At 40.9% G+C, this 53,191-nt stretch overlaps 1 protein-coding gene across 1 annotated transcript; it reads left to right on the top strand.

Moving 5' to 3' along the window:
* Positions 1–209: 209 nt before the first annotated feature.
* Positions 210–51,379, top strand: CLCN7 (chloride voltage-gated channel 7). The gene is made up of 25 exons (XM_072600202.1): positions 210–457; positions 15,710–15,781; positions 25,995–26,066; positions 26,719–26,784; positions 27,571–27,703; positions 28,240–28,349; positions 29,311–29,391; positions 31,370–31,432; positions 31,572–31,655; positions 35,831–35,924; positions 36,661–36,725; positions 37,914–38,030; positions 38,633–38,687; positions 39,561–39,621; positions 40,515–40,653; positions 41,526–41,619; positions 44,100–44,269; positions 45,616–45,667; positions 45,900–46,027; positions 46,926–47,011; positions 47,575–47,704; positions 48,187–48,246; positions 49,160–49,336; positions 50,369–50,449; positions 50,966–51,379. Exons 1-25 carry the CDS (start codon positions 305–307, stop codon positions 51,050–51,052), a joined length of 2,430 nt encoding a protein of 809 aa, XP_072456303.1. The 5' UTR covers positions 210–304; the 3' UTR covers positions 51,053–51,379.
* Positions 51,380–53,191: the final 1,812 nt, after the last annotated feature.

Genomic DNA, 53,191 nt, shown 5'->3' on the forward strand with positions numbered 1-53,191 from the left:
ACCTGAACTCCTTGGGGGAGACAGGGGATAGAGATGATGGGATACGCGCTTCAGAGGCTTCTAAGATTGCGCAGGCGCGTGGGGCTGGAGGGAGGCAAAGGTGTGCTTGCGCTTGAACTACAACTCCCAGAAGGCTCTGCTGCCGCTTCTCTTCTCACATCGGCCACCATAGTGCGGTCACGGGATGCTTTAACCCTGCCGGGTCATGTGAACAAACAGCTGCTGGAGAAGGTCCCTTCTCTCCCGGCTCTCCTGGCCGTCAGCTTCCCTGGGCCGCTTCGGGGCCGGGGATCTCAGCCCAGGTATGGCCAACGTTTCCAAGAAGGTGTCATGGTCGGGGCGCGACCACGAGGAGGTGGAGGCGACGGTGCCTCGGAGGCCGCAGCCGCCGCTCCCGGAGCCTCACGGGGAGAGCACACCGCTGCTGAACGGGGCCGGGCCGGCGGCGGCTCAGCAGGTGAGGACGCGACCCCTGGACAGAACGCGGGCGGCTTGGGGGCGGCCAGGACCCCGGGCTCTTCTCCGATCTCTTACCTTCCTACTTCTCCCCCAGGATCTCTGTCCTTAGGGACTGAAGGTGAGCGGGAGGGCCGCCCGCTTGTCCGCCGGGGAAGCAGGACAGCCGGCGTTCCCTCCCCGCCCTTCCCTCCCCCTCCTCCCCTTCCCCTTCCCGGGTGGCCAGGATCCTTGGGTGACGTTCCCGGCTTTAAGATCGTTAGAGTAGGAAGGTGCCTGAGAGATAATGTCAGATCTGCAGAGGCCCAGAATCAGGCTTTTACCCCAGGTCCTCGGACTGCAAGCCTTCTGCCTCTCCCATGTTTAGTCCAGCTGCTTCATTTCAAAGGAAACAAATCCAAGTGAGAGGTCACACCGTGAATTAATTAGTGGCAGAACTGGTTGTAGAACTCCCAGGTTCTGGCTGCCCATCCGGGGCATTTTCCAGTGCGGTGCTTGGGCCATGGCTCACCCTCCCTATGCCTGTAAATGCCCTTCCTCCTCTCCTCCACCTCCTAGCATCCCTGGCCTCCTTTAAGACTCAGCTCAAAGCCCACCTTCTTCCAGAGGGCTTTCTCAATTTCCTTTTTCCTCTTCTTCTCCTTCCCCCGAGATAACTTCTTATTTATCCTTTGTTAGTTTCCCATAGTCTCCTTCCTTCAGGGCAGGGATCCTTTTCTCTGTCTCCTGTATTTGTATGTGCCAGTGCCTGGCACACAGTAGGTGTTTAATACGTGTGTTTTGACTGACACTTAGGGGCCAGTATGTGCTTGCTGACTTTATTCAACATGCTCCCTTCTCAGATCTGGTGGTAGGACCCTTGGCATGTGACTAGACATAATTCTTAACCGAATTCTTTAAGGAACATATAGGGTAAAGGATTCAGAAGATGGTATGGTTGTAGTGCCCTGAGTAGAGGCAAGTAGGGTGTGGTGAAAAGAACTCCAAGCTGGAGGTCAGGAGACCTTGGTTTTGGTTTAGCTAGGGAAAGTCACTTCCCTTTTCTGGCCCCCTCTTTTTTTTTTTTTTTTGGTGAGGCAATGGGGGTTAAGTGACTTGCCCAGGGTCACACAACTAGTAAATGTCAAGTGTCTGAGGCTGGGTTTGAACTGAGGTCCTCCTGACTCCAGGGCCAGTGGTCTATCCACAGTGCCATCTAGCTGCCCCTCTCCCCACTTTCTTTAGTTGGAAAAATGGAGGAGGTTGTATGACCATGCTTGGGGAGGCTGATTGAAGGGAAGGAGAAGGTTTTTATGAGAGTATTGAGTTAGCTTGAATTTGGGATTATTCTCTGGTCTTCTATTCATCACATGGATCAAATTTCTTTCCTTGATGTTTTAGGACTTAAAGTAGCTTTAACTAGTCTTGTTAGATGGCTTCCAACTAAGTGACTTTTCTTTGGTTGGACAGTTGCTATATGGAAATATCCATCTTTCTTTCAAGGGTATTGCCTTTTTTTGAGAATGGTGTGGTAGAGTGGCTGGAGAGCCTTGGGATCAGGTCCTGCCTCTGACAGACATTAGCTATTTGATTCTGGTTCTCTACAGACTAAGCTGTAGAGCAGATGATTGCCTTGTTCTCTCTCCCAGGCCATCACCCTGTCACTAACTGCGCTGCTTCTTTCTCCATGTTCATCTTTTGGTGAACCACTTAAACTCTACACTGGCTTCTCTTGAGTCCCTGGCTCCCTTATCCAGTTGAGCCCTGCCAGGCCTGAGCCTGAGATCATTCCCAATATCCAGTACCTTTGCTCTTGCACATGTGCTGTTAAATGGACAGGGAGAAAATCATGCAACCGTTCTGCCAGAGTTCACTTCAGATTTCAGTTTCATAACTTCCAGTGGGCCCTCACTGATTCTAAGCAGTCCTTACACTTCAGTAATTAATTCACTATTGTATTCATCACAGCTGCTCTGCCAAACCTTTTTATCCCTCCTCAGACTTACCATGGGTCCTCCTCCCCCATCCCTCTCAGCTAACCTTACCTCATATTTTACTTAAAAAAAAAAAAAAGAGCTCCCTTTTCTCCCATTCTCTTTATTTCAAATCACCCAGATACCTTTTGCCATCATCTCCTTTACCCTTGTCTCACAAAATGAGGTAGCGCTTCTTCTTGACAAGACCAGCCCATCTACATTACATGTGATCCCATCCTTTTTCCTCCAGCATATGGCCCCCCTCTCTATTACCTCCATTTTCTCACTCATCTTCATTCTTTACCTATCTGCTTACTGTGTCCCGACTGCCCACAAATATGCCCACGTTTCCCCCATCCTGCCTTTTGTGGCTAAACTCCTTGAAAGGGCCACCAACAATAGGTGTTTTCACTTCTCCCCTCATCGTTCTCCCGAAACTGTTCTCTCCAAACTTACCTGTGATTTCTGAATTGCTGAATCCATTGGCCTTTCCTCAGTCCTCAACCATCTTGGCCTCTCTGGAGCCTTTGACACTACTGATCATCCTGTTCTCTTTGATACTGTCTTCTCTCTAGATTTTTAGGACTCTCCTCTCTTCTCTTTTCCTCCTACCTACCTGCTCCTCAGCCCCTGCCTTATGAGGCTCTGTCCTAGGCACTCTCTTTTTTCTCTGTCTATACTATTTCACTTGGTGATCTTGTCAGCTCCCCTGGAGTCTATTATCATATTTATACAGATGACTCTTGGATCGACTTATTCAACCCCAAACCTTTCTGTTGACTTCTAGGCTCACATCTCCCTCTGCCTGTTAGACATCTTGATTCAGATGTGTTGTAGATGCCTTAAACTCAGTGTGTCCAAAAATGAAACTATAATTAGCCCCCCCCCCCAAACCTTCCCCACTTATTTCTTTCACTATTAAGGGAAGAACTATCTTCCCAGTCCCTCAGACTTAACAAAATCTAGGTATCATCCTCAGCTTTTCACCCTCTCATCCCACATCCAATCTGTTGCCAAAATCTTTTGATTTTACCTTTGTTAAATCTCTCAAAATTGCCCCCTTCCCTTCTCTGATACTGCCACCACTTTGCCACAGTTTCTCATCTTCTTGGACCAGGGGTGGGGAACTTGGTGGGGGAACCACATGTGGCCTTCTAGGTCCTTGGGTGCCACCTTTTGACTGAGTCCAAGTTTCACAGAACAAATCCATTTATTAAGGAGATTTATTCTGTAAAATCTAGATTCAGTCAAAGGGCTGCATTTGAGGACCTAGAGGCCACAAGTTCCCCATCCCTGCCTTGGAATATTGCAAAAACCTGCTGGTTGGTCTGTATGTCGAAAGCCTCTCTCCACTGCAGTCTATTCTCCACTCAGCCACTGAAGTGATTTTCCTAAAGTGCAGGTCTGAGCACAAATCACTCCCCTCCCCCAACTCAGTAAACTCCAGTGGCTCCCTATCAGTCACTTCCAATATCATATTATAAAATACTGTTTGGCATATAAAGCCCTTCATAACCTTGTCCTCCCCTACCTTTCCTGTCTTATACCACTGGCCTTCTTGCAGTTACTTGGAGAGAACACTCCATCATCTGACTTTGAGTGTTTTCACTGGCTCATGCTCATGCATGGAATGTACACCCTCTTCATCTTTCCTCCTGGTCTCCTTCAAGTCCCAGCTAGAATCCCACATTCTGTAGGAAACCTTTCACAGTTCCTCCTAGTTCTGGCACCTTCCCTTTTTTGTCTCCAGTTTATCCTTTACATATCTTGTTTGTACTTAGTTGTTTACCTGTTGTCTACCCCACTAGACTCTGAGAGCAGAGACTGTCATTTGCCTTTCTTGGTTTCTGAAGCACTTTTTACAGAGTCTGGCACGTAGCACTTAATAAATGTTGACTGATTGACTTAACCAGCAATTCTAGAATCTAGTTCAAAAAAAAAGATTCCAGGTGAGTGTAGCAGTTTGAAATTGAGAGATTTTCATTTAATGAAAATAGTGGAGATGAGAAAATTTCTTTCCCTCCCTGCTTTTACAAAGCGGGGGATTATAGATGTGGTACATTCCATATATCATTAGACTTGGTTGTTGTGTTTGTTTAGTTTTGCTGAATTGCTTCCTTTCCCCTTTTTTGTTTGTCTTCGTTTCAAGAGTGGGTGTAGTACTATATTTGGACATAAAGGTTACATAAAAATAAGATACCAATAAAAATTTGAGAGGAAAAATGACCCAATGGAAGTCAATTTTCTGTCATATTCTCACAGGGACAGGAGCAGGAATGCACAGTGTTTACATCAACAATGCTTAGTTGTCTCCTTTGGAATATATGGGGGAAAGAAAACCTTTTCAGAAGTTTGGAGGATTCCTTAGCATGTCCATGTAAATGACTGGATAACATTATAGAATGGTGCCTTTGACTTGGTTTGATTGGGTCTGGCTAACGAGATTTTGAACAGGTTTAGCAATTGTTGGTAGCCAGGTCCTGGCATGCTGGCTTGTGATATCCTTGCATTTATCTGTCCTGCTGCTTTGTATTTGACTTTCAAACTGTCTTTGATCAAAGACCAAAGCCAAAGGAAAAAAAATCATTCAGCCTGCTTATGCTATGGAAGAGTGACAGTTTTCTCAGATAACTAGAAATTCAATCATATATACCCTTATCATAGACATTTTATGATTACAGAAGAAAGGGCTTCATGGGACTGAGTTTTAGCATCATAATTTACATTTGAAGTTTATAGAAAAGCCTTTTCCAAAACTCTCTTTACCCTTTGTTCTCTGTGTTGGTAGGAAGTTCATATTCTCTGAATTAAGCACTTTTCTAGCTGTTAATTTTTTGGATGTGATGGGAAATATCCCTTATTAAAGTGGAAAGTTTGTATTTGAATCTTGCTGCAACTGATACGGGAACTGGTTGAAATTTAGGCTAATGCTAAAACGTGAAAGACTGTGTAGCAAAATAGTTAGAGAGGTACTCCCCCAACCAGGAAGACCCAGTTTTATGTGCTGCTCTGATGCATTTCATCTGTGTGACCCTGCGTAAATTAACCTCTTAATGCCCTAGATCTGCAAGTTGCTGACCTTCACTGGTTGGAATTTTCTTCCTCAGTGCTTCCCCATACCAGTGAAATCTCAGGTCCAGTCTTGATTCCTATTCCTATGAACATCATTTTGCATTTCTGAAGCAGACTTGCTTTCAGCCGGAGGAGTGCTGCAGTGACAGGCACTTTCTGAGCTACTCGCTGAATCTAGTAGCTGTGGCCATTAGTATAATCAACAGAAAGGGAAGCTTCAGAATCAGCCTATACAATGTAAGTTTTCTGGGAAGCCTCTTGCTCAAGACCTCAGGGGAACGTATCTCTGGCTGTTGTGCCTGGCATAGTCAATGAGGAGAAAAGCAGAGAAAATGTGAACCAAATCGAATCGACTCAGACACCATTTCTGACTTTGTCCCCAGCTTTATGCCTTGAGAGGGTAGAGCAGGGAATGCCCTTTGAAGATTGCCTGCTGGGCTTTGTGGCAATGGCACCATAAAAATGTTAGACTAGAAAAGGGAAGAAGGGCTTAGACTGCCCCTTCCTCCCTCCCCCCTTTAAATGAAGAACCCAGATCACAAGGAAAGAGGGAGTAGTAACCGTCATGTGCATCAAAAGTAGGAAACAAGGAGAGTAAACACTTAGTATATTAAAAAAAAAAAAAAGGCCAGGAGGAGGTTGACATCTGTGCTGTTATTCTAATGCAGAAAATGTTGGAACTAAAAATCTTGGCTTAGTTTTTAATGAGCCTCAGGGAGTCAGCATCTTGCAATGGGAAGAATACCTCAGCTGGGCAGTGAGGACTTGAGTTCCAATTCTGGCCCTGCCATTTGCTGTGTGAGTTTGGTTGCATCTCTTTCCTTCTCTGGGCTTCCATTTTCTCATCAATAAAAAGAGGTGGTTGCATTATATAACACCTAAGAGAAGCTGCCTTTTAGAGAGGCACCATGGTGGAGTGGAAAGAGTATTGGACTTGGAGCTAGAGGACCTGGGTTCAGATCTCACTTCTGCTGCTCAGTATCTTTATGCCTTCCAGCAAGTGACTTAAGCTCTCAGGGCCTCAATTTCTTTATTTGTAAAATGAGGTTGTGGAACTAGGTGACCCTGAAGGCTCTTTTCCAGCTCTAAGTCTAATTCTGTAACCTAGCAGTTAAAAGAATAACAGCTTAAGCTCTCTTTTTGGAATGGTCTAAGGACTCTTTGAGTACTTTGAAATACCTCAGAGGCTCTTCATGTGTCTGGGGGAACCTGGGATGGTCGGTTGCAGGTGTAGTTCCACCTCAGTAGGCTTGAATTCCTGGCTACCTCTCTCTTGAGAAATGACTGTGTAATGGAACGTATTCTAGTGAAATAGCTCAGACAGGTAAAATGTCTGCTACCTGGTAGGATAATAGGAGCCAGGTGCATGGAAGATTGATTCATTTGTGCATTCAACTAACATTTTTTTAGAAAGGTGTAAGCCAGCACCATCAGTAGATGGCGGGAAATGAATATATGTCCAGTCTCACGATATGATGTCTGCCCCCAACAAGAGGGATTGGAGACTTCTCATTAAGCACCTCTTTATGTACAGAGTACTATGGTTGGTGGTCATTGTGAGAGATATAAAGAAAAAAGGCTCCTTGTCCTCTTGAGCTCACATTTTGGTAGGAGGACATCAATCCTACATAGGAATCGTGATAGAAAATAGTTCAAGATTAGTGCCTAGGAAAGGCACCAAGGGTTCTTCATATAGGCATAAAGAAATCTGGTTTACTTTGGATATGAGTTAAGGGAGCCTTGGTGAAGGAGGTGGTGGCAGCATGTGAGCTGGGACTTGGAGGATGGCTAGAAATTAAAGAGGCAGTACTGGGGAGAGGTGGAGAAAATGAAGGCAGAAGGAAATGAGTAAGCTGACTTGAAGCAGCTCTTCCATTACTGTGAAGAGAAGGAATTGAGGGAAATCTGAGCCAGTACCATGTGCCTTGTAGGTGTTCAGTCAGTAGAAGTCAAATTGAGTACTGGTAGGTCTCCTCTCCCTTCAGCATCAGAGGTAAGCTGAACACCTTTTATTGAATTTATTTCCGTATGATGACTATGAGGGCTAGGCTGGAAACAGCAGGCATTGTCATTTCCAGGACTCCATCTGATACTGTAGCATTATTTCTGTTGGTAGCATTTTATTGTCTACTTAACAGGAAAAGCACGTACGTAATAGAAATGTGCAATTTCATGTGCCACTTTCTATTTCTGTTTTACTTCCTGTATAGAAATGTTCATTTTATTGGTAGTAAGTTCAAAATTTAAAAAAAAGTAGTATTGCCTTCACATTTGAAGCTTTGCGTATTGAGTATTTGTGTTTTGAGCTTTATAGTTTACAAAATTTTTTCTCCATTTCAAACTTCTGTTAGTTAATTCAAAAAATAACTCTATCACCACATTTGTCAGTTGAGGAAACTGAGGTTGATGGAGTGGCTTGTCCAGGTTGTCTTAACTGCTAAGTATTGGATCTGAGGCTTGGATCCAGGTTATTTGATACAAGTCTAGTACCACGATGGCAGGGTGGTTTTGACCTTTGGAGGTGTATGTCCTTCCTCTGCTATCCATCTTACTGCTCCATGACTCATTTCTAGTTTCAATTTTGGAGACTCTGTCAGATTGAAGTTTATTGTACAGAAACCCCAAGACCAGAGTTAAGTGGTCTTTTCCCACGAGGGTGTTGGCATTAAGTTAAAACCCAGTTTTTAGAATTGACTAGAATAATATATACTAGTTTTCTTAGAAAAGACTTGTTTCACGTTATTTGGGGATTTCTGTAATATATGAAGTGGGTGGTTATCCATTGTAACAAAAGTACTTTTACCTAATGATTATTGATTGATAACATATAACTAGGATAGGTAGACTCGTGAACCCAAAGAATCATTCATTTAGAGCTATCAAGGACCTTCGAAGTCATCTGTGAATCAGCAAGGCACCCTGAGAAAGACAGAAGTGCCAGACAAATCAAACTGCCACCATGACCTTGCGCACCTTCTCTCTTCATACAGCCTGGGATTCTGATTCCAAGAGCCTTGGGAACAATTGTGTCTTCTAAATTTAAACCATCAGCCCAACAACCAACCACTTGTAACACACTGCTAGGGCAAGCTAGCTTAGGTAAAGTAGCAAAGTACCTTGGGGAAGAGACAAAGAGACAGCATGTGCCAAGTAAAGTGAAACCACCACTACCACTTTGACCACCATCTCCCCTCACACTGATGGAGACAGCATGGGGCCCTGAATCCAAGAACCTGAGGAATAGCGGTATTTGTAGCCCAGCACTGTCAAACATCATCTTGAGAAGCAACCCCTGGTAGCTTCTCCTGCAGGTGCTGTAGCATCAGCTACTGAAGGCCCAGAAAAGAAAGTTTTTGCCACCAGGGTCCTTGGATATGTCAAATGATTCAGCAGCAGAAACTGATGATTTTATCCATGGAAACAACATTAAAGAAGATGCATTTACATCTGCTTTGCTGCTGTACCTTAGGACCAAGGGATCTTTCTTTTTTGAAAAAAAAAATCATTTTATTTTCAATTCCAGATTCCCTCCCCTGACCATCACCTCCACCTATTGAAAAGGCAAAAAAATACAAAAGCTATTACAAATATGAAGTCATATAAAACACATTTCTGCATTATTCATGCCCCTCCCACCCACCTTCCAAAAAAACATGAAGAAGAAAGAATAAAAATATACTTCAGTTTGCCTTATATTTCCATCAATTCTCTATCTGGAGATGGGCGGCATTTTTCACCCTGAGCCTTTTAGTGTTGTGATGAGTCATTGTGTGTATAAGAGTTACTGTGTCTTTCATAGTTGTTTATCTTTACATAATTGCTATTACTGTGTAAATTATTCTCCTGGTTCTGCTTACTTCATTTTGCATCAGTTCATGTAGGTCCTCCCAGGTTTTTCTGAAATCATTTCTTTCATAATTTCTTACAGCACAAACAGTGTTCTATCTCATTCATAGACTATAACTTACTCAGTCATTCTTTAATTAACAGACATTCCCTCAGTTGCTTTGCTACCACAAAAAAAGAGGTATCATAGAGTTTTGTACATATAGGTGCTTTTCTTTTTTCTTTGATCTTTTTGGGGTATAGATCTAGTAGTGGTATTGCTGGGTCAAAGGGTATCCAGAGTTTGAGTTTTTTTGGCGTGGTTCCAAACGGCTCTGCAAAATGATTGGACTAGTTCATAACTCCACTAGCAGTTCGTTAGTGTACCTATTTTCCCATATCTCTTCCAGCATCTGTCATTTTCTTTTTCTGTCATCTTAGGTAATGTGATGGGTATGAGATGGTATATCAGAGTTGTTTTAATTTGCAGTTCTCCAATTATTGTGATTTAGAGCATTTTTATATGTCTCTTGATAGTTTTGATGTTTTTTCCTTTGAAAACTGTGTGCTTATATCCCTTGGCCATTTATTAGTTGAGGAATGGCTACCATTGTTTTAAATTAGATCAGTTCCTTGTATATTTGAGAAATGAGAACTTTATTAGAGAAACTTGCTACAAAGATTTCCCCCCTCAATTATCTGCTTCTAATTTTAGCTGCATTGGTTTTGTTTGTGCAAAAGCTTTAATATTATATAATAAGAATTATTCATTTTTATCTCCCTTGAACCTCTCTCTTGGTTGTTCATGAACTCTTCCTCTCTTCATGGTTCTGACAGGTAATTGTTTCCATGTTCCTCTTAATTGTGCACTTTTATGTTTTATCTTATACCCATTTTGAGTTTACCTTAGGGTATGTTGTGAAATGTTGATATCTGTCTAGTTTTTGCCAGACTGTTTTCCAGTTTTTCTCTGCAGTTTTTGTCAGTAAGTTCTTGCCCCAATAGCTGAATCAGTTCATATAGGTCTTCCTAGGTTTTTCTGAAACTATCCCCTTCACCATTTCTTACAGAACAATAGCGTTCTGTAACATTCGTATACCATAACTTGATCTTTTGAGTGTATCAAATACTGGGTCACTGTGCTCATTTGTATGTGCTATACTTCCATCTGTTCCATTGATCAACCACTTTATCCTTCTCTGGTACCAAATTGTTTTGATGATTACTGCTTTTTAGTCTAGTTTGGGATTTAGTACTGCTGTCTTCTATCTTCTTCTTTTTTGTTTTTCATTGATTCCCAACCAGAGCACTTTCTATCTGACTTGAAGCTGAAGCCTTCCACATGTGTTATCTCCCCCATTACAATGTGAGCTCCTTCAGAGCAGGGATTGTCTTACTTTACAATTTGTATCCTCAGTGTTTTGCACATAGAATGTTTTTAATTAATGTTTCATTCTTTCATTCCAGCACTTTCATTTTACATTTGGGGAAAATAAGCCCTAGAGAAGTGAAGTGACTCTTCCAAAGTCACCCATGAAATAAATGGCAAAGAGTCAGGTCTTGAACCTGAATCCTTGAACTCCAAATCCAGCACACTTACCCTTTCATCATGCCATCTCCCCTTAACCAAGAGTGTGGAAAATGTAGGATTCCCTCTCTACTTCCTTTCACACAGTCACATTCTTCTTTATGTGGTTCAGCTGAATCTGTGTTTGAGCTGTGTCTTCCTTCCCAGTTTGGCAATCCTGCACCAGGCACACAGGTTGTTCTGTTGGTGTGGGCTTGCTGTCCCTGGAAGGCTTTCCTGTTCTCAGTGTTGTGGTCAGAAACCTTAGTTTTATAAGCTTGAAAGTACTTTTACTTCCTGTCATGTATCTATAGCGTTTGCTTTCATCCTTCTAAGAACTGGCTGACAAAAGTGTTCCAGTGTGATTTGCTGAGAATATGGATGGCAAGTAGCAAGGTAGTTTAGCGATTTAGAATTTGTGTGTTCTAACTCTGCCAAGGACAAGGCAAGTGGGAGGTACCTACATACCTATTTGCCCTCATTTTCTTAGTTATGTTGTAAGTCAGTTTAATCCTTGAATCCTGGCCAAATTGCAGATTTAGATTCTTAGTCATTCCAGTGGGTCATTGTTGGGTGTCTCTGTAAGCTTTTTTGCTTTTCTTTCACTCAAAGTGTCTGTGGTACTGTCTGTTGAACCCTGCCTGTTTTTCCCCAGACAGTCTGGGAGGATGTGACCTTCTACCACCAGCATCTCGAAGGGCTGGGGTGCTCCTGTAGCATTTCACTTCGTTGTGTGTTTTCAAATGGTTTTTGTCAAGAACTGATCACTGAAAGTTAAAGCAACTTCAGTTAAAACACTCAGATTGTTTCTTTGATCCTCTTTTTATGCCTTGGGTTGTAAAAGTGGGTGCCCCATCAATGTGGCTTAAGCCAGGGCTGTATTTTCTTGGACAAAGGGGTGATTAGTGCCTGGGTTCTATACTAAACATTTTTTAAACCTTCTAGGTGACTGTGGCTATGGAATATCTATGTAGGTAATGTAGCGATAGGTATACAAATGAAATTTGGGCAGTAACAGGTCTGAGGACTGCTGCAACCTATTGGAGGTTCTTGATTGGGAGGGAGTATGGACGTTAATTCTATTTTTAAAAGAAGCTCAGAGTCTATAGTGTGTTGAGGACTCAACTTTTACCTTTCAACATCCTGCCAAATAAGAGCTTAATTTTCTTGTGCTCATTCATTGTTCTTGATGTGCACATGGTTACTTTGGAGAGAATATGCCATTCACTTTAGGAAACACAGCCACCGCCCTAGCTCAGGGCCTTTTCACTTCTTACGTAGACTGTGTAATAGCCTCCTAATTGTTCTTCCTACTTCAGATCTCCTACTTACCTACTTTATCTTGCATATAGCTGCTTAAATGAAATTCCTAAAGTATAGATATGACCATGTCACTCCTCTCCTCACAAAGTTCCAGTGTTTCCTATTTCCTCTAAGGTAAAATATAATATAAACTCATCTGTTTTGCGTTCAAAGCTTTTCATAGTCAGGCTTTCCAAGCTTCTTGCCATGTTAGTACCATTTATGGTATCAGCTTTCTAGACAAATCAGCCACCTTACTATTCCTCATATACAGCATGCCTTCTTCCAAATCCATGCCTTTGCCCAGGCTGCCCAGGAAGGAATGCACTCCTTTCTCCCCTCTACTTCTTGTAATGCCTATTTTCCTTTAAAGTTCAGGTCAAGTACAACCTCTTGCTTGAGGTTTTTAGTGATACCCTCTCCCAGCTGTAAATTACCTTCTGTGTATTTTGTGTTTGCTTATGTGTATATGTCGTTTCCCCTGATGGACTGTAAGCTTGTTGAGGTGAGGGATTGTTTTTTCCTTTGTATTCCCTGGGCCAGGCACACAATTAACACTTGTTGATTGATTGCTGAGAACCGTACAAATGGCCCAGATGCCATATTTTAAACATCCTAGGGGGAAATTGAGAAATAATTTAACCTTCCAAGAACTAAAGGGAACCCAGAACAAAAATATTTCCAGATGTGTTTTTCTAGGCTTTGAGAAAAGTGGTTTTGTTTCATTCACATCGGATGTTAGGCATAGGGTGATTTCACAGCTGGCAACAGGATCACTTCCTTAGCGGTCTTTGCAAATAAGGTTTCATCTGCGTTACACGCATGCACACACTTTCCCTATTCATTTTCTCTAATGCCTAGTATTTTGTTTTGTGCTTAGCAGGGACACAAAAACCACTCCTATGAGTCATAGAATCATAGCATTTTAGAACTGGAAGATGGTAGTCTATGGAGTTCTAGAATATCCAGACTCTCAGGGATTAGGGATAACCCCATTTGGATTAGATTTAACAAAATCCAAGAAGACCATGTGATTAATCTATTTGGCCACATTAGTCTGTAGCTTGTTTGGGGGGCTCACTTCCGTAACAATGAGGTTTGAAATGGGTGTCAATAATTCAGTAGACATTTACTAAAGCCCTACTATGGGCTGAGTACCATGGTTGGCATTGACAGAATGCAAAGTTTAGACAGGATGCAGTCCTTGCCTTCGGTACTCTTACTCTGAATATCTTCTCTGTGGATAGAGGGACAAGGAAGAGATCTGCACAGGATGGGCAGGCATGGATAGGAGGACAAAGTGGGTAGAAGGCCCACCTCAGAATTGAAATAGCTACCTAGCTTCAAGTCCCATTTTTGAATCATATATTAGCTTTGTGACTAAGTAAATCACTTAGTTTCACAGTACTACAAAATATGCTTTGGTGGTAGGTATTTGTTTACAGAGCATTCCCTACTCTGATAATTCACAAGTGAGGGCCCTAAAAAAATCTTAGAGGAAGTTGGAGGAGGAAGGGAATAAGCATTTATATGTGCCAGGCACTGTGCTAAGTGCTTTTTACAAATATTATCTTATTTGATGAGATACTCTGAAAGGTAGGTGCTGGTGTTTTCCCCATATTACAGTTGAGGAAACTGAGATAAACAAAGGTTACATGAATTCCCCAGTCTGAGGCTAGATTTGAACTTAGGTCTTCCTCATTCCAGTCTGAGTACTCTGTCCACTGCATTACCGTCTGCCTCTTAAATAGAGATTACATAAGAAGAACAACAGTGAAAAAGATGCCCAGTCATTCTCTGAAGCAATAGCTAAAGAAAATTTAGAGCAATGGCTGCGGCCTCAGACGCCTGTATACCAATGTACAAACTATGTAGAACGAGATAAACTTGATATTTTAATGTGAGGAAGTCAAGAAAACCAAATAGATGCATGGAAATCTGGGATGGAACTTGTGGCAACTTAAAAACTTGAAGCCAGTTTTAGGCATTATTGATCAAAGTATGGTGGCCAGAATGAAAGAGGTGGTGGGCCTGTTACCTCCTGTCCTTGTTCGATTACATATGGAGTATTGTGCACCATATTGTAAGAGATTACTATTGAAAGAGAGTTACTGCTTCCAGAAGAAAGTAAGTAACCAAGATGGTGAGGGGATTTAAAATCATGTCTTCTGGAGAATATTTTAAGGAACTTTGAGTACATGCTTAAATACTTTTAGAAGAGAAGTTTTTTATTTGGGGACTTGAGTCTAACAGTGACAGCTGCCCTGGAGTATTTTCCAGGCATGTCATATATTTCTGACTTTTGAGGCCCAAACTGGGAGCATTGAGACAGAAATTATAGATTGGCAGATTTGGGCTCATTATAAGGAAGAATTACCCAGCTATTAGAAGAGTCTAAAACTGTAATGGAATTTCTAATAAGGTAGTGAATGCCTTGGTATTGAAAATGTTCCAGAAAGAAGCATAACTGCCCATCAGGGCTGCCATAAAGGAGACTCCTGCACTGGCAAGGAGGCTAAACTAAGGGAATTGTAAGTACCTTTTAAATCCAGGTTTCAGTTATTTTGCATTATCAACCCTGTAAAATCTCTAGGTCTCCATAATTATTTCTTTCTTAATGTTTTTCATGTTAGTCGTTTGTGTTGTAATTACAATGACAGCAAACCATGGGAAGAGAATTCTGCTTGAGCAGAGAAATCCACTTCCTCGTGCCCTCCCGCCAAGTTTTTGTAAAGATTTTGTTCAGTTGGGGGAAGACAAAAATAACACGTGGGAAAATTAAATTAGGTGCTCAGCTGTGGTACTAAGTGTAAAAGGAGTTCAGAGAAGGGAAGTCATTGAACTGAGCCCATCAAGGAAGCCTGTGTGGAAGACACAGGATTTCAGTGAGACACTGAAGGTTTCAGGGTTGGGTGGAGTGAGGGAGAGCCTTGTGGGCAAGGGGTATGGCAAGTGAAACAAAGGCACTGAGGTTAAGATGAACAGCAAAGAGAAGTAACCGGTTTGGTTAAACAGAAAGATTATGGTGGGGAAGAAAAGAAGCTGGGGCTGGATAGATTGGGTGGAGTCACATTGCAGAGGGAAGAAGTAACATGGTTCTTTGGGTGTATTAGAATCTTGTGTGCACTGGAGACTTGGGGCACCCCTGGTTTCCAGCCCTGGGGAACCACAATCCTGTTAGAACTTGCAGAATGAATTAGAGGAAAGAACATGGGCCTTGAGGGGTCAGGACCCCTGGATATCACTTAACCTCAGAGTCTCAGTTTCCTTATCTGTACCACTGATGTGAAAATATCATGCCTCATGGGTCTGATGTGAGAAAAGTTCTTCAGGAAGCTCAAGGCAGGATATAAATCTGTTATTATAAGTTATAAAAAGGTATGTGACCATGTGAGCGAATGTGATGTCCCCTTGAGAATCAGATTGAGAGTAAATGTGAAAGGGGGGCTCCAAGTCCCAAGGCCTATGTGTGTGGCAGTTCCCCCTGCTTTGTGCTGCCTGTTCTCTAAACTGCAGTTTCTTCCCTTTTCAGCCCTCCCATGCATCATTCTTCCGCATCGGGCACCTGAGCAACGTAGAGCTGGATGATGAACTGCTTGACTCGGTGAGTTGATGAGGAAATTGACTTGGGCATTGTGGTCTGAAGCGAGCAGCAGAAGGACTGCTGGTTGAAGGGGGGCAGAGAATTTTGCTACGTGCAGCTTTTCTTGTTTAATGTTTTATTTTTCCCTAATTACATGTAAAAACAATTTTTAGCATTTAAATTCTCTCCTTTCCTCCCTCCCCATCTCCACCCCCTCATTGAGAAAGCATGCAATTCAATGTAGGTTGTACATGTGTTGTCATGCAAAATATTTCCACATTAGTCATGTTGTGAAAGAAAACAGACAAAAAAACTTAAGGAAGAATGCTTCAGTCTGTAATCGGACACCATAAGTTCTTTCTCTAGGGATGGATAGCATTTTTCATCACAAGTCCTTTAGAACTGTCTTGGATCATTGCATTGATAGAACAGCTAAGTCATTCACAGCTGATTGTCTCACAGTACATGTCACTTTGCATCAGCTTCTGTCGGTCTTTCCAGGTTTTTCTGAGAGCATCCTGCTCATCATTTCTTATAGCACAATAGTTTTCTGTCATAATCATATACCACAGCTTGTTCAGCCATTTTCCAGCTGATGAGCATCCCCTCAATTTCCAATTCTTTGACACCAGAAAAGAACTGCTATAAATATTTTTATACACGTGGGTCCTTTTCCTTTTCGTTTTTATTTCCTTTTGGAAACAGACCTAGTAGTGGTTGGGAACCTTTGTTCTCAAAGAGAACCAAAATGGCATCAGTGAGTTAGAGTGAAGTTCCATTGTGTCTGACTGTGGCTGATCAAACCAGTATGAGCTTGGGATGCTCTACCACAGGTTGGGCACAAATAGTCCATGTGCACATTTGGGGTGGATTCTCAAAATTTGTGAATTTCATTTTTCTTTTGTGCTACTTCAGTTCTGCTTTGCTCATAGAGCACAGCACTTGTTCTGATGAGGGCATGCCATACTGGGCAGTCCTGTGCCAGTGTCTCCCATGTCACACAATCAGTTCCAAAGTTCTTAAGAGAGACCTTGAGAGTATTGCTAGGTCCAAGGGTATGTATGATATTATAGCCCTTTGGGCATCATTCCAAATTTCAGAGTTTTTATGTTAGCTGTTTTCAAAGATACTTCTAGGAACCTGTAAATTTTCATTTCTTCCAAGGTGGTATGATCTAAAGAGAGATGTTTACGATTCTCCTGTCCTGTGCTCTGGTTTATGACTGACCACAAGTCCTCTTTTCTGTCCTGGAACTATGACAAGGGTCCCTGCTCCACTGTGACCCCCAAGCTCTGGTGTGCTAGTGCTTTTCCTTGCCCTGGAACTGCCATCCAGGACTGCATCCCCGGTCTGAGTATGAGCAAAGCAACAGAGTCCTGCCAGCACTGCCAGCAAGAGACCCCTGTAATCTCCTTCTGATCAGTTTTTTGACCCCCTGAGAGCTCCAGAAGCAGCTACTGCTGCTGTTGCTACTAGTTCAGTCACTTCCAAGACTTGCTCTTGGTTTGCTGAGGTCTGGTCTATGCTGGTACATCCGGCGCTGGACTGTGCTCCACTCTCACCCTGGTGCAACAGACCTTTCCTGCGGATTTTCTAAATTGTCTTTGGCTAGAAAATTATTTCATCCTCTCCTTTTGTGGATTCTGCTGCTCCAGGAATTGTTTTATGGTATTATTTAAATGTGTTCAGAGGAGTTTTGGGGAGAGCTCAGGCAAGTGCCTGTCTTTTCTCTGCCATCTTGCTGTACTTTCCCCTGCTACATGCAGTTTTGCAAAGTTAAGGGACTGTTGTGGTAAATAACTGAATGCCTTTGGATAGGGCTGCATGAAAATGTGATGCAGACAGTTTAAAATGTATTTTTATTGATTTCATTAAATATTTCTCAATTACATGTAAAACAATTTTTGACATCCATTTTTAAAAATTTTGAATTTTAAACTCTCCTTCTCCCTCCCATCTTTCCCCAACCCCTTGAGAAGGCAAACAATAGATTGATTATACATGTGAAGTCATGCAAAAAATATTTCCTATTAGGTATATTGCAGAAGAAAACACACACACAAAATAAGAAAAATAAAGTAAAAGTAAAAGAAGTATGCTTCAGTCTGTACTCAAAGTTCATTAGATGTCTCTCTAGAGGTAGATAGCATTTTTCATCGTGGTTCCTTTGGAATTATCTTGCATCATTATTTTAATCAGACTCATTATGTCTTTCACAGTTGATCCTCCTTAAAATCTTGCTTTTACTCTGTATAATGTTCTTCTTGTTCTATTCTCTTCAGTGTGCATCCGTCAATATAAGTCTTTGCAGGTTTTTCTGAAACTAATTGGTTCATCATTTCTTATAACACAATAGTATTCCATCACAATCATATGGCATCTTGCCTGCCATTCCCCAGTTGCTGGGCATCCCTTCCATTTTCCAATTCTTCTCCAATTTTCCAATCTATTTTCAGTTTTTTGTCCTTAAAAAAGAGCTGCTGTAAATATTTCTGTACAAATAAGTCCTTTTCTCTTTTCTTTGATCTCTTTGGAATACAGACCTAGCAATGGCACTACCAAGTCAAAGGGTATGCACAATTTTGAAGCCCTTTGGGCATAGTTCCAAATTGTTCTCTCGAATAGTTGGACAAGTTCACAACTCCACCAACAGTGCTTTAGTGTCCCAGTTTTTCCACATTCCCTTCAGTAGTTTCCTTTTCTGTCATTTTAGCCAATCTGACAAATATATGGTAGTATTTCAGAATTGTTTTAATTTGCATTTCTCTAATCAATAGTGACCTGTTTTTGCTATATGATATCAGTGTATTTATAACTTATTTTTTGCTACTGTTTTCTTCTCCAGACTTTTGGGTTTTTTTATGTTTTAATGCCAAACTATTTTATGTTTTGTCAAAAGACTGCTTGTAATTAGTTTATGGGAGTATATTTTGACCTTGTTAATGTGCATGTAGAAAATAGTGGGTGATGCAAGCCAGAAGTCAAGTTGAACTTCCAACACTTATGAGCAGAAAAAAATCTACCTGCTTTTCTTGTCTAAATGATTCTAAGTTCATAGGTAACCTCTTGCCTTGCTTGCTTGTAATTGTCTGAAGGTATATTTCCTTTTAGAGTAGGGAAGATTTTGAAATAGTTTCTCTTTTCCCACATTTTTCCTTAAAACAAAAACAAAAAAACCCAACAACAAACCAGCATAAAAACAAACAACTGCATAATCCCCTGAGAATCCTTTTTTATGTCCTGGAAATACGATATACTGAGCTATGCTATAATTAAAATAGATTTCTTGTGTGTGTGGAGGGGTAATTAACAATTTTTATTGTTAACATGGATTAAAAATTAATTGGAGACTAACTTAATCTTAGAGAATAAATGGGTTAAAGAACAAATAATAAAAACAATAAATAATTTTATTAAAGAGAATGATAATGTGACAACATAACAAAACCTCTGGGATGCATCAAGATCAGTAATTAGAGGAAAAATCACATTTCTAAATACTTATATCAGTAAAATAGAAAAAGAACAGACCAATGAATTGCGTGTACAATCAAAAAAACTAGAAAAAGAATAAATTAAAAATCCCCACTTAAACACCAAATTGGAAATTCTAAAAATTAAAGATGAGATGAAAATCATTGAATTAATAAACAAAATTAGGAGTTAGTTTTATGAAAAAAATCAATAAAATAGATAAGTATTTGCTTAATACGATTTTTAAAAAGTGAGAAGGAAACCAAATCACTTTTACCAAAATTAAAAGGGTGAGTATACCACTAGTAAAGATGAAATCAAAGCAATTATCAGGAGTTATTTTTTTCAATAGTATGCCAATAAATTTACCAATTTAATGAAATGGAAGAATAATTGTAAACAGACTAGATTAACAGAAGAGGAAATAGAATATTTAAATAAATCTATTTTAGAAAAAGAAATTGAACAGGCTGTAAACGAGCTTTTCAGGAAAAAAGCATCAGGACCATATAGATAAACATTTAAAGATCAGCTGATTCCAATATTAAATAAGTTAATTGGAATAATAGGCAAAGAAGGAATCCTACCAGACTCCTTTTATGAAACAAATACGGTGTTGATAAACCTAAACCAGAAGGAGTAAAAACAAAGAAAGAATATTATAGACCAAATTCACTAATGGATATGGATGCAGAAATCCTAAATAAAATACCAACTAGGAGACCACAACAATATATCACAAAGTTTATACATTGTGACCAAGTGAGATTTATACGAGGAATGCAGAGATGGCTTAGCATAAGGAAAACTATTAACATAAATGATTATTATCAATAACAAAAGCAATAAATCCTATTATATCATTCGATACAAAAAAAGCTTTTGACAAAATACCATACTCATTTCTATTTAGAATATTTAAAGCATAGTTATAAATAGATTTTTCCCGAAAATGAGAAGCCTTCTGAAACAAAGATGCCCACTACCACCAGTATTATTCAGTATTGTATTAGGAATGTTAGCAATAAGAGAAGAAAAAGAAATTGAAGGAATCAGAATGGGCAGTGAGGTAATAAAACAATCTCTTTTTTCAGACAATATAATGATATATTTGGAAAATCCTAGACATTCAACTAAAAAGCTAGTTGAAACAATAATTTTAGCAAAGCAGCAGGATATAAAATAAGCCCACATTAATCATCAGCATTTCTATATATCACCAACAAAACTGCAAGAAAAAATAGTAAGAGATAACCCAATTAAAATAAGTGTAGACAGCATAAAATACCTAGAAGTATGCCTGCCAAGACAAATCCAGGAACTACATGAACATAATTATAAAACATTTTTATACAAATGTAGTCAGATTTAAATAATTAGAGTAATATTAATTATTCATGGGTGGGTAAAGCCAGTATAATAAAAATGACAGTTCTACCTAAAGTAATTATTTATTCAATGCCATCTCACTTAAATTATCAAAAAATTATCTTTTTGAGCTAGAAAAAATAATAAAATTCATTTGGAAGAACAAAAGGTTAGGCATATCAAAGAAATTAGTAAAAAAAAAATGCAAAGGAAAGAGGTTTAGCAATGCTCCATCTTAAACTCTAAGGCAGTAATTATCAAAACTATCTGATACTGGTTAAGAAATAGAAAAGTGGATCAGTAGAACAGAGTAGACATGTAATACACAGAAGTGGATGGATATAGTAACCTTGTGTTTGTAAATGTAAAGATATAAGCTTTTAGGATAAGAATTGACTATTTGGTAAAAATTGTTGGGAAAACTGGAGAGCAGTCTGGCAGAAATTGGGTTTAAAATAATAAATTACTCCCTTTACCAAGATAGGGTCAGAATGACCTCGATTTAAAGGGAGCTATCATAAGTAAATTAGAAGAACATAAAACATATTACCTATCAGACTTACAGAGAATTTATAAATAATTAAGAGAGAGCAAAATGGATAATTTTGATTACGTTAAATTAAAAAGGTTTTTGTACCTTTAAAACCAATGTAGCCAAGATTAGAAGGAAAGCAGAACATTGGGGGAAAATTTTTTTATGCACAGTTTCTGAGGTAAAGGTCTCATATCACAAATATATAGAAAACTTTGTCAAATATATGACAATATGAGTCATTCTCCAACTGATAAATGGTCAGAGGATACGAACAGGCAGTTTTTGGATGAAGAAATCAAAGCTATATGTAGTCATGTGAAAAAATGTTCTAAATCATTATAGATTAGAGAAGTGCAGATTAAAGGAACTTTGAGATATCATCTCCTACCTATCAGATTGACTACAATGATAGAAAGAGAAAATGACAAATATTGAAGGGGATATGGAAAAATTGGGATATTAATACATTGTGGGTGGAATAGTGAACCGATCCAACCATTTAGGAGAACATTCTAGAATTATACTCAAAGAGTTATAAAATTGTGTTTACCCTTTGACCCCGCAATACTACTATTAGGTTTGTTTCCCAAGGTGATCATGGAAAAAGAAAGAGAAACTAATATGTTCTAAAATATTTATAGCAGCTCTCTTTGTGGTGGCAAAGAATTGGACGTTGAAGGGATGCCCGTCCATTAGGGAATGGCTAAACCAGTCCTGAGACATGATTTTGATGGAATCCTACTATACTGTAAGAAATGAGCATGGTGATTTTAGAAAACATGGAAAGATTTGCAAGAAATAAAGAACAGTCAAATGTGCAGAACCAAGAGAACATTGGAAACAGTAATAGCAATGTAGTTTGAAGAATAACTGAAGGACTAAGTTATTTGGAGTATTATAAGTACTCAAATCAAATGCAAAGTACCTAGGAAAGAAGATGCTATCCACCGCCAGAGAAAGAACTGATAAAGAGAAGTATGCATAGTATGGTTTTATGTGTATGTGTGTGTGAAATAATGGCCTTCGCTAGTGTCGTGTGGGGAGGGAGAGAGAGAGTTCAGAACTTAAAATGTAACCCCAAAAAATTAAAGTAAAAAAAGCCCTACCAAAAAAGCCCCCAATTTTTGTTGCTTTCTTTTTAATTTTACATCATCTAGATTTCCTCATATCCTTCCCTCTCCCACTCCTAGAGAGAACCATCCCTTATAATAAAATTTTTAAAAAGAGGAAGAAAAATTCAGCAAAACCAAGTAATATGTTGAAAAAAAAATCTGACAGTATATGCAATATTCTAACCCTGTGAACTGCCTCCCCCTCTGCAAAAGAGTTGAGAGAAGTATATACTTAAATTTCTTTGGGGCCAAAGAATTTGTAATTCTTTGTAATTCTGCAACATTCATTTTTTAAAAAAAGATAATTGCTTTCTTTTTTCTTATTTTTACATAGCTTAAGTGTCCACCTGCAAATTTCACTTTTCTCCCTCCCAGAGAACCATAACATGTAACAAAGGTTTGGGGTTTTTTTGTTTTGTTTTTAAGAAAAAGAGGAATGGGAGAGGGGGAGGAATCAGCATGTTCAATACATACATTGAAAAAAATTCAATACTGTATGCTATACTTTACATCACTTGACCTCTTCACTTTTGTAAAGTATGGTGTGGGGGGAATATTTCCTTGTCTCTGATTTGGGGCTATGCATGTTCTTTGTAATTTGCAGCATTTTCAGTTGTTTTGTAGTTCTTTCCATTTATATTACTTTAATCATTATGCATATTATTTTCTTGGCTCTGCATCGGTTCATGTCTTTCCAGTTTTCTCTGTATTTATCATAGCCATTTTTTTCTTATAGCGTGGTAATACTCCATTACATTCATATACCACAATTTATTTAGCAATTCCCCAGCTGATGGGCATCTACTTCATTTCCATTTCTTTACTACTCCAAAAGGTACTCCTATAATTATTTTGGTGTATGTGGAACATTTATTTTTATTAATGATCTTCCCAGGGTTTGTGCTTAGCAGTGAAAATTCTGGGTCAAATCATATGGACAGTTTAGCCATTTTATTTATAAATCTAGATAGCTTTCCAGAATGGTTGTTACCAATTCTCAGTTCCACCAACAATGCATTAGCCCCACACCAACCCTTCAATATTGACTGTTCTTATATTTTGTCATCTTTGCCAGTTTGGATGTGAGGTAAAGTTCAGATGTTGTTTTGATTTGCATTTCTCTTATTAGTGATTTGGAGCATTTTTTATATGGTTGTTAATGTCTGCAATTCTTCTTTTGAAGACTGTTTCTTCCTATCAGTAGTCTGCGTCTTAAATTTGACTTTGACTTGATAAGTCAGCTAGCATTAATGTTCCCTGTGCAGAAGCCACTCATCGCTGGGGATACAAGAAAGGCCAAAACATGGGCCCTGCCCTCAAGGAGCTCACATTCTGAGGAGGAAGCAACATCCGAACAAACAACTGTGTACAAATAAGACATAGACAGAGTCAATGAGAGGCAGTCTCAGAGGGAAAGCACTATCCGAAGGGTCAGGGTAGATTCTTCCATGTAAATAGCCATTGGACCAGCCAACAAAGACCTTTTTGCTTTCTCTCTAGTCTCTTGCTTGCCTACCTACCCTGTACTTACAAACCCACTGGAATTGGCCAGTAATGATTCCTTAGGGTCAACTGCAAATTTAATTTTACCACAAATCCGTTGGATTGAATTAAACTGTAATTTAAAAACTCAAGTTCTTTATTCTACCATCATGAGGAAATTTTTCTAGAATTCTGTGCTATTGAGCAGTAGGCTTTCCTTGGTTAAATTTGAATTGATATTAATGATTTTAGCAGAATATACTATAAATATATATATGTATATATATATATATAATTTTTTTTTAGTTCTTCCTGTTAATCTGAATATTCCATCTAATTCCTTGTTACTTTTTGCTTTGAAACCACTTAGGGCACTTCAAATAGAATATTCTTCATGTTTCCTGCTAGTCCCTTCTACTGCTGTGCAAGGAAATGAAATAGATTTTTCCAATCATTCCTTACACATAGTATACACTAAATAAATATTGGTTAGCTAAAATTATCTTGGTGACAGACTTGAGAGATTGAGTCACCCTCTATTCTCTTTTTATAGACTAAGAAAAAGGCATAGAGAGGAAGTGTTTCTTGCTCCTGAGAATTCTAGAATCCAAGTGATATAGCTGGGATGCAATACCTGCTCTCTCATTGAACCTATTTTTAAATGGTCAGCCCTCCACTTTTAAAGAAACTAACCCTTGTATACTATTTAGGGATAGCAAAGGTAGGACAGCAGAGAGAGCCTAAGGAGAAAATGGTATGTCTCACTCGTTAGAGCTACCTGAACCACTTGTCACTGAGGATCTCAGTGTGGGTCACTTAACATGCTTCTGTTCCGTACCATAAAACTTAGCTTCTTCATTCATTCTTTTTTTTTAAAAAAAATTATATATTTATTTTTAACTTTTCTTTTCTTTTTAAATTTTGAATTCCAAATTCTCTCCCTCCCAAATGTCTCCCATCTACTGAGAAAGTAAGCAGAATGATATGACTTATACATGTGAAATGATGCAAACCACATTCCCGCCTGGAGGTGGGGAGACACTGTCCCAAGCTTCAGGCTTTTTTATGTTGCTATTTTCAGAGCTAGTTCTGGGGGACTGCAAGTTTGCAGTGCATCCAAGATGATATGATCTGGGGAGAAGTGTGGTCGCTGCTCTTCTGGACTGCTCTCTGGCCTTTACCCAGGAAGGGCCCCTGTTTCTCTGCAGCAGCAAGTGCTAGCACTGCCCTTGGTTCTGGAACTGTAAGCAGGTCCCCTGCTCTCTTGTGGCTCCAGACACGGGTGCTCTTCACTGTCATGGAACTGCCACCGGGGCCTGCGTTTTGGTTGTGACTGACCACAAGAATGGCTAAATTGCCAGTAAGCACCAGCTGCACCCAGTGCCAGCAAAAGGTCTCCTTTAATCTCTTTTTGATCAGTTGTCCAACACTCTTACCAGCTCAGAGCTGAGGGCTCCTGAAGCTGCTGCTGCTGCTGCCTCTGTTGCAGCTAGCTGCCTCCTAGGGCCACTGGTGCCTCCATTTCATACTCAGGACTGGCTCCCACCCCAATGTCACAGACCTGTCCTGCTGAGCTCCTAAGTTGTCTTAAGCTAGAAAAATGTCTCACTTTGACCTTTTGTTGGCTCTGCTGCTCCAGAATTTGATTTGAAGAGTTATTTTAAAGTTGTTTGGAGGGGACTGTTGGGAGAATTCAGTTGGGTTCACCATTTTGACTCTGTGTCCACTTCATTCATTCTTAAATATGTCACAGACAAATAAGAGAGTGAATGGGTTAACTTAAATCTATCTTCACTATTGGGAAAATAACCCAAAGCAAATGTCCTATAGTTGTTAGGTTAGTAATGCCATTTAGAAATTTGCAGATAATATTATTACATTAACTTAATTTGTTGTGCCACAGGGTTAACAAGAAGTGTATCCAGGTACATTCTGTTCACAGGTCAGTTAGCTCAGTTTTATTCAGTGGTAAGAGGTGATCTTTTTAAAGTTGAATTATTTTTTTCAATTAAAATGGGCTGCTGTTTTCTTAATGTACAAGTATAATCCACATTTACAGAGGGGTGAGGTGGTCCTTGGTTTGAAGTCTCACTCAAGAGAATGTTGAACCCTTTTGTGGTAGGCACAGAACATGTATAGAAGATGGGACAGAGGAACGTAGAGCAGTGTTAGTGAATGCATGAAAGACAAGGAGTTTTACGTGTACTCAAAAGCATTTTTATCATGATACATGCACATACATGATCTTACCTTTCTTTCCCAGGAGATGGATGCACCTCATCATTTCCCCCGGGAGATTCCACATAATGAGAAACTCCTGTCCCTGAAGTATGAGGTAAGCATTCCCTTTGGGAATTTCAGATTCTACTACAAAGCCTCCCTTTATTTCCTGCTCCATAATGGCAAAATATGTCTAAGGGTCTCTGCCTTCTTTAAGGCAGCTCCATGTAGTCTACCATCTTTCTGCTTAGAGTAGCTGCCAATCTGGAACAGACATTGCATACCTGAAGAAAATAATGTGTGTAGCTTTATGAGGAAGTAAAACCTTGTAGTGGACCAACTCCAACTCAATCCATCTGGGTACATGGGTTCAGGCCTGGGAATAACCCTGAAAAGCTGTTTCCAAGATCACTGGGGGCTGGTGGAACATTGTGCCATGTATAGTTATGTTTGATGCTAACAAAGCTGATTTTGACGTCTTCACAAAGTTGAACCATCTGTTATCTCCCCATATCTGTTTTTAAAAAAAACAACTTTATTTTCCTGGGTCATTTGGAAAGGTGCCACCTTCAGAAAGGTCACATTGAGTCTCCATTGGTCTCTTTCTGTTTTACCAGATAGTGCCTGGGAATGTTTCCCTCTACCCCTGAGAAGCCAGCTATTCCCTTTTCCCAAGCCTGTTCCCTGTGGCTACCCTGTCCTTCTAGGTTTGCCTAATAAACCGGGGATAGTAAGTGAAATGTTTTTTTCTTTACTGTTACTTACAGAGTTTGGATTATGACAATAGTGAAAACCAGTTGTTCCTGGAAGAAGAGAGGAGAATAAACCACACAGTGAGTTTGGGTTCAAGAAGCTGACTGGCACCTAGGTAGACTAATGAGCCTGAAATAGAATCCATCCATCACATCACAGCAGAAAGGGGGCATTCAGGGACATGGAATCTCATCTGTCCTTGAGTTATTTTTTAGATCTTGTTTCAGATTGCCTTCACGTTGTTTCCTTGTCTGTACACTAGTAGGACTTCCAGCATTCTTCATAGTCATACTTCTAAGTTCTGATGCTTTTGGCATTCTCACATATTCTGTTCTAAATAACACAGTCCTCCAAGGGATGGAAAGTTTGATCTTCCTGACAAAAACAATAAGCAGAGTTTCTTCTGTCTTAAGAACTAAAATAAAAAATGTGTGGTCAGTTTGGGTATGGCATAATTTTCAAAGGGGGGACAAACAGAAAGCAATCTTCTCCAGTAGATTTCTCTTTTAAAATTGGATAATTGAATAACTGCAATAGTTTTGCAGATGTGACATATATTGAGATGAATGTTTATAAGATGACATTATACATTCCTGTAGATAGAATAACCCAGTCAAGCCCTGCTGTGTTTTATTGTTGAGATAGGTATTTATGGCAGGCTGCTTTTCAAATGTGGCTCTGAAAATAATGGTCCAAAGCATACTGTGAATAATGTCTCACTCACAAGACTGAGATTTGGGGATAAGATTCATTTTGGCTTTATCAGAAGCATTTGGCAAAAAGCAGCCTCCATTAGTATTACATTTTGGCAGGGGGTGACATCCTTATCATTGCCTAATTCTGATGATTATCTTTCTTCTGCACAGGCTTTCCGGACAGTAGAGATCAAACGCTGGGTCATTTGTGCCATGATTGGGATTCTGACTGGTTTAGTTGCCTGCTTCATTGACATCGTAGTGGAGAACTTGGCAGGACTGAAGTACCGAGTAGTAAAAGACAGTATCCTTTGGCTCTGATTGTCCAATATTGTGTAGGGGATAAAGGGGATGAGGGGGATAAGGCGGCCAGAGCTTCTCCAAATTTAGGAAGTCCTGGCATAAACTGAATTTGATTGCTTATATGGATATGCAGCAAGTTGTAACTGTGTGCAGGCCTATATCGATCAGTAAGTCTCTGCTGAGGCCTGCAGTAAGGCCCCCAGGTGGAGGATGTAGAAGCCTGTGGCTTCAAAGAGTTATAGTCGATTTGGGAATTGTATGTAATATAGCTAGAGTACAAATCTACTATGATCTTCTAGTATTTTAATATTTAGGCAGGTGAGAGAAAAGCTGATGGCCACTGTTAGCATCACCCCTCTCTCCTCCCTCTGTGGGAGCTTTTCATTGACTTGATTAATGACAAAGTCAGGAGTTGGGGGGGGGGGGTGCTTGTCCAATGAAATGAGTCCCTGCGTGTGTTGTTTACCAGACAGTGCTGAAGGGAAGTGGATCTTGGCCAGAGTGTGACATTGCCAGTTCTCTTAACGAGTCCTCCAGATATTGACAAGTTTACAGAGAAGGGGGGATTGTCTTTCTCCCTGTTACTCTGGGCAACACTGAATTCAGCCTTTGTGATCGTCGGCTCCGTGATTGTTGCCTTTATAGAGGTATGGTTTAAAAAGTACACCGAGCTAGCCTGGGATCTCTGCCCACGCCTACTTTAGGTGAGACTGGGAAGGCTCCAGGGCCAACGGGTAGATAGTAATAAGTTAGCCTTAGTGGAGAGGCAGTGTGGTCTAGTGGAGAGGTAGTGTGGTCTAGTGGATAGTGCACTAGGCACAGGATGAGGAAGACCTTGGTCTACATCCTTCCTCTGCCATTTATTAGCTCTGCTATCATTGGCAAATTATTGAGATTTGTCTACCATGGCATTTACAGGCTACAGGCTGCATGATTGGAAGGGGTTCCTACACTAGAATCTTCCCTATTCTGACAAAATCAAGGATCCTTCCCATAGGAGCTTCTGAGTATTTTTAGAATGTAAAAAGTTCTGCTGAGGGAGGAAATAATACCTTGAGCTTCTTTAATAAGCTTTCTCCAAGGAATTCCATGTACTTCACGTTATTCTGGTGATGTGCCCCTCCCCACCAGGGTGCTTTGTGTCTGTTTGGTATTTGTTTATTTATGTTTTCTTGGATAGAATGCAAATTCCTTGAGGGCAGGAATGACTTCACTTTTGTCTTTGTGTCCCCAGCACATAACAGGCCCTTCATAACATTTATTAGGCCTTCGAGATACCACATGCTACGCTAGTCAGTGGGGGGGGTGAGGAATATGGAAATAATTGCAGAATTCCCTGAGACTCCTTCCCATATCCTGGAAATGCCAAACTGATCATTACGTCAAGGAGATTACATTCTGGTAATTTACTATTCTAATTACATTCAGTTCCTAATTCTTATAAAGCCAACATCTTTTCATCTGTTTTTTAGGCAACAGTTTTGATGTCTTGGAATAACCGTGGGTTAAAGCATTTCACAAATTTGGGTGATCCTACTTTGGGTTCATTTGTGTCAACCAATTCCTTTGTTGGAAAAACTCCTTATATGATTTCTTCTTTTCCTGAAGCCTGTTGCTGCTGGCAGTGGAATTCCCCAGATTAAATGCTTCCTCAATGGTGTCAAGATTCCCCATGTGGTTCGACTCAAGGTAAAATGTCCAGAGGTGGTTGGTTTTCCCTGTCTTCTAGGACACAGAAAATAAATTATTTGTTGAAAATAATATCTTTGAATTTGGGCAGCCTATGGGTGTGACTCTAGTCACAGGCCTCCTCTTTAGTCTATTTCTTCCTTATCTTCTGAGATCCTGAAGAGTGAAGCCCTGTTGTTGTGTCTTCCTTGGCTTTTCCCTTCCATTGTCTGGGTATCTGCCAAGGAGGCAGGCATGTGTTCCATTATTCTCATACAAGTACAGTCTTCAAAAGGCCGTGTTTCCCTAAAGAACCTGCCAGACTGAGGGGATAGAATTCCCTTTGACTGGGAATCGTGGCTCAAATTGGTCACATTTTGTCATGGGAAATACCGCTTCAGACTTTTGAGGCTCAGCAAAGGACTCATTTTGAATACTGGACTTTTAGATCTTTTTGATCTGAATGAAGTTGAACCATTTCATTTCTTCTCATGACTGTTCCAGTCCACTAAAGAACTGCTCTTAGTCCAGCATGTTTTGTAGTAGGCTTCTACCTGTGCTATCAGAGTTTAAGAACAATGCCATTAGGAGTAGAGACTGACTGTATTTACCAGATGGCCCTTTGGCATCTGCTGGGGTTTCAGTGCAGGATTGTCCCTCTCTTGCATGTCCCCTGTTTCAGTTCTATAGCTGAGTGGAAAGGAAGGGGAAATATACATGGCATTTATTAAACATCTCCTTTATGCCCCATCTTTACATTGAGGAATATGAATGAATAATTTTTTATTCAAAACATATATACCTACTGTGTGTGGATTAGACTCAGTACAGTGGGGATTAAGACTTGTAGCAAAACACTGAATCTAAGCTCTCTGTTAGAAAATAAATATTAACATGGAAAGTGAAAGAGTGCCATGTATGTTTAGAGTGGGCTGTGGGGGTACAGGGAAGTTTTCCCAGAAAGAGGGGGGTCTTGAGCTGGGCTTTGAAAGTAGGTTAGGACTTTAGATAGATGGAGAAGAGGATAAAGGGCAAATTGGAAACGAAATCAGTGAGAACAGAAGCCTAGAGACAAGAATGAGCATGTGCAGAGGGCAGCCAGGAGGACAGCATGGGTGAAGGAGAAGGTCCCTTTGAGAGTAGAGGGAAGTCAAGTTGGGATTGGACAGTGATGGGCCTGCAGTGGTAGGAGTTTGTACTGCAGCTCATATAGACAGTGGGAAACCAAGGAAGGGTTTGGAGCAGGGCAGTGATTTATTGGAAATGATGTTTTTAGAACAGTCATCCTGTAGCAGTGTGCCAGATAGATTGAATCAGGGACATACTAGAGGCAGAATATTTTCTGCCATAAGCCAGATGTGTGATGGGAATAAATCTAGGGTTAGAAGGGGGGGTATCTCAGAGCCAACCCCTTGCATTCTACAGATGAGTAAAATGAGGCCTAGGGAACTGAAGTGACTTGTCCAGGGTCACATCGGTAGGAAGTGCCAGAGGCAGAATTTGAACCCAGGTCGTCTGACTCCAGAAGCAGTGCTTTTTTGATCAAAAATACTTGAACTGGAGTAGTGCCAGTGAGATTGGAAAAGAAGAGATGAATACAAGAGACATTGCAAAGGAAGAATCAGCTCATCCTGGTGACCAGAGTGAGCCAGACAAAATGGAGCATAGTCCCCATCTTCCCAGTAAGACTACATGTAGGACTAAGTGCTCAATGATGTTGTTCAAGCTTTGGGTGCTGTTAAATTTCAGGAGAGGAGGAAGTCAGCGTGGCCTTGAGTACTTGTAGGAGAGTTCCTGAAGAAGATGGAAATGGAACTTAGACACTGAAGGAAGCTCTTCATCTGAATCTTTTTTTTATCTGTCTCTTCCCACTCATGAGAAGTAAATTACTTATGTAATGGTGCTTGACCCATAGGAGGTGTTTATTCAGCATTGGTTGATTTGGATTGAATTAATTTATTTTTCTTTTCTACTTAGTGATGTTCTTTTTGTATTCTAGACATTGGTGATTAAAGTGTGTGGTGTGATTTTATCTGTGGTTGGAGGACTGGCTGTTGGAAAGGTAAAGGAATTAGAAGAATAAATATAGCTGGTGTTCCATTGCATTACCCCTCTGAGAGCCACTGCAAGGCATTATGTATCTAAAAAGTTTTTAAAACTCACTTCCTGTCCTCAACTCTCTACTCCTCTTTGTCTTTTAGGAAGGGCCAATGATTCACTCTGGAGCTGTTATAGCAGCTGGTATTTCTCAAGGAAGGTCAACATCTTTGAAGAAAGACTTCAAGGTAAGCAGCTCACCTAGAAATTCTAAAATGGAAAATGAAGGAGCAGGAGATGAGGCCACATTCACTGGGATCCCACAGACTGTTAGAGTTGTTAGAGTCCTCAGAAGTATTTCGAATCCTGTATCCCCAATAGGTGGTCATCTAACCTCGGCTAACACTAATAATAATAACTGCCCTCCGTGAGGCAGTGTAATCTATTGTCAGCTCGAAAATTCTTATGAACTCAGCCTTGTTGTAATGTCTGCCTCGTGTTTGTAGTTCTGTTCTCTTAAGCCATACTGAATGTCCACTTATTCTTTATGAGGGAAAACCTCGATCATATGCTGTTCCATCCTATTCTTCTGTTGCCTAAATATCCCCAGTTCATTCAACTGTTCTTTATGACATTATTTTCAAATCCCTCTGCACCCTGGTCAGTGTCCTAGTTGATTTCTGGTTTTTCAGCATCTCCCTTAGGAGTCTATGCTTACACCTTTGTTGTTCTGTGAAGAAAACAGTAGTCTCCTTTAAATCTGAATGAAAATGAACCATTTTGTGTGTAGTAACTTTGATTGCCAAAACGTGAAGGGTTAAAAAGTTGATTGGTGCATCTTACATAGGAAAGATTAGACGTGTAGGTATAGGCATTTAGCCTTGTCAGTTTTATTTGAGCAGTATTTTATATTCTAACCTGACTATGTTTCTGTGCCAGGGTCTTTGTTACTGATATAGAATTTTAGATTGCCAGGCCCACAAAGTGCCACAGGGTGCTCAGCAAAGTGGGTCTTGTCTCCGTATCTCCTGTCTCCTTTTCCTCCATCTTCAGCCTTGCTCATGCTCCCTTTGGCTTAAGAAAACCTTCTCCTGGCCCCCTCAAGCTATAATCTAATCTGCCTCCTCCTTTTCACTTCCAAATTTCTAAAAAGAATAGTTTATCCCTATTGGCCTCACTTCCTCTCTGCCCTCTTGTACCTCTGCGCTGTGCAATCCAGCCTCTGTCCCAAGCCTTCTACAGAAGTGGCTCACTTTGATGTTGCCAGTGACTAATTATTACATAATTATGAGTAATCTGATTGTTAAATCTCATGATCTTTTCTCAGTCAATCAGCTTCCTTAACCTTTCAGGGGCATTTTTTTTTAAAACCATAGAACGTTTCCAACTTGGTATTTTCCTTTTCCTTCTGTAACTTTAATCTCTGTAGAACCTCCCTTTCTCTCTCTTGATTCTCCAACTACTTGGTTTATTTTTTTGTAGTGTTAACAGGATTTTACTGAGCCAGTCTCTAACCTGAGAATGATGACACAGCAGACCAGAGACAAAGTGGAAGGAATCAGGTAGCCTTTAATTAATTAGCTTCATTATGAGGAGTAGATTGCAAATTGGGAATTCTCCTGATTAGAATTCCACTTTGCTGAAGTGAAGACAGAGATTATATACATAAATCACAAATGGAAAGGAGAGGGAAGGTGGATTACAAGCAGTGTTTTCCAGGACCAGAGATGTTTCCCACAACCAGCCCACAAATCCCACAGTACTGAGGTACAGGTGTCCTGAAGTTCTGTGGGAACAGCATTATTCAAGTCTTTGGTCGCAGGACCAGAGTTCTGTGAGGGGGACAGGTTCTGCAGTCTTTTATTCACTTCACTCAAGGTACACAGGCAGTGATGCCAGTGATTGTGGGAGTTGTCAAAATTGGATTGATCATTTTAAGCTGCATTGTGAGCTCTCTCACGAGTTAGAAAAGGCAGTCATGAAAATCAAATCTATTAGTGTATTCATTACACATATATAGATTAATATGAAAATCATAGTTCCACATTACCTTCTTTTGGCCAAGAAGATTGGAACTACCCTTGAAGGTCAATAAGGATCATCCATTCTGCTGAGAGGTTCCCAACAGGTGGATACAACGTGCCAAAGATGTCTGTAGTACCTGTCAAGGATCCAGTGGATACCAACAGGTCCACAATGGGAAGAAAAGCAAGCCTTTGATGCCAATGGAGGCACAACTTTAACCAGAGAGGAACTTCAATAGAGTGGTTCCCTGGGAATAGGAACAAATCAGGCATACCTTTACAGGTGTCTTCTTCCCTCACATTCTGATAGTCCCTTCCTCACCTTCATCCTTCCCCTTAAGTGCAGGTGACCCCCAGTGTTCTGTCCTCAACTTTTCATTCTCTCTCTGCTCCCCTCCTTGGTAGCCTTCTTTCCTGTCTGGGCTGTTTTATCACTTTTTGTGGATGACTGATAGATTTAAACCTCTAGCCCCAACCTCCTAATCCTGAACTCTATTCCAGTATTTCAGTTTGCTTGCTGCATAGTTCTACCTAAAACTCATCTTCAAAACTGAACCGTTCCCTCAACCTAATTTATTTATTACTCATTCTGCATCTCACTGTTCATCATCTCTCTTCTCACAGGCAGGAGTCATGTTTTGTTACCAGTTTTTTGAAGCCAAGATTGGTTACTATGTTAAACAGAATCCTAAAGTCTTTCAGAGTTTTTTCTTTTATGTTATTGTGGTCATTGTGTAAGTTCTTTTCCTGGTTCTACTCATTACACTTTGTATCAGTTAATAGAAATCTTTCATAAGCTTTAAAAATTCTTCATATGTTATTTCTTAAAGCATAATGTTATTATATTCATATGCCACAATTTGTTCAGCCATTTCCTTATTTGTGGGAACTCACTTTGTTTCCACTTCTTTGCTAAAACAAAAGATTCTGCTATAAATGTTTTTGTACTTTTGGGTCCTTTCCCTTTGTCTTTGACCTCATATGTGTGTGTGTGCATGTATGTATGTATTTTTTAGCTATTAGACCTTTATCAAAGATGTTTGACACAAAGAACTTTTTCCCAGGTTAATGTCTTCCCTTAGAATTCTAAGTGCATGAATATTGTTTGTGCAGTAACTTTTCACCTTTTATATGATGGAAGTCATCCATTTTCTCTTCTGTAATGACCTTTGTCCCTTGTTTAGTATCTCCCCTAGAATGTTTGTTAACCAAGACATATTAAACATCTAATAGAAATGTAAAAGGCCAAAAGCTGTTCCCTTGTAAGTAATTAGTCAAAGAATATAAACAGTTCTCAAAAACGTTGTAAACTATTAACGATCATATGAATGAATGTCCTAAATCACTAATAAGAGAAATATAAGTTAAAATAACTCTGAGATTCTACTCCTCAACTACAAAATTTGCAAAGATCACAAAAGGTGAAAATTGCAGATGTAGGGGAGAAGTTGTGGTAACTCAGGTGTGTGAATGCATTGTTGGTAGAGTTGTGAGTTGGTCCAAACATTTTGGAAAACAGTTTGGAATTAAGCTAACAAAGTGGCTAAAGTATCTATACCCTTTGACGCAGAGATCCCACTGCTAGGCATACATCCTAAGATGATAGTAATAAAAAAAAAAAAAAAGGTCTCATTTGCATCGAAATATTATTGTTGAGTCATTTCAGACTCTTTGTGACCCCATTTGAGGTTTTCTTGACAAAAATACTGGAGTGGTTTGCCATCTGCTTTTTTAGCTCATTTTATAGATGAGGAACCCGAGGCAAACAGGGTTAAATGATTTGCTCAGTCATACAGCTGTTAAGTGTCCTAAGCCAGATTTGACCTCAGGATGATGAGTCTTCCTGACTTCAGACCTGGTGCTCTGTCTGTTGCACTACCTAGCTGCCCAAAATACTTATTGCTACATTTTTTTTTTATAAAAGACATGGAAACAAAATAATTGTTCCTTAGGGAATGGTTAAACCAAGTGTGATTCATGAATTTAATGGAATAGTATGATACTGGAGTGCTTCAAAGTTTGTAAAATGTCATATATATTACAATAAAATCTTAGCCTCTTGAAATATTAAAGGTTGTTAAGAGGAAAAACAAAGAATTTAGTGGTAGTGATCTAATTTTTACTTATGCCACTTAGAAATGGGAAAATACCTGGTAGGGAAAGTTACCACCCAACCCAGAATCACTTTGTAGAAGGCCCATTGAAGGAAACCCAGGTATAGAGTACTTCAGGGTCAGTGCTGAGAGAGAAGGGGCATAGATAAATGTTTATTTCAGACACTCAAGAACTAATTAGGTCAGGTAGCATGTAGGAATCCTTGGCTACCTTTTTCTTACCTGAGAGGACTGCTTTAAGAAAACCTGAGGCAATAATCTATCATTTTTTCCCTGTCATTTCAGATGTTTGAATACTTCCGCAGAGACACAGAGAAGCGTGACTTTGTTTCGGCCGGAGCAGCGGCTGGTGTCTCAGCTGCTTTTGGAGCCCCTGTAGGTAAGATTCCCTGCTTTTTGTTTACATCTGGGTAGTTCCTGCCACTTCATAAATACTTCATACATTGTGGGCAGCTCAAGTAGTCTTATGTCAGTGACCCCAGAAATCCTTCCTTAATGAAGTAGATTGTGGTTTGGGAAACCTGTTCCTGTATGCCACCCTTGCCTAGATGGTAGAAGTCAAGAATGTTTTCAAAATAGTTGTCATACATATTTGGGTTCCCTTCCTTCCCCTCAATTTCTTTGACAAGAAATCAGAAAATTTACAAAGTACTAGATGCCATTATTTATCTTGTCAATTTTTTGTTTATGGCTAATTGTTTGCATGTTTCCCCCAATAAAATGTGAGCTCCTTGAGAGCAAGGACCCATTTTTGGTTATTTTTTGTTGTTGTTTGTTTGTTTGGGTTTTTTTATTCCCAACACTTAGCATAGTGCCTGCCTCACAGTAGACACTTGATAAATGCTTCTTGACTTGACTTCATATAACCCTGTTACCAGAGCCCTCAATGAGGGAGGACTGCACAAATGGGTAGGCCTTTCTCCCATTGGTCTTTATCCATTTCTCTGTCTTCAGTATTATTTGTGGATATCATTCTATAGCACTCTTCCTGCACTCTTTGAGTGTTAGCCAGATGATTGCAGTAGATCTTAGACTTCCCTTGTAATTTGTCATCTTAGCTATAACCACCTCCTCTGGTGCCTGCCCAGGGAATTAGGAGACTTTTGTTCTTTCAGGGGGCGTCCTGTTCAGCTTGGAAGAAGGTGCTTCCTTCTGGAATCAGTTCCTGACATGGAGAATTGTAAGTGAGCTAGACTTCCTTTTCATTGTCAACAACACGAGTAGACCTTTATAGAATGCCTTGAGAAGTGTTTCTTGGTGCTTCCTCTTTTTGAAGAATCTTTTGTCTTCAGGAGTTGCTATGGATTAACATGTGGATGGGCACTTCACTCCTGCTTTGGTTCCATAAACTCATATCCCTTGTTATGAAGGGTTAATCCTATATCACAGAATTCTGGGAGGAATATATGAGAATGTGCTTGGCATGTTGTCACTTGATGGAATTACCCTGAGTTTGTCTGTTATACAAATTCCATACAGGGCTCTGCTACTGCATACAGTTATCCTTTCCACACATGCAGTGTCTCCACAATCTGGAAAATCTGTGTAAAATTTTTGGCTCTCCCAAAGTACCAGAGAAGAAGTCTGAATTATTATGATATTAAGAGATAAAATATGTTGATAATATACAGCACCATACATATATTTTATGCATTTCTGAATTTCTAAACTTTTTCTGTGTTGTCTGCTGGCCTTCACATGTCTTCTACAGCTTCCACAGAACTCCCCAAAAATTGCAATTTAATTTCTTATGCTGACCCACAATATATCAGAACCATAATGGAGAAAGGTGTGATGTGGAAGGAATATTTTCTCAGGCCTCAACATTGTTTGCTTTCTAGTCAATTGTTACAACCTTCATATTTCTTCTCATTACCTTGGCTATTTCATGCTTCTCCTAAGCTTACTTTTAATACCCTGTGGATCAGGTACAAGAACCAGAGTTAGCTTCAGGGTCCTTCAGCAGCCCATCTTGAACCCTTTTCTCCCCCTTGCCTGACCCATCTTTCTTCTGCTCGCCAGGACTCAGTGTACCCTTCATCTAGTGTTCAGATGGTTGTTTCTGAGCCCCCTCTCAAGCCACACCCCATGCCTAGAGCCAGCACCTCCATGCTGAACTCACCAAGACCCCTCTCCTTTAGCACCAGCTCTGAGAAGCCGCCCCTGACTGGAAGAGAAGTGGCAACATTCCTTGTGGCCTCACCCTGTTGAAACTGTCAACTCCTGGGACTCACTTTCTTCCTGATCTTACCCACTTAGCTCTTTAATTAGAAATACTTTGTTTTGTCTGTTGGACACAAGAGAGTAGCCTGCTTTGTTTGAAGTATTGTTTCCTAGCAACATGCCTGTTTTTCTATTTATCCCACAGTTCTTTGCCTCCATGATTTCCACATTCACCCTGAATTTTGTTCTAAGTATTTACCATGGAAACATGTGGGATCTCTCTAGCCCTGGTCTCATCAATTTTGGAAGATTTGACACTGAGGTAACCATTAATATGTAAAATCTTCAATCCCTCATCCTGTCTCCTGACCTCCTTGGGTACCTGGATAGCAGGAGCTGCCAATTTTTGAGATTCTGGATTTTTCTTTTTACTCTAACTCTGGAATAAGAGCATTCCTCTGTGTGAAATCCAGTGTCTTAGCAAGATTCATTTGTTTCCCACCAGTGCAGCCAAAAGAGTACCATGAACAAGGGACAGGAGACCTGAGTGTTTGTCACAGTTCTCCCACTGACTGAGTTGTGGCCATGGAAAAGTCCAGTAGCTTGTCTGCATCTCAGTTTTTTCAAATGTTAGAATCTTCTCATGGTAGATTTCTAGCATCTGTCTGGGATTGTGCTGACCAAATGGAATATGTTTAATGTCTGCAGATAGATATCATAGGAGTTTAGATAGCATAGCTGTGTGCATTATCAAAGATGCTGGCCGATGCATGTCATTGGTTCTGAAAACTAGGGAGATAATTGTGCTTTCCATCTTTGTTTCAATAGGTGAGGGAGAAAGAATGTTTGGAGATCATTACTCAGGGTTTATGCCAGTAGGTCTTAAAATTAAACCACGTTTTCCTCCTTTGTCTGTTTGTGCAGAAAATGGCATACACAATCCATGAGATCCCCATCTTCATTGCCATGGGGGTGGTAGGTAAGGAGAATTTCTGTTGAATTTGTTAGAAATCTTGCTTCTGGCCTTCCTCCTATCCCCCTACCCTCTGTCTTTTTTTATTTTTTTCATTTTTACCAAAGGCCATCCCACTTTTGTTAAACATTTATGGAAAGAACCTTTCTAAACATGGCTTTTAAAATGACAGGAGCCCCAGCTAATTCTCTGGAGAATCTTTCTGTATCTTTTGGCCTGAATAAGAATGTGCTAAGGGCTGGAAGGTTGCCAAGATCTGAGACACAGGTTAGCTTTGTGAAGCAGCTTTTATGGATCCTCCATAAAAACCCTGGAATGAACAAGTTGGTTATTCAGCAGTGTATTTACATCTACCATGGCTGCTGTCACTTACGTTTCCTGATGCTTGAAATCTATATTCCAGAAGAGTTGCTGCTAATCTAAGGATTTAAATTCTTACATATTCATCTTTGTGGGAGCAGAATTTACATTATTATGTTACTAGGGCTGTTAGTTTTTATATTTGAATTTTCATTAATGGAGAAAATAAAAATTTAGAGGAATGAGTGTAAGTTATTGTTGTTTTTAATATAGAACCCTCTCCTGCATGCTAAGAGGGAGGATGGTCTTATCCTCACCTGGATTAAACATATGCTAAGAATTATCTTCCATGTAATTAAAGGACTTTGAAGATCAAACAAATCTATCTCTCACGTAGAAAAGCCATTTTAAAATACTAGTTTCCTCTTTCCATCTTAGGGTCCCATCTGCTAAGCTTCTGGGAAATGGTTCCTTAACTGGGGAAATGTGAAGCAGTCAGCTCTCCCAAATTGATAGTAGCACAGGAAATTCAGATTTCAAAGCTGACTTTTCTTCCTATTTGTCTCTTTCTGGCTATAGGTGGTATTCTTGGAGCAATGTTCAATGCCTTGAATTATTGGCTGACAATGTTTCGCATCAGGTAAAAGGTCCTATTGGCATCGTGTTCATACAGAAAATGACATAGAGAAGGGAATTTCAGGATGTTTATGTGATTATGGGTTTTGAACTATATATCTTAGACTGGAACAATGCAGAGTAATTAGGGAGCTGGAAGAGGAATAGCAGGCCATGGAAATGGAATGACACCTAGCCGGTGACGTCTAATATTTCTCTTTTATGTTTATCTGACTCCAACCTATGAAGGGGAACTGGGGCTTACAGTCTTCTCTTGTCTCGTATTTAAGAAGCTGTCGATGCTTTCTCTTCCTGGACTGGTTAAAAACAGCACTACTTGGATAAGAAGATAAATTGTTTCCTACCAGTTTCAGAGAGTATATCTTCTTGCTTATATTTTGGTTACATTAATGAAGACAAGCAATAAGGCACAGAGACTTTTACAGTTTGCTCATGAATTAATCTATAGCTTTGAGAAAGGGATGGTAAAGTTACTCTTAATGTTGTATTGCCACCAATTTCTCTAATTAACAAAGTTAGCGTCGAGAGTGCTAGTGGGGATTGCTACAGCGTGTATATATTTGAGTCTTGGTCTAGAGTTCCTGTAGTCAACACCCTAACATATTCATGAATTTAGGGAAGGAGAGATACAGATAATTCCAAAATAATCCACATTGGGCTTTTAGATATCATTAGATACTCATTTTACATTCATACACCTTCTGCTTATGAAGATCTAGCTTGATCAGTGAGCATGGCAGGCAGGAAGGCCAGCCATTGAATGACTGATCTGACAATAATCCATAAAGATGGTGTTTCCTTGGGGACACTTTTCTGAGTGATGATTTCCTACCTGTAATATGTGTGATTCTGTCATTGATATAGAAGGGCTCACCTTGAGCTGTTCTGATTCCACAGGTATATACACCGCCCTTGCCTCCAGGTGATTGAAGCCATGCTTGTGGCTGCAGTCACTGCCACAGTGGCATTTGTATTGATTTACTCATCTCGGGATTGCCAGCCACTTCAAGGGAATTCCATGTCTTACCCACTTCAGGTAAGAGACTAGAACCCTGGGCTAGAGGGATCCAACATGGCGCTGGTAGGTTTCCCCCAGTAGTCAGGACCTATAGTAGATCCTGTATCAGGGTGGAAATTCCTAGGGACTTTCCTCTCCCTTCTTACATGTTCTCATATGAGGTCAGTAATCATTTGCCCAGCAGAAAGGCATTCCTCTAAGACTTCTCAGGATTGGACTGCTTTTGTTTTGGATAAGAAGTCACTTTATTAACCAGGCAGGTTGGGAAGAGTTAAAGGTAGCTGTCTTATGGGTACCCTCAGTGCTGTTCTCTTTGAGCTTCTAAAATGACTGTAAGTAGTAAAATAAGTGTCTAAAGGCCCTAGGAACGTGCTTAGGTCTCACTTGTGAGTGCAGTGGCATAAGCGTGCCCAGCAGCCAGCTAACTCTACCATAGGAGTTCATGTATAGAATATAGGTCAGGTTGCCTTTAAGCCTGCAGTCCCTGCCTTTACCCTATTGAATTCTTTGAAAGCAGCATTGGATAGTATTGATTTAGAGATACAGTTATGAGCTGTTAGAAAACCATTTTCTCCCAGACTCATCTAGACTCAGGGATGTAGCTTCATGAAACAGAATAAGATAAGGAATCAGGTTTTACTGAGCCCTCCCAAAAATATTAATGGTATTCACGTGAGCCTCATTCTGTTTTGCTGCTTGAAGGCCTGTGTATACTGGTGGTGGGTCTTGTTTCTTCACTGATCTTCAAAGCAGTAAGACCTGATCACTTTGTATTTGTTTGTGCTGAGGGAACTCTTGGTCCACCTTTGCTGGAGAAGATACCAAGCCTGTGTTTACTTAGGATATTCTAACAAACATCTCGTTTTCCTTTCTGTCCTTCATTCCCACAGCTGTTCTGTGCCGATGGAGAATATAATTCAATGGCTGCCGCCTTCTTCAACACCCCAGAGAAGAGTGTTGTCAGCCTTTTTCATGACCCTCCAGGTCTGTTACTTTGATCAACATGGTATCAAGCTAGAATCAGAATCTGGCCTGTACTTGTTCCCATGGCAGGAGCTGAATTGGAGGATAGGGGAGAGTGTGGGGCTATATTTGAACTGTTATTAAATTTTTTTATTTCTTGGCACTGGTCCTTCAGTTAGTGAACAGAGCTTAGTAGAAGTAGAGGGGGAAAAGAAAAGGCTGTTACAATGGCCCTCAAATCCAGAATCTTCATAGGGAACTGAGTCAATGTCCTTAGGTATAGTAATGATAGATCTAGCACTGTGACTCACAGTGAACAAAGCTGGCCCCTGGAGAAGAAAATATTCAAGTTATTCAGCTTTATGTTAGGGTTTTTTTGTCCACCAGATGGGGAATTAAAAACCGTGGAAAGGTAACGGTGTACAAGGAGGTGGAGTTGGACAGGAGCACAGGGAAAGAACTGTAGGCTTGTATTTTTGGGTTTGTTGGAAGAGTGATGGACTTGGCCAGTTTAATAGACTTTGTCTTCCTTCCTTCCTGGGGAATGATCTGCTTTGGGAGGCTCTTAGGTCTTTATATCATTTACTAGGATTTCATTTTCCTGAATGACTTTACCTTCTGTGAATTGTTTCTGGAATTTTAATTTTGGTCAGAACACTAAACAAATTCCTCAAGTCAAAGTAATGTTCTGAATTGTGACCATAAGACTTTGCCTTGTTTTCTCTGACAATCAAGCATTTAATGAAAAATTGCAATGTCTCTGTTTAGCTTCGTTAATAGTGTGAACATGAGGCAGAAGGAGAGAAAATGGCAGGGCAGTTAGCACTGACTTCCCTGTGACTTTGGATCCTAGAACTGCAAGACCCTTAGAGACCATCTAGTTGTCTGCCATATATGAAAGAGGAGAAAACTCTGGCCCAGGGGAAGGAAAAGTAGTTAGCTGCACTCCCCATCCTAAGACACCAAGTTTAGCCTTTCCCCTATGCCGCATGGTGTCTAGTCACTTACTTTTTCTGCTTTTCTTCCCTTGTAAAATGGGGTTGTTCCATGTATATATTATATATTTATAAACGTAAAATATTTATGTTTTCTGAAATATTAGTTCAGAAATCAAGTTGGGTTGCTCCAGCTCAACCTCTGTACTAGTCTGAAAGGTGCCCTTGGTGAGGTCTTCCCATTTCTGCGCCTAAGTTCCTCTGCCTGTGATTTTACTCAGCTCTACATCTCTTTCAGTTCTACATAGGTGACAAATGCCATCAGAATTCAGTGGCTCTTGAAATCTGTTACCTACCCTATTTCCCCTTCACTTGTAGGACCCATCTGCAGCCCTCTCTCGTTCTCATTAAGATCCCCAGAAGCAAGCCTGAATATTGTACGATGTTTCCCATATGTTTTCGACTATGACATGGGATACCCACATTCTCCTGTAAGCTCTGGGAAAAGCACTTCTGTTGCTACCAGCAGCCAGGATGTAATTCTAGATGTCTGCATCTGGAATCATTTTTAAAACTTGTTTTTTTACCTGAGCCTTGGCAAGTTCCGATTTGGGCTTTCCGTACCAACTTCCTAAGCTCTAGTTCACCAGTGTGGAAGGAATAGAGGAAAGTAGCCTTAGTAAGGTTCCCTTTCTGCAACTTTCAGTCGTTCTGTTTTAGTATGTTGAGCAGGGGTTGAAGCTGCCTTTTGCTCCCTCTGTGGTAGAAGAGGTCTCACCTTATCCACCCTGCCCCACTTTTTCCAACTCCCTCCCACACACAGACACACACAGGAGCACCATTGTAAGCAGAAAATTTCCCTACTTTTCACAGACAGCTTGTGAGTATAGTTTTGGGGGTCATATCTTTAGGCTACCTCTGTCTGTATATCCTCGGTATTTTTAAAGAATAACTAAGAAAACTGTTTGTTAACATGGCATCAGGATTTAATTGAGATTGTGATATGATAGTTGAAATAAGGGAACGGTGTCAAGGAAGGAGGAGACTGAGACTTGGGTAGCTTGAGTTTGTCTTCCTCCATTGCTGACTTCTTATTTCACAAATTGCTTCTCTTGTCTGCCTCAGTTTTTTCATCTCTAAAATAGGAAGAAGGATTTGACTTAATATCTGTTCTCCTGCTGAAAGTGCTGAGAATGAGTGAAAGTCCTAGAAAAAGCCCTAGGGCATGCCTTGAAAGGGGACGAAGTAACTAGCAGAATGGGGTTAGGGATCAAGCCTTTTTCTTCAGCCCTTGATCAAGATGCTCAGAATTTAAGGTGCTTTGAAGTAGTAGAATTTTGACGTTCATTGTGTTGAACCCTTGGGTAAGCCCATTGGGTAAATAAACCCTTTCATGTTCAGCAATATTCATGCAAAACTTTCATTGCTTCTTTTTTGGGAACAGAGTAGAGTTTTATATTTTTGTCTTGTTGGGAATAGTTGGGAAATGCTGAAAGGAGTCATGGAATCTCAGGAAAGGCATATAGGACATTCCCCTGACTTCTCTGCATCTCCTGCCTTCCCTAGGTTCCTATAACCCCATGACCTTGGGACTTTTCACTCTGGTCTATTTCCTGCTGGCATGTTGGACCTATGGGCTCACTGTGTCTGCTGGAGTCTTCATTCCATCCCTCCTCATTGGTGCTGCCTGGGGAAGACTCTTTGGCATATCACTGTCCTACCTTACCAGTGCTGCTGTGAGTATCCTCTTTGTCCTGCCAACTGACAGGGTCTGGAGGACTCAACTTTTAAGATGAATCAAACACAAGAGGGAAATTAGGGATAAATAGATACATTTTGAAATGTTTCCTTATGCTACCCAAAGAGAAAGAGCAGAATCTCAGATAAGCCTTTGGTGTATAACTTAGAGTAACATCTTTTATTTTTATTAATTGGTATGTTTTGTTATCTCTCACCAGTAACTTCACAACAAACATCCAACCACTTCTCATCCCCACAAAATATAATCCCCCAAAATTGTTGATTGATGTTAATAAAAATATGGGATGTGTTCCTTAACTTTGACAGCATGGCACTAAAATTGACCTTTGTATTTGACTAGCATTTTGCTGCCTCTCCATGTTGACTGCATTTTTATTGTTATGGTAATTACAAGAGAGGCATTATGGCATAATGGCTAGAAGGCGGGCTTTAAATTCAGAAGAACTTGGGTTCAAGTTTTGTCTCTGCTGTACTAGCTATATAAATATTAGGGGCAAATCACTTCATCTTTCAGGTCCCCTAAGCAACTCTCAAATACAGATACAGATACGTTTGCATCAGTAGAGGGAATCTGCATCAGAAGTTCCCTTACACTGAAGGATTCACAGATCTGGACTTCCTCTACCCACCTTATCCTGACAACCCTCACCCAAAAAAGTCATGTATAAATCATTATTTTGTCTCTGCTTTTGATCAGGTAGTGCCTAAGTACCTTCAGTTTGCTAAACTCTGGGCATACAAAGAAAAGAAAAATAATCGCTGCTCTTGAAGAGCTTACATGCAGCATGGGAGACAGTTTGTAAATAATTAGGCATGTACAGAGCAGACAGAAGACAACCTTAGAGGGGAAGGCTTTAGCATCTGAGAGGAGAAGGAAAGGTCTCTGCAGAAAGTGACATCTGAGCTGAGTCTTGGGTCTTCTCCTGTCTCTGTATATTCCTCATAGTCCTTAGAATGGCATCTTTTGGCTGACAGCTGCTATTATTGGGCTACAGTGGTTTAGCAGGTTGGGTAAGCAATGCTGCTTAATAGATATGGGTTAATATTTTTGTAAGTGCCCAGGAAAGCTTCTTAAGTTATCAAAATCTGGGGAAACAAAAAGGGCATGACTTTAGGTTTAGAAATTAAATTTGGGGGATGTGATCTAGTCCTCCTGGCCTGAGGAATCCATTCTTATCTCAGGCAAGATTCTCCAAAGTTTGGATTTGTCAATCATTCTGCTTTTATTAGGAAGCCAGAGACACAGAGCCTGTGGTTTTGAGTTGGTGGTCTTATCTATCAGTGCTCTAATTTCTCTTGTGTTTGTTTCTTCTAACTGTAGATATGGGCCGACCCTGGCAAGTATGCCTTGATGGGGGCTGCTGCCCAGCTTGGTGAGTCTTGTTTTTTGCCATAACATGAGTGCATTCTAAGGAGGGAAGGTGAGAGGGAGCCCCAAGGATCAGGAGAGAGTAACTTAGCTTTTTGGTCTCCCTATAACTCAGGCACATATTGAGGAGACCTAAGACTTGATGTACTAAAACTGTTGCAAGCCTGGCATGGAAAAGTAAAGGGATTCAGAAGAACTGATTTTGGGATGCTCTAACTCCCATTTATTTTCCTCAGGTGGCATTGTGAGAATGACTCTGAGTTTGACTGTCATCATGATGGAGGCTACAAGCAATGTGACATATGGTTTCCCCATCATGTTGGTTTTGATGACAGCAAAAATTGTTGGAGACTTCTTTATTGAGGTTTGATATGGAAGGGGAAGAGTGAGGAAAAAAATGCCATTTTTGGCCTGTGTTACATGATGTTTCTTTCCAGTCTCTTATGATTTGGGCGCTCTCATTAGCCAAGTGTCTTGAGTATAGGAAACAACATTGATGTCTTTCCCACAGTGTGGCAGGGTATTATCTGTGGAGTAGAGATGGCAGATCCAGTGAAGAAAGGTTTTTCATCCCAAATGTTCTAAGGAAGAGTCCCTCCTGTCTGCTCCCCTAAGAAGATTTCACTAGCCTTAAGGAAGCAGCGGTGCCTGGACCCAAAGACTGCTCTGTCTCATTTCTTCCTCTGGTTAGAGGAATCACTGAATCTTTCTCTTGAAGGTTCTGTGTTGGTAGGAATAGAGAGGATCCCCCTCTTCACCTCACAGGAAAATATGCAGGCTAAAGAGCACATATTATTGTAATTCCTTAAAGACTAATGGTATTTAAACATACTCTAATGGTTCTGGTCCTGAACATGCTTTGTAGTGAGTGGCCAGGGGTAAGGGGACAGGGTGGAGTCATTTGGTCAGCCCATTGAGCATCTCCTTTGTGCCAAGCTCTGGGAATGCAAAGAAAGATAGAAATTGCCCCTGCCCTCAGGTAGCTTACAGTCCAGTGGCAGGGAATGTGCAGACAGTTGTATAGATGTAGATAGGATGAAGTGGCAGTCATCTTAGAGGAAGGGGTGCAGCAGCATTAAGGGAAACTAGGGGAGGCTTCTCGCAGAAGGTAGGATTTGGGCTAGAACTTCACAGGAGCAACAAGCAGAATACAGGGTCTGTCAGTGACCATGAGTAGAGATGGTCGTCAGCCCTTAAGTCTGACTTCCCCATTGGAAAAAGGTCCAATCATATATCAGTGTTGTCCTGCCTTTTCTTTCCAGGGCCTGTATGACATGCATATCCAGCTGCAGAGTGTCCCCTTCCTCCACTGGGAAGCTCCAGTTACTTCTCACTCACTCACTGCCAGGTAATGACCCTGTTTCTGGCAGTCTCACCCTCATGATATCTCCCCTGGGCTTTCTCTACAGGTCTTAGACTAGAACAAAATAACCGAGGCATCAGTGCTTGGTAATGCACGCTTTCCAGAGAAGTAAGTTGTTTACCTCTACTGACAGAAAGGAACTTTTTTCAAAAAGCTGTAACTTCAGCTATCCCTCTTCTGACTCCCATCTGGGACAGGATCAGTAAGTCTTGGGGTTTCAGAGTCTGCTGCTTTTACATGGGAAGTGAGAGGCATGACATTTCTAGGAAGGGTTTTACAGTCCTGTTTGTAGAAATCCTAGGATTCAGAGAAATACTGAAAATTTCATTGTTGTCCAACAGAGACATGGTAAATCTATAGCTGTAGATTGAAACTGGTCTATAAGATGCTATTAATTAACTTGACAGTAACTAAAAGGAGCATCTTTTTTCCCCTAAATATTCTGAAATTGAGGTGGCATTGAGAAACCAGGGGTCCAAGTGCTTGTTTTTTCCATAGGTGCAAGCTGAGGGTGCTTATTCTTCCTTCTCTGTTTGCTTTCCTAACAGAGAGGTGATGAGTACGCCAGTTACCTGTCTGCGGAGGAAAGAGAAAGTTGGGGTTATAGTGGATGTGCTTAGTGACACTTCCTCCAATCACAATGGCTTCCCAGTGGTGGAGTACTCTGATGATGCCCAGGTAAAGGACAAATTTTGCCACAGAGAGGGAAAAGAGAAAAAAATGGCATTCAGTCTTTTAAATAACCATCTCTCTTCAACCCCACCACCCTCTAGGTGGAGAAGACAAGTTTATATTGGATGAGTAGTGAGGCAGACTGTCTTCATTTCACAATTTGGGTAATTCCTGGTGGAAGGGGAACAGACAGCCTCGGCTAATCATGGCAGACAGACAAAGGTTAATCAGAGCTGAACTGAGATGAAGCAAGACTCAAGGGTTTTCACTTCTGTATTTTCCCAGACAGCTCATTGCCATAGCCTTTGCTGTGGCTCATGTACCCATTAATGAAAGAGAAGGAGGCAGTGAAAGAAGTCAGGGTCTTTCCTTTAAGTCTCTAAAGCCTGGGTACATTACTTCCTGAGCAGGAAATTTGAAAATAATCCAGGCTGTAAATCATGCTTCTGAGCATCATGTGTGGATTACAAGTTATTCTCTTTTTGCAGCCAGCAAGGTTACAGGGCTTAATCCTGCGCTCCCAGCTGATTGTCCTCTTGAAGCATAAGGTATGGTTATTCATGAGTACTTTTTAAAAACACCTTTAGAGCCCTAAGTGCTAAGTGTTTTCCCAGACCTTGCAGACAATTCCCCGTTCTCTGCTGCGGCAGTTTTCCTTAAGCTTAGTGGCAGTTGTTACCTTCCATCTTAGAGTTCAAGTTTCAGAGACTACATCACATCAGCAGAAATGCCAGGATTCCGAGTGTCCTCTGCAAAGTGCCCCCTCACCATTGTTCTGGAGAGAGGCTGGAGCGATGCCCAAAGGCTAGTAAACTGTGCACACTCTTCGCCCTAGTGATGGCACTACTAGATCTGTGCCCCAGAAAAAGTGGGGAAGGACCCATATGTACAGAAATATTTATAGCAGGGTTATTTGGTGACAAAAAGTCAGAGACTCAGGAGGTGCCCATCAACTGGAGAGTGTGAGAGTGAGTTGGGTATGTGAGTGTGATGGAATATTATTGTGCCATAAGAAATGATGGAAGACTTGTATGAACCGATGCCATGAAGTAAGCAGATCTTGAAGAACAGTTTATACAGTAACAGTATTGTAAAGACATTTAACTCGGAAAGACTTAGTAACTGATCTGCAAAGCAAAGCAACCCACTACAACTCCAAAGGACTCCTGATGAAATATGCTACTCGCTTCCAGAAGTGATGGACTCAATGCATATAGAAGCTTATGTTCTTTTTCCCCTTTTTTTTGGAATGGGAAAGGAGTGGGGCATGATGAACACAGGAATTTCTTTTGTATGACTATTTGTCATACAGGCTTTGTTTTTCTTGCCTTCTCAATGGTAGAGGAGGGAGAGGGAGAGAATTAAAAATAAAAACAAAGTGCGCCATTGCTGGTGCAGTGTCTCAGGGAGACCCTGGGAGATCAAAGGATGCTTTTTCCTTCTCTCTCTCCTGCCCTCTAGGTGTTTGTAGAGAGGGCCAGTCTGAACTTGGTCCAGAGGAGACTGAAATTGAAGGACTTTCGAGATGCCTATCCCCGATTCCCACCCATCCAGTCAATTCATGTGTCTCAGGATGAACGGGAATGTATGATGGACCTCACAGAGTTCATGAACCCCTCCCCATACACAGTGCCTCAGGTAACTGGCCAGAGTGCCCCACAATGGGAAGGCAGTTGGCAGCAGAGCTGCTCCCCAAACCCCTGATCAGTGTAGGAGACTGAGAAATGAAAGGACCCCTCTGTAGGTGGTGAGCAGACAGCCATGACCACGGAGAGCCAAGGAGCTGAAGTGGCACCAGTACTCTTTGCCATTTCTGCCTTTCACAAAATACACAGTCAGTCAGTCAGTCAGTGTCTTCTCCAGTCACATAAAGGAAAATGTAAATGGCTGTATGTATGTAAATTCAGTATGTTAATAAGGTCAAGCACATGCACATGTATCAGATTGCTTACCTTAGCGAGGGTAGAAGGGAGGGAAGGATAGAATTTGGAACTCAAAACTTAAAAGAATGCTTAAAAAACATTGTTTTTAACATCTAATTGGGGGAAAAAAGAAAATATTAAAAAAAATTTTTAAAATAAAAATGAAAAACACATATAGAGTAAGAAGAAGAAAGTCAGGTCCTCTTTTAAACACATTTCCAAACGTTAAAACTGCTCCAGAGCCAGTCCTTCTGGAAGAAAAAGCTGCAGTCAGTCACCCCAAGAGACCGTAAGCTCCTTTAAGGCAGTTACTTTGATTTTTGCCTTTGTATCCTTAGTCCTTAACATAGTACCTTATATTTATTGGGCATTTAATAAATGTTTATGGAACTCTAGTAATCAAGCTGATGAAGAAAATTGATTTCTGTAGACGAGATGGCTAGCCTCTTAGAACTTAGGTTCTGTACTAGTTCTGTGTCTGTGGGAGATGCCCAGCTTGCATAAGAACACAAGAAGTAGAAAGTTGGGTAACCCTCTCAAGTCTTCCTTCTCAGTTCTACCAAGTGTCAGCAGTGCTTCATGATCTTGCTTCAGGGTTGGCAAGGCAGGCCTATGAGATCTAGGACCTGACTAGCTCTATAGAAATTGTCTATAGTTGAATGCCTCCTACGGGCAGTCAGTTTACTCTTTGGAAAAAATAATAATTGGCAAAGTGACATAAAGACCAAATAAATTGATTTATTTCTAGGAGGCATCACTTCCAAGAGTATTCAAGCTTTTCCGAGCACTGGGACTCAGGCATTTGGTGGTGGTAGATAATCATAATCAGGTAAGCTTGGGTTTGTAGGAAAAATGCTCACTTTACATTAATACGGTATTAGGTCATCACTGACTAGAACAGTGAAGTTTCTCTCACCTCTTTCCTTAAATCCTAAATCCTGTCTCCTGAAGAATCTGAGACAGAGCTGTCTGTCCCCCAACCCTTTTTCCTTTGGCACAAAAGTGAGTGCCCCAGGAAGAGATTTCAGATAGACATGGCTTCCTTAACCTCGAAGGCTGTCCTCTCTAAAGGCCCTGCTGTTATTCAGGTTGACCACTCTCTAATTCAGCCAAACAGAAGTGTGTCCAGTGAGACCATTGTACTATCCATTTAAGCATTGGGTTTCCTTGGCAGAACCAAGATTTAGGCAGCTAAAACTCTAGGCTGTTGGGTCTTTTGTACCATTTCAGTAGCCATGTCAAAAAGAGAGAAGGCTGAATGTCATGGCAAATGAGTGACACCATTGGAAGTCTGGTTCTGTTGTTTGGTCCTTCTGACGTATCTCGTTTGGTTCTGTCCTCACAGGTGGTTGGATTGGTGACGAGAAAAGACCTTGCAAGATACAGATTAGGGAAAGGAGGATTGGAAGAGCTCTCCTTGGCTCAGACGTGAGGGGCTTGGCATCATGTCTCTCTGCAGGGCAAGTGTTACTGACCACTGGAAACCCTCTGCCTCCTCATGTTCTTTAGCCCTCTCATCTGAGGCCTTGTTTCTCTGGAGGTTGTGGAAGCGAAAAGTCCTCCCAGACTTCCAGGCTGCCTCCCCAAGTGCACACCTGGCTGCTCCAGGTTCCAGTTCAGTGTTTTAATTTGATGTACATTGTGGGTAGATTTGTTTACATTTTAATATTTTTCTCTTGGGTTTGTTGCCACTGTATTCTGTTTTTATTCTGTCCTTTTATGTTTCTTTACTTGAAAGTATCAAATGAGTTTAACTTTCCTTTCTAGTTGTGCTCCTTGTTTGAGAGCAAAGGGATGAGGGAGCTTGTGTCTGTGTCCTACACATGTAGAGAGGCTTTGGAAGCCAGTCCTGCTGCTGCGAGCTGAGTCCTAGTCTGTTACACCTGCTGTGCCCCACTCCCATTGATCCTGCTGTGGCCACAATGGCCAAACTTGGCTTATTTGTTTTGCACAGTCTAACACAATGCTCAGGAAACTCTCTGGAGATTTCCTGAAAGAATCCTGAGGCTGCAGTAGATGTTTCACCTTCTCCCCCTGTACATTCCTCATAACTGCCTGTGCCTCCCCCGTCTTGGCATGGCTGAAGGCTTGCAGTGTTGGTGCCTGACTGTCCCATCTCCAGAGTGATGGCTGGGTTTGGATTGGATTGGACCAGGGGAAGAAGAGAAGTGGCCTGAGGACAAGGAAAGCAACGCACACTGATTGACCTGTTTTTCCTGACACTGAGCTTATGAAAAACCTGACCTACTCTCCAGAGAGCAGCTCAAGGTGTAACTGCCACCAGTGAAATCCCCTTCCTTCCAGCATTGGCTACTTGTGGGCCAGGGGGTCCTTGAATCTGTTCTCTCCTTCCTCCAGGAGCAGACTTCAGAGCCAAACAAGTCTGGTTGTGGCAACAGTGGAAATGCGAGATGTGGCCCATCCTTACCGAGGTGGCTTCTGACTGTGGGCAACATGAGATGGATGGGTAGTCAGCTGTTGCTCTTTTCCTCTGGTCTGAGGTCAGCTGGCATTGTCCCACCTGACTTCCCTGGGCAGTAAGCACAAGAATTGGAGCATCCTTGCTGTGGAGTCGTAGAATCTGGAAGCTTCTTCTTGGTGGTGGACATGACATCTCCTGTCATCCCATGTTGGTGATTGTGGCATCATTCCCTCCTCCCTGAACCTTGACCATTCAGTCAGAAACAATCCTTTAAGCACATTTTCTTAGGGGTTTGATACACGTTGTATTTATGTCCATAAAACGTGTGAGGAATCTTTCAGGTATTAGCATATGACTTCTTAATGTGCTTATACTTGTTTTCCCCATTGATTAGAGCTGGGTACAAGTGCAGAGTGTACTTTGTCGTGCATATGCTTGCTTTGAGTTATACTGAACTTTTTAAAAGCAGGACCCAAGAGGCCCTTGCTGGGTAACCTCTCTTTGATTCTCTCAGTCACTGTTCATGCCATGCTCTTGACAGTACCCTGGACAGCACTGTAGGGCATGTGGCCTGTGGCTCATCTTAAGGGAACAGTTCGGTCATATCTTTGAATAATTGGCCAGAGATCCCTGGGAGTTTATTACTGGTATCTGGTTAGTAATTCCTTCATTAATAGGCAATGACCAGCTCTCCCCATAATATCTTGGATAGCATGCTATTTCTGTGGCACCAGGTTCTTTCTACCTGCCCTCCAACCACTACTCATTGGCGTGTGGATTCTTGTGACCTTGGCCCAGACCTGGCTGGCAGCCTCTCTTGGGCCTTCCCCACTGCCACAGCCTCCTGGGGCTGACTCTTCCTCATACCCATTCTCGTGTGTGTTACTCTTTGTCTGTACTTGGGGAAAGAGACCTGCTCTGATGAAGTGTAGGTTTGGGGTTTCATTCACACAGATTAGTTCTTCAAGCTTCAAGTGGTCCTTGTAAAAACGTTTTAAGTGTTCCCATGACCCTGCTCCATCTGTCTGCGATGGGAAGCAGCATACTTTGGTTTGTGGTTTTATAGTTTGGGCAAAAGTTGCAGGTTGATTTTATCTTTGTTGAAAGTAATGGTGGCTTTAATGGATGAAGAGTAGGGAATTGTGGGCT

The sequence above is a fragment of the Notamacropus eugenii genome, chromosome 1 (genome assembly GCF_028372415.1).
Source record: "Notamacropus eugenii isolate mMacEug1 chromosome 1, mMacEug1.pri_v2, whole genome shotgun sequence".
NCBI lineage: Eukaryota > Metazoa > Chordata > Mammalia > Diprotodontia > Macropodidae > Notamacropus > Notamacropus eugenii.

What these genes read in the sequence shown, in the direction of transcription:
- CLCN7 (XM_072600202.1), top strand. Translation starts at nt 305, where the DNA reads ATGGCCAACGTTTCCAAGAAGGTGTCATGGTCGGGGCGCGACCACGAG. An exon ending in ATGATGAACTGCTTGACTCG is followed by an intron (nt 15,782 to 25,994) that starts GTGAGTTGATGA and finishes TTTCTTTCCCAG; the next exon opens with GAGATGGATGCACCTCATCA. An exon ending in TGCTTTTGGAGCCCCTGTAG is followed by an intron (nt 35,925 to 36,660) that starts GTAAGATTCCCT and finishes TTGTTCTTTCAG; the next exon opens with GGGGCGTCCTGTTCAGCTTG.